Source organism: Mustela nigripes, chromosome 4 (genome assembly GCF_022355385.1).
Source record: "Mustela nigripes isolate SB6536 chromosome 4, MUSNIG.SB6536, whole genome shotgun sequence".
NCBI classification, from domain to species: Eukaryota; Metazoa; Chordata; class Mammalia; order Carnivora; family Mustelidae; genus Mustela; species Mustela nigripes.
In genome coordinates, this window is record NC_081560.1 from 102,238,362 (window position 1) to 102,309,865 (window position 71,504).

At 41.4% G+C, this 71,504-nt stretch overlaps 3 protein-coding genes and 1 non-coding gene across 5 annotated transcripts; 3 read left to right on the forward strand and 1 right to left on the reverse strand.

Annotated features, from left to right (window-relative positions):
* Positions 1–23,444: 23,444 nt before the first annotated feature.
* Positions 23,445–28,235, reverse strand: MRPL32 (mitochondrial ribosomal protein L32). Its single transcript, XM_059397217.1, has 3 exons — positions 28,048–28,235; positions 26,471–26,652; positions 23,445–23,997 (listed from the first exon to the last, which is right to left on the reverse strand). Exons 1-3 carry the CDS (start codon positions 28,175–28,177, stop codon positions 23,743–23,745), a joined length of 567 nt encoding a protein of 188 aa, XP_059253200.1. The 5' UTR covers positions 28,178–28,235; the 3' UTR covers positions 23,445–23,742.
* A 115-nt stretch (positions 28,236–28,350) lies between these two features.
* PSMA2 (proteasome 20S subunit alpha 2) lies at positions 28,351–37,418 on the forward strand. The gene is made up of 8 exons (XM_059397216.1): positions 28,351–28,460; positions 32,070–32,146; positions 32,859–32,991; positions 33,436–33,558; positions 34,297–34,378; positions 35,897–35,970; positions 36,992–37,049; positions 37,137–37,418. Exons 1-8 carry the CDS (start codon positions 28,420–28,422, stop codon positions 37,251–37,253), a joined length of 705 nt encoding a protein of 234 aa, XP_059253199.1. The 5' UTR covers positions 28,351–28,419; the 3' UTR covers positions 37,254–37,418.
* A 4,887-nt stretch (positions 37,419–42,305) lies between these two features.
* C4H7orf25 (chromosome 4 C7orf25 homolog) lies at positions 42,306–49,316 on the forward strand. 2 transcript variants are annotated; one of them, XR_009403888.1, is made up of 3 exons: positions 42,378–42,460; positions 43,409–45,294; positions 48,909–49,316. XR_009403888.1 is itself a non-coding variant. In XM_059397218.1 (2 exons), exon 2 carries the CDS (start codon positions 43,430–43,432, stop codon positions 44,705–44,707), a length of 1,278 nt encoding a protein of 425 aa, XP_059253201.1. In that variant the 5' UTR covers positions 42,306–42,460; positions 43,409–43,429; the 3' UTR covers positions 44,708–44,811. The 2 variants fall into 2 exon arrangements, 1 of the variants encoding a protein (XP_059253201.1); XM_059397218.1 differs by lacking the exon at positions 48,909–49,316 and having other exon boundaries at positions 42,306–42,460; positions 43,409–44,811.
* On the forward strand, positions 46,602–46,708 carry LOC132017011 (U6 spliceosomal RNA). Its single transcript, XR_009404099.1, has one exon. It is a non-coding gene; the product is annotated as a U6 spliceosomal RNA (small nuclear RNA).
* Positions 49,317–71,504: the final 22,188 nt, after the last annotated feature.

Here is a 71,504-nt window from a genome sequence, read left to right on the forward strand (position 1 = left end):
TCTACTGATTTAAATATTATTCTCATCTAAAAACATCCTCAAAGAAACACCCAGTTGGTTTGCTCTGGGTTTCAGTGCAGAAAACAAACAAGTAAACAAACAAAGAGAAAAGCAAAAATAAAACCATCCAAACAAACAAAAATACCCAGAATAATGTTTGACCATCAAATTAACCATAACAGAACCTAGGGAAATATGATGAATAAATGTAATGTGGTTTCCTAAATAGGATCTTGGAACAGAAAAGAACATCAGGCAAAATAAGGAAATCTGAGCACAGACTTTGTTTAATAACAATGTGTCAGGGCGCCTGGGTGGCTCAGTGGGTTAAGCCTCAGCCTTCAGCTCAGGTCATGATCTTGGGGTCCTGGGATCGAGCCCCATATCGGGCTCTCTGCTCAGCAGGGAGCCTGCTTCCCCCTCTCTCTCCACCTGCCTCTCTGTCTGACTGTAATCTCTGTCTGTCAAATAAATAAATCTTTAAGAAAAAAATAACAATGTGTCAATATTGGCTTATTGAGGGACAAATGCACTATACTAATGTAAATTGCTACTAATAGAGGAAAATGTGTGAGGGGTATATGGGAACGCTCTGTACTAATTTTGAAATCTTCCTGGAAATCTAAAACTATTTTAAAATTAAAAAAAAATTTTTAAAAATGAGATAGAGGGGTATGTGTATAGGAAATGCCACATCTGTGGAGGAAGTGTCAAAAAAGACTTCCTGGACAAGGTGGTTTTTGGAATATCTATTTCAAATGCAGGTGCGCCCCAGAATGTGGAAGCCCTTCAATGTCAGGCTGGAAAGTTTTTATGTAAATGTCTTGGTTGGAGCACCAGATATTAAAAATTAGATCAGAGAAAAAGTGGGGAAAGGGAAGCCAAACAAGTTATTGCTGGGTTCAGGGGAAAGTAAAGAGGGACCCAATAGGGTGCCAACTGTGGAAACAGAAAGAAACCAGTGGATCTTAGAGACACCAAGGAGTGAATTGATGAGATTTAGGAGCAGACTGGATATAATGAAAGACCCAAAGGATTTAATAGGATTTTTCAGGGATTTTAGCTCAAGAGACCTAAAGAATGGTGGTGACCAAAATGAAGGTGAGACAAGGTCAAGAGCAGATTTAGAGAAGAATGAGATTTTACACTTGCGTTATCCTCCAACTAGTCTGGACAGGACATCTGGAAAGCCTTGGAAAATATACATGTGGTATTTGGGACAGTGCATCTGATTAGAGATCGAGGTATTAGAGTTCTTGTCAGAGGTGGAAAATGGCTGGAGTCCTGGACGTAGAAGATACTGACCAAAAGAGAAGGAAGGAAGAAGGTGGAGGACACAGTGTTGGAAGACATGGGTGTATGAGGGGAAATAACATAGAAACCAGAGGACTTAAAGAGGTTGGAGGAGAAACAGTGATATGACTGAAGCTTGGTATAACTTACCTGCCCTCTCCTTGAAGAAATAAAGCAAAAGAAAACCAATAGCCCTGTAAAATACACCGCAATTGATCTATCTAAAAAATGAAGAAAGGAGAAGTTATAACTTACTGGGAAGTCTTTTACTATTAAGTAAAAATGACCATTGAAGGTGTGGTTAACAAATTGAATGCAAAGGCAAAAAAAAAAAGAAAAGAAAAGAAAAGATTTGGGGGAATGGGCAGTTGTTGGTATAAATATGGGGACATTACAGTAGTAATCTAGACCTGTAAGTTAGAAATAAAATAAAGAGTGAATCACAGAATTAAAAGTATCTTTACATTTAAAGAATAAGCAAAAGTTATTATATTATCCTGATATAGTTTATTATTTACTTGATACTCTTAAGAGCAAATGGTATTCAACTAATGGTTTAAAGCATGATTTCTAATATCTGTGACTTCAAGAGAGAAAAATAAATGAAAATATATATCAGAACACAAATCATACAGCAAAAGAAGAATAAAAAGGAGGAAACAATGTTTTAATATGCTTTAATAGGTACTGGAAATATAGACAGTTTACTAATTTGACTCTAAGTGCAAGTCAGTTAATCAGCACTATTAAAATGCAAAAATACCAGATTGGGCTAAAAATGCTAGTTCTAAAGAAAACAGAATATCGTAACAGAAAAGTTAAAAAATAGGTACACCAGCAAAAATGTTAAAGGTAAACTGACTTGTACGCAAGGTTTTTCATCATGACATTAGTAATACCAAAGCAATACAAACACCCAATGTCTACCACTATGACATTTGTTGGATGAACTTGGCACATCCACATAGTGTGGAGCTGTGTGCCCGGCAGGCCTTTACTGGTCTAAAGATAGTATCTCTATTCTGCTGTGGAGAGGCCTCCAGGACACATGGCTGTGGGAGTCATTTAGCTCATTTATACACTCTCTCCCCAGATGGGCACAGGAGCGCACTTCCATGGCCACTTGGATTTTGCCTTGGCCAATCCAGTGTGAGTGGAAGAGTTATGACTCACCTCTGTGTGGAGCTGTTGTAAGGTGGTGTGCGACAGGACTTTTTCTTTTCCTTTTGCTGAGCCCACACAGTTCTTCAGATAGCAGGTGCTCCTTCGGCTTGGGTCCCAAAGTCAGGATGGCTGTGACACAAAATGGTGCTCCTAGCTGATTGGCAAGGGGCACATAACATGAATGAGACACAGACTTTCGCTGAATAAAAGCCACTGAGATTTTGTGTCAGTTTGTTGCTATACCTTAACATAATATCTTAGCAGATACATAAACTTGTGACCAGAAGTAGGGAGCAGTGGTTAAAATTGAACAAAACAAAAAAAAAAGTGGGATAGGATATTGTCTAAGGCCCAGCAGTAGGGGTTTGAAAACTTAGTGGAAGCTGGAAGGATGGTGATTCCTGCTCTGCAGTGGTAAAACATCTGGTCACATTTGATCCAAGAAGATAATGGGTAGAGAAGGACCTTCCTGAGATCCAGAGAGTCATAAAAAGAATAGCCTAGGAGCCCCTGCAGAGAAAGAGCTGTCCTGCTCAAGAAACAGCCCCTCTGTAGAGGGTCTTCATGACTGCTGCACAGTAGGATCCCAGAGCTGCTACAGAGATTGCTCTGTGCCCCGCATTGGTCCATTTTCCAAATGAGGATGTCCACCATGACAGTCTTCCTCCAGCCCTTCAGGGTATGTTGGTGGGAGTATGAATGTGCGTGGTGGGTGAATGTTCAGATAACTTGTCCTTTTGGCTTGTAAGTCTCTGGGTCCAGGAATCATATCAAATGTGAAGAGATACAACCATCTTAGAGAACTATTTAATAGGTAAATATTACTATGGCATGAGTTACTACAAATAAAATATATTTCTGTCCCATAGCCCAGCAATTTCACTCCGAGATAAAAACCCAAGAATGTACATAACCACTAAAAGATGATACGGCATCTTTATCCAAGATAATCCAAAATAAGAAACTGTTGAAATGTCCATCAATAGTAGAATAAATAAATAAATTGTCATATTTTTATAATAGAATAGAATTGAACAATATACAGGAATGAACACTTCCTACATAACAACATATCATGGATATGATGTTGTGTGAAAGGAGTCAAACATAAAAGAGTATATACTGTATGATTCTATTTATATGAAATTCAAGAACAGCCAAACTATATTGGTAGAAATCAGCGTAGTAGCTATCTCTGTATTGGGAAAAAGGCACAAAGAAATCTTCCAGGGCTCTAGAGTGTTCTGTTATACCTCAGCCACAAAATTTCAAATAAAATAAAATATAAACAAAATAAGAAAAGCTGGAGGAGTCAAGATGGCGGAGAAGTAGCAGGCTGAGACTACTTTAGCTAGCAGGAGATCAGCTAGATAGCTTATGTAAAGATTGCGAACACCTACAAATCCAACGGGGAGATCGAAGAGAAGAAGAATAGCAATTCTAGAAACAAAAAACAACCACTTTCTGAAAGGTAGGACCGGCAGAGAAGTGAATCCAAAGCGACGGGAAGATAGACCCCGGGGGGAGGGGCTGGTTCCGGGCAAGCGGCAGAGCAACGGAGCACAAAATCAGGACTTTTAAAAGTCCATTCCACTGAGGGACATTGTTCCAGAGGCTAAACAGGGGTGAAGCCCACGCGGGGACAGCGTGGCCTCAGGTCCCGCAGGGTCACAGAAGGATCGGGGGTGTCTGAGTGTCGCAGAGCTTGCAGTATTAGAACGGGGAAGCCGGCTACAGAGACAGAGCCAACAGTGAGCTCACAGTTCGGGGTTACCTTGAACCGGTCATAGTCTCGGTGAGCTTGGAGCGCTGCCGGAGGTCAGGCGGACGGGAGTTACTGGGCACTGTTCTCTGAGTGGCACCCCAGGCTCTCGGCTCCTCCAGGCTGGAGACCAGGAGGCCGCCATTTGTATTCCCGTCCTCTGGATCTCTACGGAAAGCGCTCAGGGAACAAAAGCTCCTGAAAGCAAAGCCCAGCAGATTACTCAGCCCGGCTCCTGGTAAGGGCGCTGCAATTCCGCCTGGGGCAAAGACACTTGAGAACCACTAAAACAGGCCCCTCCCCCAGAAGATCAACAATAAATCCAGCCAGGACCAAGTTCACCTACCAAGGAGTGCAGTTTGCAGTTTCAATACCAAGGAGAGCAGCAGAATCCCAGAGGAGGAGAAAGCAAAGCATGGAACTCATGGCTTTCTCCCTATGATTCTTTAGTCTTGCAGTTAATTAAATTTTTTTTCATTTTTTTCTCTTCTTCTGCTAAAATTTTTTAAACTTTTACCCTTTTCTTTTTTAATTAGTTTATCTAATATATATATATGTATATATATATATTTCTTTTTTATACTTTTCTGTATTAATTTTCTTTTTTAAATTCTTTTCTTTTTTTTTTTTTTCCTTTCTTTCTGAACCTCTTTTTATCCCCTTTCTCCCGCCTCACAATTTGGGATCTCTTCTGATTTGGTTAAAGCCTATTTTCCTGGGGTTGTTGCCACCCATTTAGTATTTTACTTGCTCCTTCATATACTCTTATTTGGACAAAATGACAAGGCAGAAAAATTCACCACAAAAAAAAGAACAAGAGGTAGTACCAAAGGCTAGGGACCTAATCAATACAGACATTGGTAATATGTCAGATCTAGAGTTCAGAATGACAATTCTCAAGGTTCTAGCCAGGCTCGGAAAAGGCATGGAAGATATTAGAGAAACCCTCTCAGGAGATATAAAAGCCCTTTCTGGAGAAATAAAAGAACTAAAATCTAACCAAGTTGAAATACAAAAAGCTATTAATGAGGTTCAATCAAAAATGGAGGCTCTCACTGCTAGGCTAAATGAGGCAGAAGAAAGAATTAGCGATATAGAAGACCAAATGACAGAGAATAAAGAAGCTGAGCAAAAGAGGAACAAATAGCTACTGGACCACGAGGGGAGAATTCGAGAGATAAGTGACACCATAAGACGAAACAACATTAGAATAATTGGGATTCCAGAAGAAGAAGAAAGAGAGAGGGGAGCAGAAAGGATAATAGAGAGAATTATTGGGGAGAATTTCCATAATATGGCAAAGGGAACAAACATCAAAGTTCAGGATGTGCAGAGAACGCCCCTCCAAATCAATAAGAATAGGCCCACACCCCGCCACCTAATAGTAAAATTTACAAGTCTTACTGACAAAGAGAAAATCCTGAAAGCAGCCCGGGAAAAGAAGTCTGTAACATACAATGGTAAAAATATTAGATTAGCAGCAGACTTATCCACAGAGACCTGGCAGGCCAGAAAGAGCTGGCATGATATAGTCAGAGCACTAAACGAGAAAAACATGCAACCAAGAATACTATATCCAGCTAGGCTATCATTGAAAATAGAAGGAGAGATTAAATCTTCCAGGACAAACAAAAACTGAAAGAATTTGCAAACCAAACCAGCTCTACAGGAAATATTGAAAGGGGTCCTCTAAGCAAAGAGAGAACCTACAAGTGGTAGATCAGAAAGCAATAGAGACAATATACAGTAACAGTCACCTTACAGGCAATACAATGGCACTAAATTCATATCTCTCAATAGTTACCCTGAATGTTAATGGGCTCAATGTCCCATTCAAAGGACACAGGGTATCAGAATGGATAAAAAACCAAAACCCATCTATATGTTGCCTACAAGACATTCATTTTAAGCCCGAAGACACCTCCAGATTTAAAGTGAGGGGGTGGAAAAGAATTTACCATGCTAATGGACATCAGAAGAAAGCAGGAGTGGCAATCCTTATATCAGATCAATTAGATTTATAGCCAAAGACTATAATAAGAGATGAGGAAGGACACTATATCATACTCAAAGGGTCTGTCCAACAAGAAGATCTAACAATTTTAAATATCTATGCCCCCAACGTGGGAGCAGCCAACTATATAAACCAATTAATAACAAAATCAAAGAAACACATCAACAATAATACAATAATAGTAGGGGACTTTAACACTCCCCTCACTGAAATGGACAGATAGATCATCCAAGCAAAAGATCAACAAGGAAATAAAGGCCTTAAATGACACCTTGGACCAGATGGACATCACAGATATATTCAGAACATTTCATCCCAAAGCAACAGAATACAAATTCTTCTCTAGCACACATGGAACATTCTCCAGAATAGATCATATCCTCGGTCCTAAATCAGGATTCAAATGGTATCAAAAGATTGGAATCATAACCTGCATATTTTCAGACCACAATGCTCTGAAGCTAGAACTCAACCACAAGAGGAAGTTTGGAAAGAACCCAAATACGTGGAGACTAAATAGCATCCTTCTAAAGAATGAATGGGTCAACCAGGAAATTAAAGAAGAATTGAAAAAGATCATGGAAACAAATGATAATGAAAACACAACCTTTAGGGGCGCCTGGGTGGCTCAGTGGGTTAAAGCCTCTGCCTTCAGCTCAGGTCATCATCTCAGGGTTCTGGGATCGAGCCCCACGTCGGGCTCTCTGCTCAGCAGGGCACATTCCTCCTCCTCTCTCTCTCTGCCTGCCTCTCTGCCTACTTGTGATCTCTGTCTGTCAAATAAATAAATAAAAATATTAAAAAAAGAAAGAAAGAAAGAAAACAACGGTTCAAAATCTGTGGTACACAACAAAGGCAGTCCTGAGAGGAAAATATATATCGGTAAAAGCCTTTCTCAAGAAACAAGGAAGGTCTCAGGTACACAACCTAACCCTGCACCTAAAGGAGTTGGAGAAAGAACAAGAAAGAAACCCTAAAACTAGCAGGAGAAGAGAAATCATAAAGATCAGAGCGGAAATCAATGAAATAGAAACCAAAAAAACAATAGAACAAATCAACGAAACTAGGAGCTGGTTCTTTGAAAGAATTAATAAAATTGATAAACCCCTGGCCAGACTTATCAAAAAGAAAAGAGAAAGGACCCAAATAAATAAAATCATGAATGAAAGAGGAGAGATCACAACTAACTCCAAAGAAATACAAACAATTATAAGAACATACTATGAGCAATTCTACGCCAACAAATTTGACAATCTGGAAGAAATGGATGCATTCGTAGAAACATATAAACTACCACAACTGAACCAGGAAGAAATAGAAAGCCTGAACAGACCATAAACAGTAAGGAGATTGAAACAGCCATTAAAAATCTCCAAACAAACAAAAGCCCAGGGCCAGACGGCTTCCCGGGGGAATTCTACCAAACATTTAAAGAAGAACTAATTCCTATTCTCCTGAAACTGTTCCAAAAAATAGAAATGGATGGAAAACTTCCAAACTCATTTTATGAGGCCAGCATCACCTTGATCCCCAAACCAGACAAGGATCTCATCAAAAAAGAGAGCTATAGACCAATATTCTTGATGAACACAGATGCGAAAATTCTCACCAAAATACTAGCCAATAGGATTCAACAGTACATTAAAAGGATTATTCACCACGACCAAGTGGGATTTATTCCAGGTCTGCAAGGTCTGCAAATCAATCAATGTGATACAACACATCAATAAAAGAAAGAACAAGAACCATATGATACTCTCAATAGATGCTGAAAAAGCATTTGACAAAGTACAGCATCCCTTCCTGATCAAAACTCTTCAAAGTGTAGGGATAGAGGGCACATACCTCAATATCATCAAAGCCATTTATGAAAAACCCACCACAAATATCATTCTCAATGGAGAAAAACTGAAAGCTCTTCCGCTAAGGTCAGAAACAAGGCAGGGATGTCCATTATCACCACTGCTATTCAACATAGTACTAGAAATCCTAGCCTCAGCAATCAGACAACAAAAGGAAATTAAAGGCATCCAAATCGGCAAAGAAGTCAAATTCTCACTCTTTGCAGATGATATGATACTATATGTGGAAAACCCAAAAGACTCCACTCCAAAACTGCTAGAACTTGTATAGGAATTCAGTAAATTATCAGGATATAAAATCAATGCACAGAAATCAGTTGCAAGAGAAATTAAGGAGTCAATCCCATTTACAATTGCACCCCAAACCATAAGATACTTAGGAATAAACCTAACCAAAGAGGCACAGAATCTATGCTCAGAAAACTGTAAAGTACTCATGAAAGAAATTGAGGAGGACACAAAGAAATGGAAAAATGTTCCATGCTCCTGGATTGGAAGAATAAATATTGTGAAAATGTCTATGCTACCTAAAGCAATCTACACACTTAATGCAATTTCTATCAAAGCACTATCCATCTTTTTCAAAGAAATGGAACAAATAATCCTAAAATTTATATGGAACCAGAAAAGACCTCGAATAGCCAAAGGAATATTGAAAAAGAAAGCCAAAGTTGGTGGCATCACAATTCCGGACTTCAAGCTCTATTACAAAGCTGTCATCATCAAGACAGCATGGTACTGGCACAAAAACAGACACATAGATCAATGGAACAGAATAGAAATCCCAGAAATAGACCCTCAACTCTATGTTCAACTAATCTTCAACAAAGCAGGAAAGAATGTCCAATGGCAAAAAAACCAGCTTCTTCAATAAATGGTGTTGGGAAAATTGGACAGCCACATGTAGAAAAATGAAATTGGACCATTTCCTTATACCACACATGAAAATAGACTCAAAATGGATGAAGGACCTCAATGTGAGAAAGGAATCCATCAAAATCCTTGAGAACACAGGCAGCAACCTCTTCGACCTCAGCCGCAGCAACATCTTCCTAGGAATATCACCAAAGGCAAGGGAAGCAAGGGCAAAAATGAACTATTGGGATTTTACCAAGATCAAAAGCTTTTGCACAGCAAAGGAAACAGTTAACAAGACCAAAAGACAACTGACAGAATGGGAGAAGATATTTGCAAATGACACATCAGATAAAGGACTAGTGTCCAAAATCTATAAAGAACTTAGCAAATTCAACACCCAAAGAACCAATAATCCAATCAAGAAATGGGCAGAAGACATGAACAGACATTTCTGCAAAGAAGACAACCAGATGGCCAACTGACATATGAAAAAGTGCTCCATATCACTCGGCATCAGGGAAATACAAATCAAAACCACAATGAGATATCACCTCACACCAGTCAGAATGGTTAAAATTAACAAGTCAGGAAATGACAGATGCTGGCGAGGATGCGGAGAAAGGGAAACCCCGCTACACTGTTGATGGGAATGCAAGCTGGTGCAACCACTCTGGAAAACAGCATGGAGGTTCCTCAAAATGTTGAAAATAGAACTGCCCTATGACCCAGCAATTGCACTATTGGGTATTTACCCTAAAGATACAAACGTAGTGGTCCAAAGGGGCACGTTCACCCGAATGTTTATAGCAGCAATGTCCACAATAGCCAAACTATGGAAAGAACCTAGATGTCCATCAACAGATGAATGGATAAAGAAGTGGTATATATACACAATGGAATACTATGCAGCCATCAAAAGAAATTAAATCTTGCCATTTGCCACGATGTGGATGGAACTAGAGGGTATCATGCTTAGCGACGTAAGTCAAGCGGAGAAAGACAACTATCATATATGATCTTCCTGATATGAGGAAGTGGTGATGCAACAAGGGGGTTTAAGGGGGTAGGAGAAGAATAAATGAAACAAGATGGGATTGGGAGGGAGACAAACCATAAGTGACTCTTAATCTCACAAAACAAACTGAGGGTTGCTGGGGGGATGGGGGTTGATAGAAGGGGGGTGGGGTTATGGACATTGGGGAGGGTATGTGCTTTGTTTAGTGCTGTGAAGTGTGTAAACCTGGCGATTCAAAGACCTGTACCCCTGGGGATAACAGTATATTATATGTTGATAAAAAATAAAAAATTTTTTAAAAAAATAAGAAAAGTCACGTCTGTATTCAGTGTAGAGACATACACCTGTAGGGGGCACCACCAATCATCCGAAGAATCTGGACTTGGAGACTAATGCCAGGAATGGGTTAGCATCCTGAGGTCAGACAAGTGTAGTTGTATGCAGGAAAGAATCTGAAGCAAATATTTACTGCCAGGAAAAGTGGGCTGTGATAGTACTGTGGCTGTTCCCAGGTGGGCTGGCCTTCTCTCTTCCCAAGCACATAATAAAGTTACACTTCTCGAAAACAGTTATGGCCATACTTTCTACACCCAGCGAGATGGGAGTAAAACGTGGTGAGTCCCTTGGAAAGCAGAGCAGCCCATGCCACATTCCCTTCCCTCTGCAACGTACCAGGTAGACCTATTCCCTCTGCTCTGGGCCAGAGGGAGCAGAATGGTGGCAGCAGAGCCCCAGCCACCTGAGAGGGACATGGACTCTGAGATGACAAGTGGACTCGTGTTTCAAACTACTGAGGTTTCAGTGTTGGAGGTGAACAGTACACACACAGGCAGACGCCAGTCTATCCTGATAGCTTGCAATCCTTAAGTAGAAAAGGCGAGTGGTAAGAAAACTGTATTTTTTAATGTATCCTTTTATGAAAGGGAGAGGAGTATGAATAGATATGTATATTTGCTGGAAGAAACAGTGGAAGAAAGAAATAGTAGAATAACACCACAAAGACTAGTTTTTAAAAAATTACTGATGAGGGACAAGAAGAAAGAGTTAAGAGGACACAGAGAGAAGCCAGACTCCTCTGACTACACCTTAACGTACGGTTCTCACTTTTGAATCATGTAATGATCTCCCATATTCAAAATACAGAAGTAAATCAAAAGAAGGGTCCTTGTGGGGATGGAGCTGTTTAGTATCTTGACGGCGACAAAATTATTTAGAGCTACGCACACACACACACACACTTACACACGAGTCTAACTAAAACCGGCAAAATCTGAACAAGATCAGTGGATTGAACAATATTGGTATCTGGCTGTGCTATTATACTACAGTTTTACAGGTGTTACTGTTGGGGGAAACTGAGTGAGGGATGTGCATCTTATAACTGGATGCAAATCTATGACTATTTCATTAAATATCAGAGTAAGTCAAGAAGAATAAAAGTCATTCCCTAAGTATGAAAGCAAATTGTACAAAATGATTCAATTGTATTTCAAGTTAGTGACATAATCATATGAAGAACAAAATTATTTCAAATAACTTTAGAACAAATATTTTGATTGCACATCCTTAGTGAAATATATTATAGAGGCATATTAAGCAATGAAGAAATCTTTTTTTTTTTTTTTTGTAAGATTTTGCTTTTCAGTCATCTCTACACTCAATGTGGGGCTCAAACTTATAACCCTGAGATCAAGAGTCACATGCTCTACTGACTGAGCCAGCCAGATGCTCTAGCAATGAAGAAATCTTAAACTGTATTTCTTACCATCCTTAGGAATAGCGGTATGGTTATATAATACATTTTTTAAAATTGTAAGTTAATACAAATAAATGCTTATGTTAATACTGTTAGGAACTAAAATTCTCAGCATTCTGCAACAACGCTGCACATGTAAAATCAAAGAAATGAAAGTCCCACAACACGGCATTTAAAATGAAAATAACAGTATAAAGTCGTTATTATTTTCCTTTTAAAAAGCAATATATTTCTTTTTTTTCCATTTAAAAATCCTGAAGGCAGTGACAACCTGAGAGCAACCAGCACTCCAAGCAAAAAGATCAGAAGCTCTAAGTATTACTCTGGGGACAGACAGCTTGCAGTAACCGTCACAACCATTCCCCTGGTGTTCATACGCTCACGTGTTTTTGTTGGAGGCTAGACTTGGTCATGTGACTTGCTTTGGCCAATAGGACATTAGCAAATGTGATGCAAGCAGAGACTTGAAAGCACTTTCTCCTTGAGATTTATTCTCAGGGCTGCTCCTGGCGACTTGTTAAAACTGTCAATATGTGAAGAACCCCCATAAACTGACTGGATAAAAGAAATACAGCCTATTTGCCCATGGTGTTCTAGCCTACGGCCCACCAAAGTTTTGCCATGTGAGCAAGACCATCTACATAAGTTAGAGAAAGACAATTATCATATGATCTCACTGATACATGGAATTTAAGTAACAAGGCAGAGGACTTCAGGGGAAGAGTAGAAAAATTGAAACAAGACAAAACCAGAGAGGGAGTCAGACCACAAGAAACTCTTAATCTCAGGAAACAAACTGAGGGTTGCTGGAGTGGAGGGGGTTGGGGGCATAGGGTGGCTGGGTGATGGACATTGGGGAGGATATGTGCTGTGGTGAGTGCTGTGAATTGTGTAAGACTGATGAATCACAGACCCGTACCCCTGAAACAGATAATACATTATATGTTATTTAAAAATTAATTAAAAAGGAATACAAATTAAAAAAAATTTAAAGACCATCTTCATAAATATCAGGGTTAATACAAAGTGAAAATATGGGGTCCTTTGTTTAGAATATTGTATGGAGAGCATTTGTTATAATGAGCGCTGGGAGTTGTATGTAAGTGATGAATCACCGAATCCTACTCCAGAAACCAATATTGCACCATATGTTAACTACTTAAAATTTAAATTAAAAAAGAAAGAAAGAAAGAAAGAAAGAAAGAAACAACAACAACAAAACCAGAACAGCAGAGCCCTGTGGCCAAGCATAAGGCCCTTCAGAGCATGAGGCTCTGTGTGCCGGAAATGGTGACAGACCTGTCCTGCATGCACATAAGACTATATTGGATCGTCTCGGTACCTGCATTCTTTATGACAGACGTGTGAGTTCACAGAGACAAGGTGAGCAGTCTCCAACAACCTGCAGAATCACGAGCTAATCAGCTCGTTAGTTTCAGCCACTAGGTTTTGGGACATTTGCAGGAGAAGCTACCTGACCTGAAGTACCAATGTCTAAAATATTATGAACTACTGACTAAAGAACATCAGAAAAAAATTATAAATAAATATTGAAATCCAGTTAATAATATCCACAATGAAGTATTTAAGGGGAAGTGTACTGATTTCTGCAACTTACTTTGAAATTCGCTAGAAAAATAGCCAGGATTAGTGCATCAGTACAGCACGAATAGACAGATACATGTGAGAAAAGTATATTGAAATGCTAATGACTGAATCTAGTAGATGAGCACTGTGAATTGTGTAAGACTGATGAAACACAGACCTGTAGCCCTGAAACAAATAATACATTATATGTTAATTAAAAAAAAAAAAAAGAAACCCATCATTTTCCAAATCCTAATAAACTAATTGATTCTGGCAAAGCTCCACCAATAGATGAAACCCTTAGATGAAAAGTTAATGGGGAACTTGACAGTGGAAGAATCAGACTGTTGCCAGCTGAGCCCACTGAGAGTGGGTCAAACACACATTATGTGCCTTCTGATGTAATAGATCAAGGACACAGAACTAGCTATGTATGAATTGTCTCAAATACAATTGAGGAGTGCCTGGGTGGCTCAGTGGTTAAGCATCTGCCTTTGGCTCAGGGCGTGGTCCCAGGGTCCTGGAGTCAAGCCCTGCATTGGGCTCCCTACTCAGGGGGGAGCCTGCTTCTCCCTCTCCCACTCTCCCTGCTTGTGTTCTCTCTCTCACTGTGTCTCTCTCTCTCTCTAAATAAATAAGATCTTTTTAAAAAGCACAATTGAGTTTGCATCCAATCAATCATTAAGGCTAACTTCCTGTTTACATGGAAGGGGACAGAAGAAAAATAACATAAGGAAGTAAACATAAAAATTCAAAATGTGAAACATTCCACAGAACAATAAACCAAAGCGTGACAAAGATGGGGTTGGGAACCACAATAGATTAGCAACATGTAAGAGAGCTAATGATCAAATGTAGTGAGTGGATTTCTTTGCTTCCTAACTCAAACAACCCACCTATAAAAATGATACATTTTTAAATTAATTTATTCTTTTTAAGCTGTGTATGGAGCCCGATGTGGGGCTTCAACTCATGACCCTGAAATCAAGACCAGAGCTGAAATCAAGAGTTGGACTCTTAACTAAGCCACCCAGGTGCCCCTAAAATGATATATGTAAGCAGAGAAATTTTCATTTGGGTTGGGTATTTCAGGATAACAAGGAATTGGTATGTTTCATTAAGTGTGATAACATTGTAGCTATTAATAAAAATATCCATATTTATAAGGGTAAAATGATAATATGTCTGGGATTTGCTTGAAAGAATTTAAGGAAAAGACTTAATTGAAAAAAGGAAAAATGAAGTAATATACCATATACTGATACTTGTTGGCTTATGGAGGATTGTTCTATTCCTTTAAAAAATATTAATTTATGGGGGCGCCTGGGTGGCTCAGTGGGTTAAGCCGCTGCCTTCAGCTCGGGTCATGATCTCGGGGCCCTGGGATCGAGTCTCACGTCAGGCTCTCTGCTCGGCGGGGAGCCTGCTTCCCTCTCTCTTTCTCTGCCTGCCTCTCTGCCTGCTTGTGATCTCTGTGTGTCAAATAAACAAATAAAATCTTTAAAAAAACATATTAATTTATGTTTGAAAAATTTTTTCAAAATAAAAATAGTAGTTTCCTGGATATTCAGGTAACAAAATAGCATACCATCACAAGAAATTTTTAAATATTCAAAATGCAAGGAGAAAACTTCTGAAACTCAATTGTCACAGAACGATTTAACACATTACTTCTAGTCTGCGACAACAGATTAAAAACACATTTAGATTTAATTCATTTTATTATCCTTGGATGGATGGATATTTACAAAATAATGAAGGCAGAACTCTAATGAATTGAAGAAACAAAAGAGGGTTAATTTTATAAATGAGTAAATGAGTTGCTCCTTTTAAAGAAAACATAATAAAACAGAAACACGTCTATAAAATATACTCAGGGTTGGTGATATTAACAATAAAATGGTTTTACATATAAGCCTGGGGAAATGTAAGCTAACCATTCATTTAAGTGATATCGTCTTAAGTATAAAATAGAGAAATGAGTACAAGATGTTTTGACCTCGACATTTTGACACTGCGAACATTTTGAAGATACTTGATAGTGTTCAGAGTAAACTCCTTTAGGCCCACTTAATTCCTTGATCAATTTGTATCCCACAGCGCTGACCAATAGAACTTTCTAGGTGCTGGAAGTATTCTATATCTGCACTACTTAAATGGTAGCCCATAGCCACACACAGCTACTGAAGACGTGGAAGGTGGCTATGGCAACTGAGGACATAAACTGTTAATCTAATTTTATTTTTAGTTATTATTTATTTATATGTAAATAGACACATGTGGCTCATTGCTACCAATCAGATAACAGCTACCAACCACAATCAGACCATTGCCAGTTACTCAAATATTTATTTTTATTTTACTAAAATAATTTTCACATTAGTATTTTAGTATTAGTAGTATCCATTTTAGTATTTTAGTATCCATTAGTATTTTAGAAAAAGTGTTTGTTTCATTAGGCTTTAATGAAAACTGTTAGAACTGTAATGAAACAGTTAGAAACTGTTTGTTTCTAATCAATTTTACACATTATAGCTTCTACTATGGTGTCTGTTGTCTTCATTTTTGCATTCTTTCCCCCAAGCCCACTTTTCTCCAGTAAAAATGTTAAGATCTTTATTTTATCAAGAAGAGTCAATTCTTCAACTGATTTTTATTCAAAAACAAAGTTTACTTCTGTAGTTTTGTTTGTTTTAGTGATAATCTTTGGATAGTCACTATGAATTGAATACTAGTTGAATACCAGATTACTAGTTTATAATTATTTCTTAGACACTAAGAAAACTGTGAAAATTTTTGTGATAGGTATATAAATGACATAAATAAAAAGACAATCTGAGAAACAGATGGGCATAGGGTGAGGGGTGGCAGAGAAAGACACGGTGACACAGAGTGACAGATACACAGAGGAAAGCGTGAGCCGTAGCATGCTAGGCCTCACATCTGCAAACAAGGTAGGAGAGGAAAGAGATCTCCCCTGCAAGATATCCCAAAGAGCTGGCCCTTCTTTCCAGAAGACTTCTGAAAACCTATCCTTACCCCTCACTGGGTGACGTGCAGAATCTCTAACCAGGAGATTGCCATGATCTGACGGGCATTCCTGAGCCAATTTCACCTTTCAGGATGAGGAGGAAAACTTCAAGCTCCCAAACTTATCAGAGCCCAGCCCCACGTGGATGTGAACAGAATGGCTGCTTCTTCATGGGGTCTGGGTGCCATGGATGTTTGGAAGGTAGGGTGATAGCTAGGGCTGGCCTGGGACAGTCCCTATGTAGGCCCGTTGTGCCAGTGTAATGATTTATATATCCCTCCATTTCATTTCAAAAGCAACTTGGTTTAGAGGACAAAGGACATGGTAATCCTACTATCAGGAGAAATCCACAAGGTCTATTACACTTACTACTTTTTGTATAAATTGGTACTAACTCTGAGAGAAGTATTGTTACTTCTGGAAGTTACAGTGAGAATGTGTGATTATCTCAATTTTCAGTGAATCTTGGTATTTATAATGTTAAAGAATTAACACTTAAGGGACACCTGGGTGGTTCAGTCAGTTAAGTGTCTGCCTTCAGCTCAGGTCATGATCCCAGGGTCCTGGGATCGAGTCCCGCACCGGGCTCCTTGCTCAGTGGGGAGCCTGCTTCTCTCTCTACCTCTGTCTGCCGCTCCCCCCTGCTTGTGCACTCTCTCTCTCTGACAAATAAATAAAATTTTAAAACAAAATAAACATTAAAAAAAATCAAGTATAGCTGGATTGTGGTCTGAGTGGATAGTCCAAAACCCACCTCTAACATTCACCAGCTTTGTGATCTTGGTCTAGGCTTAAATTTCCTGAGCTCCAAAATGAAGCCACTGGACTATATCATTTTCTTTCAAACTCTAACAACCTATTCTACTATAAATATCCATATGCCGTCTGGGAGGCTGGCCAACATTTGTTCTATAGAATTAAAAAGTACAGCTTTTAGATTAGCACGTGCCGACACCGGGCAGGCAATGAGGCACAAGGGAGAGCCCGGGCTGGCTTGGGCGACAGGCTCCCCTCCAGAAGCTCCAGGTTGGAGGTGAGTTTGCCTCCTATTTGCCATCCATAAATCCCCAGGCAGTCTACCATAGTGAGAGAGCCCCGAGGATTGAAGATTTAGAATTGGTTTAATCTCAAACCTTAGCCTTTTTGCTGGTCTGACAATGGCAAGGCGTTGCTCATGTGCCTAAGTCTACCTCACAGCGTGGCTTAATTTCTATGGTGAGGATCCATTCTACCAGGTGATAGACGCACCCGCCAATTCAAGGTGAACAGATCCCACCATATACATCCATGCAACCCGGAGAATCATCCTTGGTTCCTGTCTGCCAGACCCCGTCAGGACCAGACTCTGGTCCTCCTTCCAGGAGTAGAGTTTGACGGGGGATGGGCGGGATAGGCAGGGCCCAGAAAACGTTCTTAGAGTCCTCACCTCTGCTTCTCTGGCCCAGAGATATTTCACTGGCTCCCTGGAGCAGGGCAGCCAACCTACTAAATAAATATGTACCTTCCCCAATCATTTTCCTGGATTTAATCCTTTGCTTTCTCCCCTAAAGACCAAGCATTTGAAAAAAAACGTTTTTTTCCCCCTCTCTTTCTGCTTATCCTTCCTTGAGAAAGTCAATACAGTATTCTGGTTCCCCGAATCAGATAAAGGCCAAAAGATACAGGAAGCACCACAGAAAAAGCATTAAATTTTTACAGCAATATATGCTCTAAAATTTTAATTAGTAGTCTATATAAAACGTTCAGCACCATGCCTTGTGCACTGTACACACTCAGCTGTAATTAGCAGTATCTGGTCTGCAATGTTAAAGCATATTTATAACATATGCAAAATGCCTGACATGTTCAATAAATATCACTCATATGGAAGAAAAACGATTTTGAGATTAATACAAAGACTAAAATTGTTTTTGGAAGAGGAAGTTAACTGGAAATAGTAATTCTTTAAAAGCTTTGAGAATTTGTCTTTCCTATTGCTCACTTTATCTCCTATAAGCCACATCCTTATGCTAACTCCAAGTGTACAATTAGATGTCCCTGGCCTTCATGTTCTGGAAAACAGTATCAGCAAAAAGGCCCATTAAGCCTCCCAAATGACACCTGACTTATAACACTGGCATTAAATCATCAATACACTAGACTGAACGGAATTATTTGCTTTACCTAAATCTAATGGCAGGAAAACAGGAAAAGCAAAAATATAGATTAGGCTGTGGCGAGAACAGATTCAGAGACCTAGGCTTCTAATCATATTCGAGAAAAGTATGAAAATGCATCAGGCTTCTCAGATTTCTTCCAGCTCCTGGGGCTACTTCAGTAAACAAAACGTGTCTGAGGGAGGTGAAAGTCATTCTGGCTAACGAGCGGGACACAATCTATCTCCACGGCCAATGGTTTGAGTCAAGGGCACTGGGGTGGCTCTTGCAGTGAATGTGTGGGACTAGGTGAGGAAGACCAAAGAACCTTCACTAAGGCTAGGAAATAAGGTTGGAATTAATAAAGGAAACTATCACACTGTTGTGTGGAAAGACTATGTTAAATTCATTAAGTTTTAGGGTTAACATCTCGTGCAAAGTCTCAAAGAATACAGAACTGGAGCTCTGTCTGTCTGTCATTTCATCACCAGTCTCCTTACTAGATAGTGCCCTTGAGCGTAAACATGTTTGAGCTCTACGTTTGCAGCACACACCTGTGGGCAGACACCCACCCCATCATGCCCTGTCCTCCTCTAGCTTTACCTCATTTCTCTGATCCCTTGCAGAGGAAAGCTTTTGGAAAGAACCATCCAGGAATACCGCTGTAGGAACACTTCTTCTTCAGTCCACTTCAATCTGGCTTCTGCTGCCAACTCTCGATGAAACGGATTTTGCGAGGTCACAGTGAGATCTGTCATGATCACGTGTCCTCTCCTAGCCTCATTTGGGCCTCATTGGACACAATGGGAGCTCCCTCTTCTTGACATGCTTTCCTCTCTTGGGATCCATGGCTGGACAACCTCCTGATTTCCTCCCCGGTTTAGGGTTCTCCCCTCTCTCTTGAGTGCATGCCCTGGATAGTCTCATTCACTTCCATGCCTTAAATATATGGGTTTGGTAGAAACAGACGAAATGTCTTCGGCCTTGCAGGACCTGGCAGGATGTTGTTTCTCTGGAGAGGAGGCAATGCAGTTCACCTGCTGCCCCCTAGTGAGGCGGCTCGGGATGCCCGCTGAACTGTGGCACTTCAGGGGAACATTCCTTCAGTATCCAGGCTGAAACTGTCAAGCTGGTTCTGAGCTTCTGTAACAGGGACCAGGAGACCAGATCATGATGGCTTTCCTCCTGACCTGGCTCCAAAGTGCATCCCTAACACTCACTAGCAACTTCACGATCATGGAGAAGGGAAAGGCAAAGGAAGTCGACGGGACAGGAGAGGAGCGGGGTGACACAGGGGCATGGCCACCTCAGTAAGTGTTTCCAATACCTGATAAATTAGCCCCGGGCGCCAGAACACCCTCTCTGTTGCCCTCTGCTGTAGAGACGAGTGAAGACAGCAGCGGGGAGAGACACCACTCGGATCAGAGGCACAGACTGAAAAAGGAATGTGATGCAGGCCACAGGGTGACCCCGCTCCTTGTGGGCTGCAGGAAAGGCAGAGGAGGTATTTTTGTGGTTTGCCAGGGAACGAAACACTCACCATGGGTAGCAGAGGTCCTGAGCACAGATTCAGAAATTTTTGTACATCATAGAAGAAATCTTGAATTTGTAAGTCATACATATCTTGAATTTACAAATTGTGAAAAAAATCATTTTTTAATAGATTTATCATAATTTCTTTAAGTGGGAGTCATCCATAGTCCACCTAAATATTTATCAAAACAGTTAACCCATGACAAATACATATATTACATAATGCAAAAGTCTTCACATGTGTATCTGCGTGTTTCACTAGAGTTGAGTTTTGAGTAAGGAAATCTGAGGAGAAGAGCCAGAACTTGCCCTGTTTTGAAACGATTCTGGGTGCTGCATAGGGAACAGAATATAGGAGACCAAGGTGGCAGCAAACACAGCAGTTAGTGGGAGACTTTGCTATTCTAGACAAGATAATGGGGGCTCTGACTGGGGTGGCAGCAGTGCAGATGGTGGTGAGAGGTCAGATTCTAAGTATATTCTTAAATATAGAACCAGTGGGATTTACCGATTTGCTCAAATTGAATGTGAGAGAGGAAGAGACAGACTTATCTCCAGAGTCAGGGATCACTGGGGTGGTTTTGGAACTGAGCAACTAGGAGAATGGCGTTGCCATTAGCTGGGATGGAAAGGTCCAGGGAGGAGGGGAAGTAGGACTGGGAGAGAAGGGATTCCGAGTTGCAGATGCTCAGTTTAAGATATCTGCTGGGCATGTGATGGGAGATGCCATGTGGCAATGGAACATGAGTCTGGAGATTGGGGGAGAGGCCCCTGCTGGAAACACCAGATTGGAAGGAGTCAACATACCGTGTTATTTAAGGCCATGACAGGATGTGTTCCCCAAGGATGGAGCCTTGGGCACTCTGAAGGCTAGGGAGAAGAGGAGGAACAGTAAGCGAGTCCGAAGGACACTGAGGTGGAAGAGAGACAGTGAAGCCAGTGAAGCCTGAGAGAGGAGTGAAGCCTGCCGAGGTGGGGTGTCAACAAACAGCTCTGGGTGGTTGATTCCAACAATCTGAGCAAGGGACGGGGAGGGAGCAGGCACAAAGACTTGGACACACTATGAAGGCAAAGTGTGAGGGTTTAATGAAGACTCTGGTTTTGACCAGGGGAGTGATACAATCACAATGTGCTTTACACTACCTTGGGGCCGTCCCATCTAGAGGCCATGTATACCCCGTAGTGTGATATCAGGTATAGTGGCAGAGAACGGATTCCTAATTTTTGCTTATATACTTTGCATTGTTTCATTAACTACAATCACGTGTCCCTTTTGTAATTTAAAAGCTATTAAAGAAAATTAATTAGAAATATGAGAAGACTAGAAACTAGTAATTGGAAAGTGCAGAGTAACAACAACACAGGAGAGACATGACAGGGTTAGAATGAGGACACTGGCAGGGAGACGGAATGAAGTCAGACACCAGATTTTCAGAATCTGATGATCTGCTAGGACGCAGTTAAAGAGGAGGCAGGAAGCTGGAGGGGAGTGCTAGTATGCTCAGAGGGGACACACGCCTCATCACCAGCCTCTCCCAACCACAATATACTGTGAACCCTCCTGGAGACTTACTCTCTGAAAGTACTTGGTAAAATGTCTTCATGTCTTGAGGGCAGGGGACAAGCAGGGAGGGGGATCATTTCCAATATTCAGAAAAATTAACTAATCAGTTACATGAGTGATTTAATTCCAACTCATAATGCTTTTTTCCCCCCAACAATAAAAAACTGGTGGTATGAACTAATAAAATGTATTTCAAAGAGGACTTTGAGGGGACAACCTTTTCAAAAAAAAAAAAAAAAGTAACACTCTTTTAGGATGCTGTTTCCTAACAGAAACTAGGTATTTGGTTTTGCCACCTACTTTGGGGATCTATTTTATATGACATTTAGCAGTCCAGGCGAGAAGTGACCCTGGCCACATATGCTCCCCGGTTCTCCCTGCATGAAGAGCGCGCTGCTGAGTCAAAGGACACGGTGTCAGCTGGGACGCACGATACACCTACGCTCAGTAGGCAGTGCAAGACCCGGGGTGTGCGGACTTGGCCTCAGATTTCATGATTCACAGTTCCTACCTGAAGTATAAAAAGTCTGATGCATAGCACTTCTAAAGCTTATTCAGAGTTTAAGAAATCATCACCTACAGGTAATCCACCTTAGTGTGAATACCCAGATAATCGGTTCCTCTAGAATCTCAATTTCAGGCTTAGATAGAGCCAAACCTTGAAGAATTATCTATCAGGACTCCAACACTTTGGAAGTTTTAAGGATTTTTTATGACATTGTTCTTCAGTACAGTACCGGTCTATACTATACCGATGGAACTGATTCATTTTACTTCTAGGAATACTAACATGGGTTACTCCATCACAGAATCATCACTATGAAGTCCCACGGGAGAAATGGCCCTCAGGTTTTAGTACCAGGATAGTCGTGTATTTCCGGAACATGGGTCTTACCTTGCGAAGATTTATTCTAAAGGTTCTTTCAAAGGAAAGAACACTTGAGTTGAAGTCACTGCCTGTTTCCAAAAAGTATTCAGGCTAATGTGGCATGCATTTTACTTAAATCTATCTCTAGGTTTTATATTATTTTACCTACTACTGATTTTCCATTTAACTGTAATTCCCTTACTCATCTCAGAGTATGTGTGGTTTTTTTTTTTAAAGATTTATTTGTTTTAGAGAAACAGTGGGCATGCACAAGTGGGGGGGAGGGGCACAGGGAGAGAATCTTAAGTAGATGCCCCACTGAGCAGGGAGCCTGATGCGGGGCTCCATCTCAGGACCCTGAGATCCTGACCTGCGCCTAAACCAAGACTCAGATGCTTGACTGACTGCGCCACCTAGGTACCCCTCACAGTGTGTTTTAATAACTTATCTCACTTTTTAATTTTTTTTTAAATGTGACAGGAAACACATAAAATAGCAAACTTCGGTTCAGGACAGATACATGAAGGGGGCAGGGAAAGGGAAATTTGAAATGAATTATATTAAGTTAAAAAGGCCATTGCTATAAAGAGATAAGATGACAGAATGAAAAATAAAGTAAAAGGTATGTACATGTTCTGTATACCAGTGAATTTACTCACATCTCCTTCTAAAAATCTCTCCCCAAACTATAAAATACAAATCCCATGAGCCATCTAAGGAATTCTCAAAGTCATTTTGATTTAGTGTAAAATGTGAAGAGCTATTTCTAAGTAAATTAACATCACACATCCCATATAAAATGGATTTCACCAAAGGCAATTTTAATTTGCTAAAACAAAACAAAACTGAACAGAACAAACCTCCTCTTACTGCCATCTTAGAAAAACAATACCCAAAATTCAAGTAACCTATTTCCAGGTGTTACTTAAATGAAAGTATCTGTGTGTTTTTGTGTAAGAAAAACCGCTGGCAAACAAACAAAATCAGAAACAAAACACATAATTCTTGCAAGGAATTTCGAATCATTTGTTTTTATTTTCCTGTACTGGAAATTTTACGTTTAGTTAAAACCTTACAGTATAACAGAAACAGACATGTTAGTCCATTGTGCCTCTGTATAAACAAATATTTTCAGAGTTTACTCCTGGTATTTTCTTCAAATTGCCCACACAAAACTAACTGCTTTGAGAGAACGTTTTAAACTAGACTGGTAATTTAAAAACAAGTGAAAACAAAGAATTTTCCTCTCTTTCAGGACAAATGTTTTATATGAAGTTATCCTCTTCCAACACCTTTGGTCTTAATTCTGGGTGAACCAGGACGGTCGCTTCCTGTCTCGTTCAATGATTCTCTTACCAAGATCTTGTTCAGAGGGTACCTCTCCTGCGTACAGCACCACAGTCTCCACAGAAGGAGCCTTAAAAGGGCCCCCTTCTTGTTTCCCCATCTGTCTTCTGATTTCTGCAGTCTCCTTGCACACCTTCTCATAGCAATAGCCACAAAGGACGTGTTTCAGTTTCAGGTGACCACATTCAGGACAAACATCAATATTGTTCTTAAAAAAAACAACAACAACAGAAACATATTTTGAGAAGAGGCCTAATACTGCATATGCAATCAGACAGGAATGATGCTTACACTTGAACTCTATTGGACTGTTCATGTCGCATAAGGTCATAGACCAGTTCAACCTCACTTTAATTTTTTTTTTTTTTTAAGTAGGCTCCATGCACATTGCAGAGCCCAACATGCGGCTTGAACTCATGGCCCCGAGACCAAGACCTGAGATGAGAAGAACTGGACATGCAACTGAGCCACCCAGGTGCCCCTCAATGCCACTTTAATAGGGGAATTGAGGATAAACAAGTTTAAATTAATAGAGAAAGTGGGACTAGAACTCAGGTCTACCAACTATGAAACTGGTACATTTTCACTTAAACACAGCAGCCATATTATGTAAAATGATACTCTATTCCCCCCACCTTCAAATACTGAACATCTAATAAGGAGTCCTTCAACACAATGGGGAACCCCGACAGGCACCATTGTAATAAGAGACCATAGGAAAGGGAACTCATTTTTTGCCCCCCTGGGGAAAACAAGATGACAAACATTACAGTTGGCTTCCCCTAATGTATCAGTGTAACTTAAATTTCTGTATGAAGCCTCTGGTGTACTACAGTACATGGTGTAACAGTTGGTATATAATGTAATTTTTCCTTTTATGAATAACACTGATTATTCCTTAATGTAAAACTCCCTTCTTATGCTACAATTTGATAATGAGTTTTTACACTCACTTCAATAAGACAATTATAACCCTTGAAGAAATGTTTTCAATGTGCTCTAAAGGTAGATTTGCAGTAGAAAAGAAAAATTGTAAATAGGAGCATCAAAGCAATTCCAAGCACTTCATAAAATTAACATAGAAAGGTTTGTGAGGCAATGACAAAGAAGAGTTTCACCTTCTGAAAGGAGTAAAGAATCTTGCAAATGAACTGCCTCACCAACTTCTCATTTTCCTTGCTACACTGGACGCTGGATTGCATGTCTAATTGGAGGTATGGGAGCAATACCCAGTCGGAGCTCTCTTCCTGATCAAAGTACCGGCATAATATACTACGTGTAGCCAGAAGCAATTCAGTGAAAAAAACGAGTCCACAGGGGGCTAGTCTTTTCCCTCAGAATAAATGCAGTGAAGGAATTCATGGAACAGCTTAATCTCATTCCAAAATTATAAATTCTCTCAATCAAACTGTATGTATTATTGCTTTAATGACATACTTTTCAGCCCCAGACTTTAAGTCCAGTTCCAAACGTGACTCAGTAATACTTTTTGGCTTAAGTTCTAAGGGCATGGTTTAATAGTGAATGTTGGAAGTTTATGAAAGTCAACTCTGTTTTTGAGTTTCATCTGCCCTGTGCTCCTGCTGTGGAAGGTCATGGAGCAAACAGTAACTCAGATCATGACTGTTAAAAGCATGAGTTAACAAATCAAAGGTTACAATGTAATTCTTGTTTACTAGATCAATGAAGAGTATATCCACAGGGGCAGGGAGAAGGGGGAATGGGTATGGCCACCTGGAATTGTCTGAGGACAGGAACACACCAGAAAGATTCAAGAGAAGAATGTGAGTTCAAAAAAATCAGAATTTGGGGCACCTGAGTGGCTCAGTGGGTAAGACTCTGCCTTCGGCTCAGGTCATGATCTCAGAGTCCCGGGTTTGAGCCCCGCATCAGACTCTGTGCTCAGCAAGGAGCCTGCTTCCCCCCTCTCTCTGCCTGTCTCTCTGCCTACTTGTGATCTCTCCCTCTCTCTGTCAAATAAATAAAATCTTAAAAAAAAAAAAAGAAAAGAAAAAAGATTCAGACTGCTTAGGCTTACATCCTGGCACTACTACTTAATAGTTGTTTGTGACTAAAGGCAAATTCTTTTTGCCTCAGTTTCTTCAATCCTAAAAATAAGCAAAGCTATATATACTTTGTAGGGCTATTATGAGGATTTGGTAAGATAATTCACATAAAGCACTTAGACACTTCAAGGGCACTAAATAGATAAAATCCATTTTATGGATAGATAAAATCCATTTTTATGACCAACCTAAGGATTATCTTTCACAGTATTTTATTTGTCACAGTGAAGGACAGAATAAACATGTAAGGCTTAGTAAAACTTGAGATCCAATATACCTACTGCTTCTGAATTTAATTTTAGACTCTGCTATGATTAAGATGTTTACCAACATATGACTCCAAATCACCAGCTCCTAACAAAAGTCACATAGGTTTTTCATAACCCAGTCCTTAATCCAGACTCCAAACGGTCTCCTTGACTGTGGTCCTAACATTTAGGCTACAGGACAGTAGACATATAGACATACACAATGAGAAAGCTGTATTTTATTTAGGCCAGAGGAAAGTACATGTATAAGCTCTAAGAATGATTTACTCATAGGCCATATAAGTACTAAGAGGAGATGCAGTGGTGAATGGGAGAGAAAGCACACCCACAAAAATCAACATATTACCTTAACTTTAATAAGCTTCTGAGGGTTTCTTCTCCTACAGCGGTTAACTTCAATGCTGCGTCTATTCTTCGGAGCTGCCATCCAAAAGATACTATCTGAAAGGCTGGGAATCTCCTTACTTCCATTGGTGTCATTTGCTGGTTCTGTAAATACAGCTGGACCTTGGATTGCTAATGCTGGCCCTACAAAAACAAAACGTGGAAACAAAGAATAGATTTCTAGTTTCTAAATGACTCTCTACATATCATTCTCTTAACAACAGTGATATGGCAAGAGACATACATAAAATTTAGAACACTACAAATCAACAGACATTAAACAGAAGCCTTAGCTATTGAAATACACTGAAATTCAAACAATGCAATTTTAAACAACGTGAATATAATTTTTTCTTAGAGGCATCTGCTGAAATGAATCAGTAAAATTTTACCAAGAATTTTTCACTTTCTGAAATATGTGAACTCAGGTGTTTAGTAGTAAACATGAATGAATCACTCAAAATGTCCACATTCTACTTGGTAAGCAGTTCCTATTTTACAAGTAAATCTAAGCCTGAGGTTCCCCAAATAGATTTCTAACTTGCATTCAAATAACTGCATCATGGCCCCTTTTTATTATATTCCAACTGAGTTACTTCCTTTGCCATATAATTTGGTAGGCCCTTTAAGTCACTTAGTTCTTCATAGTATGTGATTACTGTTTGTTCTCTAAAGAAAAGAACTAGCTCACCATTCTGCATGATATTTACTTATACTACTATCAACGTTTCAGTTGTTTTTCTACATTGCTTATAAAATCAAAGAGATTCCTTTATCCTTTCCCTGCTATTCCTCAGACCTGGAAGATGTCTTTTGGTTTCAGGAACTCTTAAAAATATACAAAGCTAGCATTTAGCAACTGGTATTCCATTCTAACAGATCTGAAAGAATTGCGAGCCAGAGCTCAGTGGTTAGCAGCACAGGCTCGGCCCGCCCGTGTGACCTTGGGACTTTCAGGAGCCTGCTTCTTCCGCTAAAAAGGGGTGATACCTAACGGGATGGTGCGGAGATTTCCCAGGAAGCACCGGTAGGCTTTGGCTTAGGGTGGGCTCTCCGTTCTGACTCCCTAGACAATATGTTCGGGACACCTTAGAAATAAGCGTAGAATGTAAATGAGAAAGTAATGAGAATTTTAACCTCCAAGATACTTCTAACTAAAATTCGTTGCCGAGGAAAACACAGAGACCAGGAGGATTCAGCGGCAGAGCTCAGACACCACAAAGGAGGACAAACTGCTTTAGGGGGTTGGAGTACTGAGATGGAAACAGGATCTAGATAGCGGCGACCCCGATCTAAGCGAACAAACTTCGATTACATTCTGTGTATGAATGGGACAATCAGACGATTTTTTCTGTTTTTCGGGGTTGGAGGAGGCAAAACCAACTTCTACTTTCCAAGTAAGGAATTATCCCGGACAACGTCTCCTACTGGCCGCGACGGATCAAAACGCAGGAGGAGAGCGAAATACAAGCTGTGCCCACAAAGCTGCCTGGGGTCCCCTCATCCGATCTCTCCTCCACGGCGGCCTTCCTTACGTACCCCACGGAGGACTGGGTAAACCTGGCCCGGTCTGCTGAAGTTTCCGCTGTAGTAGGTCCCAACAGCTCCGGAGGAGTCCCCGGGCGGCCGGCCACCGCGGAAAGACGAGGACCAGCATGGTCGACGCCATCTTCCTCGCCGCCCGAAGACCACTCCCACCTGGCTGCTGCGTTCCGCGCCGCCTCGAGCATGCGTACAGACGGAGAGTCCGGCAAACCTGGCTGCTAGAACTACATCGCCCAGCACGTCCCTGGAGCAGCTCTGACTCTCCTCCAATCAGAGAGAGAGAAAGGAAGGAGCGGGGAGGGGAAATGAAAAGAAACTGGTTCCAGTGCGCATGTGTGGGGATGTGCTTTGGCACTCCAGGTAAAGATGGCGGAGCGCGGTTACAGCTTCTCGCTGACTACGTTCAGGTATGAAAGGGGCTCCCAAAGTCCTCCGCGGAGCCGGGGTTGTAGCAGTTCCCTCTGTCCGGATTTTTACGTCCTAGTCTCTGGGTTGATGCTTCCAGGGGGCCCAGTGGCAAATAGGGATGGAAATGCGACTTTGCAAAGTCATTTTCTTGGCCCGCCCGCGGCCTGGGAGCAGCGGTGCCGGGAAGCCGCGGGAACGCGGGTTTGGGGATCGAGGGCGACCTTGGGGCTGCGGGCGGCTGAGGTCCTCAACCAGGGATTTACTTTCACTTTTAAGACTGGCGAATAAGGCAGTTTTGGATTAGCTGCCTCCCGGTGTCCCGTTCGGAACTCAGGATTTCCTTCCTGACCCAAGTAGGCCTGATTGGGGAGCTTCTGGACCTTGGAATCTTGTCGAGTCTTTGGGGTCCTTTTTCTTTTCGGAAAACCTCATCGTTACAGTTTGGTCTGAGTATTAGTCTCCGTTTGTTACTTCGAAATCTCTTCCCGCTTTCGGTTTCTTTCCTGCCCCGGTTAGAAGTTTAAGGACTAAAAATGAAAGTGCGAATCTTTCTGCCCCCCAATGTTCGTGGGCCCCAGGCTAGTAGGCTGCATTTCCGTTTTGGCGATTTTGGGGGTGGGGGGAGGATATGTATACTTTACAAAAAATTGTAGGCTTTTCTATTTTAGGACAAAGGATTAATAATAATATATTTTTCAAAAATATAGTTGAGATAAACTATTGTTCCAGATGTAAGAAAACCATCAGCCAAGAGTTTAATAAATCGACCCGGGAATGACTTAGTTTGACCATTTTCTTAGGGATCAGTAATGTGCCATTTAGTTGAAATGTTCTATCTGACAGCTAGCGAAGGCAAGCGGGATCCAACTTGTTGAGTACTTTCTGTGTAGGTGCAATTTAACCTACTCCACTTCTTTCTACTACCATGTGTGATAAATGTTATTTCAACATCTTACTGATGAACTAACCACAGGTCGAGCAAATCAAAACTTGTCTGAGGTCATAGATGAGTAGCTGAGTTCACGTTAAAACTGGGTTCTTTCCAATGACAAAATTAATACAGTTTCTATTACTGTATGGTGTCTTTTTAAAATACTAAAATACTTTCCATATCCTTGGTAGTTTTCAATAATAAATGATTTTTTTAAGCCTTTGTAACCATATACAATGATAGAGAACAGTACTTGCTAAATAATCAGTGTTCATATTTGTGAACAAAGCAAACTTGGTTCTTTAAAAAAGTATAATCTTTTCTTTAGAATAAGTGGAGCTGAAACATCATCAGGGGCTGGATCCATCTGTAATAATTTATTAAAATAAACTTGTTTTTTAACGTAATAGTTCAACTCTTAGATTGGAATTTTTGTTTCTAGGCTGTTTTACTCAGAATTAAACTATTAATGGTGGAAGTTATGAGGCTATAATATAGGATGAAAAGGTGTTCTTGTGGATTACATTCAGTTGAGAATATTGACAATGAGTAAACAGTGTGTCTACTAATTAGTGTCTGCTAATGCATTTTGAATAAAGTTTTTCTCTTTACTCAGAAATTTTTATTAAAAGAGAGTAAAAAAAGAAACATAACTGTAGATTGGATAGTCGGGACAAGGCCCTGCGTGTGGGGGTGAATTGTTAGACCATAGGTGAGAAATGCCAACTGTTTGAAGATGTAGGGGTAGAGAGACCCATGGACAGAGGAAAGAGGATATGTGAAAGTCCTGAAGTTGGGGAAAAACTTGAACTACAGGAATTCAAACTAAGGCCAGTGTGCTAGAGTATGGTGGGCAATGAGTTAGCGTGTGTAGGGCCACTGTAGGCCAGAATAAGAAGTTTGTATTTTAAATGAACCAGGAAGTTGCAGAACTGAAGTGAGAGGTAATGTACAATGGTATCTCTGGCTTGGGAGATTGAAGTAAGGGTAGAAAAGAGGAAAAACTAGGTAGAAGTCAGTTATCCCAGGTAAAGATGCTGGTAGTTTGGAATGGGCCAGTGGCATGACTGACTAAAAAGATGGTTGATGGCTCAGTGAGCTCATAGACTGGTAAGCTTTCATATAGGAAGATGCAATGTTAGATGTGTATGCAGGTGACTGTGGGAACAGAGAGAAGGTTTATTTAAGTTTACGTGAGGCTTTAAAATGTTCTCCGGGAGTATTTGAGCTAGATCTCGGACAATTGAAAACTGGGTGGATCCAGTGAGTCATGATGTGTTTATTGAAATAGTGACTAATAAAGTAAAACATGTACAGCCTAATTTTAAAAATTTGAATACCTATTGATGTTATTTCACTCAGGTTAGCTAGTTTTGTCATTTAAGAGTTTTTAAACTGCCACACCTAGGCTTATTCCGTACATAGGTTTAGTTGTGTCTCTGCCAGCCAAATGATTGTGACTCCTGGTACTAGGTTATATGTTAGCATACTGACTGAACTCAGTTTCTTCACACTTTGTTGAGGAAGACAAACATTGTAAGAATAATTTAAGCATGATGACTCCTAGCCAGAGGGGAAGTATGGGACATCATAGGCATATGTGTATGTGACTCAACCTAGTCTGAATGGTCAGGATAGCTTCTCTAAGAACATGGCATTTCTACTGAAGATTGAAGGGTGACCAGGAGATAGTTCACCAGAGGAAGGTGAAATGCATTCCAGGCAGAGATGTTAGCTTGTCAAAGGGGTTTTTGAGTTCTAAGAGTAGTCTGTGTGTCTGGAACAAAGTTGAGAATTGAGTGATAGAGTATCCATAATTTTATGAAGATGAAATAAAAGACCTTCTGAAACTCAAGGTTTTATTTTCATTAGTAGACCAGAGATATGGACCAAGCTGTGCCATTCTAGACAAATTACTTTCACTCAAAACCTTTTTCTTTATCTATAAAATTAGGTTAGTCTGGGAATTTGTGATGTTTTAACTCATCAGCGGGATTGAAACAAAGTATATTAAAAGCCAGTTCAGGGCTAGTATTTGGCTGTGAAACCCATGGACTCAGATATGTTATATATCATCAGCTCATAGCTTCGTGAAATAGCCTTATATAGAAAATATTTTGTCATGGGTGATAACTAGGTCTTACATCTTAGGCCATGCCTACCTTATAAAATGTGTAACTCTACCCATACAAAATATATGCTGTTGTATGGTATTTAACAAACACACAGATGTTCTAATTACATTACTATTTGGTATTTACTTATTGCTAATTTTGTGCCAGGAACAAAAGGCATCACTTCATTTAATCTTCACAACAGTCTTTTGAAATTGTCCTATTATCCCCACTTTATGGATGTGAAAACTGAGACACAGTGGGGTTAAGTAATTTGAAGTAATTTTAAGTAATTTGAAGTCACAAGGTTGGGAAGTGGTAAAAGGCAACAGTAATGATGGCTGCTGCTTTGAGAGGCGGACTGCGGGGGGCGGGGAGGAAAAATAAGTGCTTAACTATGAATAAGTTCAAGTTTCTGTACAGCTTTATAATGTGAAAACTCAGCTGTTCTTTGGTATTTGGTTAATGGATTTGTCTTACATATCTGCCCTCTCTCAGAGATGTTTATATTATACATATTTGAGGATATGTGAATTTAGCAAATATCTTTGTTTCTTTTTAAGCCCATCTGGTAAACTTGTCCAGATTGAATATGCCTTGGCTGCTGTAGCTGGAGGAGCCCCTTCAGTAGGAATTAAAGGTAATTAAATGTTTCATTCTTTTCAGATGCCTTTTAATAGTTATTCTAAAGTTTTTTTGGAATTAATTAGTAATAATACAAATAAATAGCTAGGGAAGCATAATTTTAAGTTCTTTCTGTTGATTTACAGTATTTTGAAGTTTAAAAAAACTAAGCCCAGTAAGTCTAAGAAGATGATTAAAATTTTTTTTTTTTTTTTTTCAAAATAAATGTAGCTCCTTTATCTCTCAGTTGTAATAACCCACAAATGGTCTTTCCCATTGAGAAAACTGAATATTCTTTTGCTTTTCCACTAATTACATACAGTTTTTATCCTTTTGGTTATTTAGAAAACATTAATGATAAAACTTAATCTAAAGATATCCTTTTTTTCTTTTAAAACCTGTATCATTGATTAAATTTCAAATTCTAAGAACAGTAGCCAAGTAGGCAGAAGTCCGTTATTTTAAAATGTGTGGACCCTTAGGTGTCCTGGAATACTTTAAGAGATGTTGGGTAATGCATTTAGCTTTAGGAATTCCTTATACAGTATAGATGACCAGTGAGGGAAAATTGGATTTATCATATCTTAGGTAATTTTAATATAGAAGAGGTTTTACAAATAAAAGGAAATAAAGGAGTTTGGGTGAATTGCATCCATAATTAGAAAACTACTGAAGCAGAGTCTTTAAGTGATTAAACCTTTAACCTTTTTTTTTTTTTTTTTTTAAAGCTGCAAATGGTGTGGTATTAGCAACTGAGAAGAAACAGAAATCCATTCTGTATGATGAGCGAAGTGTACACAAAGTGGAACCAATTACCAAGCATATAGGCCTGGTGTATAGTGGCATGGGCCCAGATTACAGGTACTTTTACGCAGTTGTTTATTTCACCATTTTACGAACTGTTTGTAATTTCTACCTTGAGAAAAATCATGGGATGTTTTTCCTTTAACCTCCCAACCCTTTATTTTTGTACTTTGTTTAGCATCGTTGGCAGCTGACTTTAGCTTGCCTGCAGGGACTGTGTTACTTAATCTGTTAGTGCTGACCTGACTGGTACCCCTTGTCCCTAATTTTCTTCCCTTTGTCTTATCCTTGTTCCATTTCCTGTGGCTCAGCTCCTCTGTGTTGCTCTGGTTTCTTCTCACAAATTAACTGGGATCACATGTCAAAGCAAGACTAACTTGGAGCTGCTTGTTACTGTTACACAGCTACATGTTAGACTTGCACTGTAGGTATATGCCTGTAGGAGAAGAGTCATTAAATAGCCGAGTGTTAACTAAATCTTCCTTCTTCCTTGTTTGTTAGAGTGCTGGTGCACAGAGCCCGGAAACTAGCTCAGCAATACTATCTCGTTTACCAAGAACCCATCCCCACAGCTCAGCTGGTGCAGAGAGTCGCTTCAGTGATGCAAGAATACACTCAGTCAGGGTGAGTTGATTTTATACTTTGAAATGTGTCATGAATTAGAAAAAAAGAAACCATTTTAGAGGAGTGCATGTATTTAAGAAGAGGATTTACTATTCTTGTATTTATTTAATAGAGAATCACTATAATGGATATTTTGAATTTTTAATTGGGTGATCTAGAACATTAAGGAAAACAATAGAGTGGTTTCTTGCTGTTGATATAATTGTAGAAAGCAAATTCTAGATAATGTCTTTTGCCAGTGATTAAAATGCTTCTTTATGGGCAGCCAATTATTGCTGCTTCCAAATTTATCTTTGCAGCCACAAACGATTGTAAGCACATGATGAAAGCAATAACTCTTAACACATCCATATTATTTTAATTCTCTGGAGTCTGGGTGTGCATGGGGATGAGGTAATATAAAGGTAGTTGCTGAAAATGTAAAGCTAGTGGAAAAGCTGCGTTTTTTGAAAGTTCTCATTTTGTTAAGACCCAAAATGTTACTCCACAGTTACCCCCAACATTTGTTTCTCTATTTACCTAAATGATGTGGTTAGTGTTCCTTAGTACCATAAAGAGAATTTGTTTTGAATTGATTTGTTCAGAAGGGTATGAAGTACTTTTTAAGGAACTTAAAAGTCTAATTCATTTTACCCCATGATATGCTTTATTAATACTTAAGAGTATTAATAAATCCTTACTTTAGGTCGACTTTAACACCATGAAGATGCCAAGTAATTTCGTTTTTCTTTTCTTCAGTGGCGTTCGTCCATTTGGAGTTTCCCTACTAATTTGTGGTTGGAATGAGGGGCGACCATATTTATTTCAGTCCGATCCGTCTGTAAGTATGATACATATTGGAGGGATTTGTTAAAGTACTCCTTGAACATCTAATAAAAACAATAACCACAAAAAGTTTAAAATTTAGCAGGATATCCTTTTTTCTTTCGCACTGGGGCTTTAGAATACGTGGAGTAGTGTATATGCATTTGCACATTTAAAATGTTGGTGATGCAGTCTTCTGATGAAGAGGGTCTGCCCTCTGTTTTCCTGCCTTCTCTTACTCATGAACTCCACATACTTGAAAAGATTGATTGAAATAGTAGTTACCAGATCTCTTCAAGTCAGTGGAATTTTGCTGCTTTGACAAATATGATGAAAGGTTCGTGTCTAGAGGCCAGTGCTGTACTCCTTGCCATCTGCTTAATCCTGGGGCTGACTTGAATGTGACTTTTCCTGCACAAACACAGATGTAACTCTTGAAGCCATTGTTCTGTAAAGTGGGTAAGTTTGTCTCCTGGAAAGCAGAAGACTGGTATGTGAGTTAGGAGGGGTTTGTAGATGCTACTGCTACTCCACGGCCATCTCATTTGCTGTGAGGAAAACCGGAAGAAAAAAGATTCATGATGAGGAATGGATCTTTCCAAGTGTGTGGCTCATTAAATAATTGCAGGTTCACTCCGTGTCAGTCTTACACTCTAACCTTGTAATCTGAAGAAGCAAAAGAAAACTATTTTGGTTGGTTGTTATTTAATTGAGGAAACTTAAGTATTTTGAGATGTCACAGTGTCTGTTACCCCATCTCTGAGCTGCTGAGGCTAAATGACAAGCCTTCTTCCTTCCATTGGGGTAGCAGAAGCCACCATCGCTTGGATCCAGGTTTCATTTTTTGCTCTTTTCTTCCCTGTTTTATCTAAAAAGCAGTTGTTTCTTTTAAAGTATGTTTGGTATGTTTCTTTCAGTATTTTTCTTGTGTGTGTGCATGGTTTTTTTTTCCCAACAGATGAGACCATATTATATACAATATATTGCTGCTTTCATTTAACATTAGATTATGAAATACCAAAACTAGGAAAATTTTTTTTAAACTATGAAATATTTTTAACCAGATACTGTCTCTTTTAAATTTATTTGGCAATAATAATAAAGACTTGCTCACCGTTTTTTGTACATGTATGACAGATTTTTAGAGCCCTTCAATCCCAGTAAGCTTAATAATACTTTTGCTTATTTGCCTTAAGTTAATGTTTCCTTTAACCAACTTCTTCACATAAATTGTATACCGTAGATGACACCTGTTCAAAGTGTACGATTTGATGAGCTTTGACAGATGTAGATATCTGAGAAAGCTGTCACCACAATCAAAATACTGACCCTCTCCATAACCTCCAGAAGTGCCTTCATGCCTCTTTGTTACTTACCTTTTGTAAAAGTAGACTATTTTGTGACATATTCCATTGCATTCCAATATTCTGTGAACTTAGAAGTCAGAGACAGATTTATACAACTAAAAAAGAAATGGCAGGGTGATATAATAAGATTAATGATTTAAAATATGGTTTATCCTCTTCCTCATTAGGGAGCTTACTTTGCCTGGAAAGCCACAGCAATGGGAAAGAACTATGTGAATGGGAAGACTTTCCTCGAGAAAAGGTAGGCTAACTATAGCTAGATTTAGCAAGCTTACTTCATCGTTCTCCACTCTGTTTAAATCACTAACATTATACAAATACTCATTTGTGTAGCCTAGTTACAAATAAACAAAAGTTTTTCTTCACCCTGGCTTCCTAGTCTTCAGTATATTAACTGGTAATATTATGTATTTCTTATGAACTTTTTTTCTTACATTCTTACAGTTGTTTCCTAAATGTTGTTTCTATTTTTTATCTTGTTTCTCCTTCTACTTTATTTGTTTCTAAAAAAAATTAAAAACTCTTGGAATTGGAGTAAGAAATTTGGGAGGAAAGTTTAAAGGAGTTAGTGGTAACAGTTTACATTATAACAATTACAGAAATTGTGAAGCCAAATACCTGGTAGTAATGGTAGATTAAATATATGATATGTGTGCTTGATGAAAAGTGGAGTACTATGTAAAAATCAACAACCTAGCACAACAACCTGCTCTTATTTCCAGCCGTATTCCGGCTTGAGCATTAGTCCCCTAAAGTGTGTCCTGCGTTTTGAATGGTAGAAATTTGTAACTGACCAGAACCAACAGATGGACCTTCTCAGTACATTTTTCACATAAAAATCTTAAACCTGGGATTAATTGGTAAACTTAAATAATTTTAAGATCTTTCTTAAAGCATTTTCCTTTTACATATTAATAGTCTTCAAACATTTCACATGAAGTTAAAACTTAGGAAAACAAACATAGGAAATTTTAGCAAAGGTCTGACTTCTTTATTTAAAAAATTATAATATTACTACCATATTCTGGGTATATTAAAATATTTATACTCCTGTTAGGTTTTCAAGCTCCATGATACTAGGATTGAATGCCAAACAATTCTTATTTGGGGACAGCTATTGCAATGAGTGGACTAAAAGAATCTGTAGCTTAGTATTTTTAGGAGTGTTTTAGATTTTTAAAAATTCTTAAGCTGCTGCTGTCAGGTTTAAATCATAATGTAAATCGTGCCATAAATCATTGTTTTTTCAAAAAATTCTTTAGATACAATGAAGACCTGGAACTTGAAGATGCTATTCATACAGCCATATTAACCCTAAAGGTTAGCATAATTTCTAAAAATGGGATTTATAATGAGTTTATAATTCAGTGCTTGGAAAATTGACCTTTTGCCCTCCCTCTTCAATAGGAAAGCTTTGAAGGACAGATGACAGAAGACAACATAGAGGTTGGAATCTGCAATGAAGCCGGATTCAGGAGGCTCACTCCGACTGAAGTTAAGGATTACTTGGCAGCCATAGCATAATAACTGAGTGACTGAAAAATCTGGAATCTCAGATAATCCCTCTACTCAAACATGTTTAAAGTATGTTTTGTTTTGCAGACTTTTTGCATACTTATTTCTACATGGTTTAATGGACTGATGTTTTTAAAATGACACTTATAAATCATAATAAACTGTTAAATCTAACTTCTAGCTTTTTAGGAGCTAGTGAAATTTTAAAATAGTTATTTCCTGCTTTTTATCACAGTTGACTTCTGGAAACTACACTGCAAAGCAGAATGGTGAAATCACTCATTAGTCTTCATGCAGTTTTGGTTCAGTCAAACCTTGTTACACTCTCTGCTGTCAGATGTTGTCTGTGTGTGTCAGTAAAGCAAAATGCTGATTTTGGTAAACATCACTGCATTCAGAGCTTGGAGAATCTGCAGGCTTTCATGGATTTGTGAGATGATAGGAAGTATAGGTGTTTTGTGGGCACCGTTAGGTGTACATCAGTGAAACCCTAGGACACTGAGGTTGCACTGTGGCTGTGAAGGGTGCTAGGTCGAAGAATGTCCTATAGGAAATCTGTGATGCAAATAAATAAAAAGTGGTGGACTCGTTCCTGTTGGTTTCTCCATCACAAGTAGGTAAATGTATTTAAAGGAGTCCCTTAGATTCTCCTAGACGTTTTAAACTCAAGGATGAACATAAGTGCTAGAAATAAAATACTTAATACTTAAACATCAATGCTATGGCTTAAGGGTCTCCCTCATTCATGTAATCTCAACCTTGGCTGTCAATTAAGACTTACATAAGTAGGCAAATAATGTGACCTCTGTTTTCATTATACAGGAAGACATACTGCTTAATTTTGTTGTTTTTAAGACATTTTTAGGATAAGAGAAATCATTAGTGTGGCCCATAGAACAGAGTTTATGAATATCATTTTTTTAAAGATTTATTTATTTATTTGAGAGAGAAAATATAAGTGGGGTGAAGAGCAGAGGGAGAAGCTGGGCTTGATCCTGGGACCCCTGGACCATGACCTGAGCCAAAGGCAGACACCCAACTGACGGGGCCACCCAGGCACCGCTAAATATCATTGTTTCTTACTAACAGACGTAATAGGCAGTTCCATGATTCAAATGTGGCTCAAAAGTTTTTTAAGATTTAGCTGAGTGTAGCAGAACAGAGTCTTACCTTGAAGTGTTTTGGTTCGGATTCCCAGTTCTGCTCCCCACCATCATGATAGCTCTGTATCTTCATGTAGGTGGCAGTAGACACCTACTGGGATGGGAGGTGGCAGCTTGATCTCTGATGTCAGCATGTTTGTTTTGAAAATCGTATCTAATCTCTTGGTGTATTGAAACTCCATCAGCACCCTAGAAAGAGAACATAGTAGTAGAAAGGAATGGTTTTTGGGTCAGGTCTTAACTCTTTTACTTCTGAGGACAGAATTTGATGATGCAGATGAAAGGTCTGCAGGGCTCATGCTCAAGTATTCTGTAAGGTTTAGCTGCCTTTGGATTTGTTCAGGCCCTCTCTAACGTCCAATGTTCAAAAACCAGAGGAATTTCAAAATTCTACAAGTCAAAGAATGGAAAGTAAAGGCAGGCATGTTAAGGAGAAAAGTGTTAATTCCTACTGAAGGCTCACAGAGTAAGTCCACAGAATAAAAGGAGGAAAAATTCATAGAAGCAAATCTGTGTCCATATTCTGTTCTCTGATTCTTCCCCCATTAAATGCAAAGTGTCGTTCAGTTGATGCTGCCTAGAACACTTTTACCTTTGTTTTCAGTTCCTTCTTTTCATTGACCAGAAAAGCCATTCCTTTTGCTCCCAGTTCTTGGGGAATTCAATTGCGACCCCATCCCTAAATGTCTCACAACTCTTCAGTCATTCCAGCTTGTGGAATTGAGCTGGTTTAAACCTCCTTAAGCATCACAGTGCTCCTAATGTTCACAGCCCCTCTCTGATCTTGGTTCATTTTTTATCTTCCCACTCCTAAAGGCTTTGCCTCCGCTTGTTCTGTCCTTTCTCTTTTCTAATTCCTCAGTGAACCACAAACTTAAGTTTGCAAAATAATTATTAGTTACAAAACATGGAAAATGTTTAAATTTATATATTAATCTTTGTGATTACTGAGTACTGGTTCACTGGGCTCTGACTGGGTGATAAGGAGGGTCAAAGGAGTTTTCATCTGTTCATTGATGTTCCTGGATGAAAACTGCCAGCCTAGTCCTTAAAGTCCCCATCTTTATCAGATACCAGGTGAGTGATAATCAGCTTCCTAATAAGCACGAGTGTATTTTAAAAAGTTAGATAATTTTAACACTTCATTTGAGGCGATGCCCCTGAGTTTCATTATTTTTCACTTTTTTAGGTATTCCAGCAAGTACTGTCCTCCATATTTTAAATAGTAGGCTTATGCAGTTCTCCGGATTCCTGGAGGTTAGCCACTATGTAGACTTTATATTCTGCAAGGTGAGAATTTAGAACTCGTATGCTATCCTCACTTTGTCTCTGCCTCAGTTTAATTAGATCACAATGTTCAGTGTAAACGCTTTTATTAATGGCTTTGCAAGTAAACTGTTACTATATTTCCTAAATAAATTTCCTGGAGGTGATAATTGCTTCACTTTTTTGTATTCTGTCTAGCTGTCACCAATTCTGAGATTCCCCCAACAGGATTGTAAAACCTTTTACAAACTGTTTCCCTCAGTATATCGTGTCAAGTGATCTTCACTGTTCTCTCCCTAATCCTCCGGCACCCTTCTTCCCCTCCAGACACCTCCAGAAGTTTCTCTCTCGGAACCCTCTTTCTGCTCTGCTCCAGGCTAGTTGCAGGTTTGAAACTATATTCTGTCTCGGTTGGCTGGGTTTAAAAATTCTAGGTTAGAAATGATCTCCGTGTTTTACAGGCATTCCTCCTAGATTCCATTGTTGCTGATCAGAAACCTAATGCTGTTGTGTATGTGTTCCAGATCCTTTCTTTATAACTTTTTTTCCCTTCCGCAGTTACAACCTTTTATTTGCAACATTGTGAAATTTCACACTGACATGTCCCTTTCTGTGGGTTTCTTAACATTGTGTTGAGAATTCGGTAGGCCCTTTGACTGTAGAAACTAAAATCTTTCAGTTCTGGTCAATTTCCTAGTATTTGAGAAATGTCCTTTTTTTCCTGTATTTTTTACTTGTCTTTATTGTACATTCTAGTACAGTTTTACCCACCTTTTCCTACTCCTAATTGGTATTTTAAAACTGGGGATACCATTTTTAATTTTGAAAAATTCTTTCTTACACTCTCACCTCCCTTTAAAAAAGTCCTAAAGTCCTCATGTTTCCTGAATGAATTACCTTTTATCTGAGGAGGCTAGTTATAGAATTCTTTCAAAAACCATTTTGTTCTACTTTCTGGTTTACTTGAAATTCCAAACAGAAAAATGTTTGGAAGTGCTGTGTTTGTGAGTTCCAAACCTACTTACTGGGGGTTGTTGCTGTAAACCATTTTTCAGTGGTCTTCCATTTGCTCAATTTCTCCAGAAAAAAATAGGGCTTAGGAAGAGGAGTGTCAGCATCTTGGGAGAGGCAGAGAAGGAACTAACAGTATTTCATATTCCACAGAAAAGTGTCCTCCTTCATGTGTCTGGAAGCCCTCTGACTCCCTGCCGTCAGCATGGTAGTTTTTTGCCAGGAGAAGGATGGCTAAATGCCCAGCTGCACTGGACTTGAGAGAGAACTTGAATATTTGTTTTTAAAGGGTTATAAGCAGTGCCCATTTACAGTCCAGCCACACTGCTCCCCTCCCTTCTACCCTCTTGGCACCTGCAGTTCCACGGCCTTTCTGGGGTTCTGCTTTGTGAGTCACTTGCTGCAGACACTGCTCCACTGTGCAAACTTCTCTGCTTATAAAGAGGCTGCCTGGGTTAGATGACCTCTTTGTGGTGGTTAGCTTTAAAATATATCTACCTTAGGGACGCCTAGGTGGCTCAGTGGGTAAAAGCCTTTGCCTTGGGCTCGGGTCATGATCCCAGAGTCCTGGGATTGAACCCCACATCTGGCTCTGCTCAGCAGGGAGCCTGCTTCCTCCCCTCTCTCTGCTGCCTCTCTGCTTACTTGTGATCTGTCAAATAAATAAATAGAACCTTTAAAAAAATAAATAAAATATATCTACCTTTTACTTTGTGAAGAGGATTAAATAAGTTAATATGTGAAAAGCACTTAGAATAACACCTGCCATAAAATAAGCATTGAATAAGTGTTATTATTGCTCTTTGTCGTCTAAAAATGTATAGACATTTCATGTGCAGTCATTTTCTTGTTCTTGTTACTTTTGTGGGTTTATTCCTTTTCCTTTCCTAAGGGTGGCAAATAAGGTTTGGAAGGAGACATACATAGAACTAATGTTAATTTGAAGTCCTTTTAAGAATTTTTTAAAATTAGCTTTACTATATCAAAAGTCCTAAGCCTGTGGTTGACTTTGGACACTCTTACTAGGCTAATACAAGTTTCTTCCTCTCCGAAGTCATTGGATCATATGTCCTCCAGAAAGGTAGCACACACATCTCTGTTATCACACTTTTCTCTGGAGAGCTCCGAATCGCGCAGAAGAAAGTGCTTTGGCTTGGAATCAAGAGTCCTAGCTCTAGCACTTAACACTTGAGTGAAACCTTTGAAAACGCTGTTTTCTCTTGTATTAAAATGAGCCGAAAATTCTTCCACTGCCTGCCACTTGGTAAGGGGTTTGAGCTTGACGGCAGAAATACAGTCATTGGGCACAACCGGGAGATAGTCTCCGCCAAAATGCACGACTTCTGCCCCCGGAAAAGTCCAAACCGAGCTAAAGGGTTTAAGCGCGGGGTCAGCCTGCGAGACCGAGAGGCCGGCGCCCTACTGGGAGTGCTGCCTGGCCCCGAGAGCTCCACCTCTGCTTCCCCGGGGCGAGGTTGCCGCGAACTCGCGATCTCTTCCTGATACCAGAGTGGGAGAAGCCGGGTGCCCTCAACAAACATGGCGGCCGCGTTAGCGTCACTCTCGCCCCGGAGGCCACGCTCCCGCCTGGGACTCGCGGACTCGGCGTCACCCGGCGCGGGACCACGTGACTCAGGAGGCTCCCGAGGCGGCGGCGCTCGCGCGGCCTCAGCTGCTAGGAGTGGGGTGGGGTCTGCCGGGCGAGCATTCCCGGCGGGTCCCGGCCTCGCGCGCGCACGTGTCTGCCTACTCGCGCACGCGGTCCTGGCGCAGCCGGTGAGGAGCCGGGGAGGTGGAGGGAGGGAGCGGGGCGCCACTTGCCCGGCCGGGAGGGGTTGGCCGGCCGGCGAGGCCGGGAGGGGCGTACTCCGGGCCGCCGCGCGCCTCCCATCCTGCCCTCCACGCCCAGCGCTGGCTTCGGGGGCTGCTTGAGCCCGAGTCAGCGTGGCCTGGCTGAGCTGTGCGGGCGGACCCGGTACGGCTGCAGGGCCCGATGCCCGCCCGGAAGGCCCCGCCGACCTCCGTGTCGCCGCGGGCTGCACTCTCGGGGTCTAGTTTATCTTCGGGCTTTTCCTTCCTGGGAGCCAGAACCCAGTTGGTGGGTCCCTTCCGTCTTTTAAAATGTACTGGGTTGACGTCAGATGCAAGAACGAGGCAGTCGTGATTCCGTGGCGGGTGTACCGTGTGCCCGTGGGATAGCACGAGGCAGTCGGGTAGAGGGGACCCACTCGCGAGAGAGGGAAAGGCCAGAGGGCTTAGAGTGGTCATTTTGGGAGACATTTTTGGTTTGGACCATTTGCTAACCAGCTAGTCTGTGTGGATATTTTTAATTTAATCACGCTCTCTTCACTTTCCGAGCCTTTTATAAAAATTGTTCTCCAAGCAAACAGTAAAGCTGCTGATCAGGGAGCTCCTTATGTAGCAGCTTGCCGAACTGCATTTTACCCTGACCCGGGACATGCTGAACGTGGCCTTCAGACTGAAGAAATAAAGGTCTAAAAAAGCGTGTCAGAATCCAACATACCAAAAGAAGAGTTTGGAAATATAGGTATCCTTTCCTTAGTTGTCACAGGAGGAAGTCACTCCAAAATCAGCCATGCAGAAGAAGATTCAGCCTCCATAAGCTTTGTTGCTAGATTGAAGTTGTATAATCCTCAGTGAAGAATTGATTGCCATCATTTCTTAGGACTGTTTCGATTTGCCTTGTTTCTTTTCTTTCCATAGGAAAGGAATAATGCTGTCAGCATGTCTGCACACTCCATGCTCTGTGAACGAATCGCCATCGCCAAGGAACTGATCAAGAGAGCAGAATCACTGTCTAGATCAAGAAAAGGCGGCATAGAAGGTGGCGCAAAGCTGTGCAGCAAATTGAAGGCAGAGTTAAAATTCTTACAGAAAGTAGAAGCCGGGAAAGTAGCGATTAAGGAATCCCATCTGCAGAGCACTAACCTAACACACCTAAGAGCCATCGTGGAATCAGCAGAAAACTTGGAAGAAGTTGTTAGTGTTCTTCATGTCTTTGGTTACACAGATACCATGGGAGAAAAGCAGACCCTAGTGGTGGATGTGGTTGCCAATGGTGGTCATACGTGGGTGAAAGCCATTGGCCGAAAGGCTGAAGCTCTTCATAACATCTGGCTGGGCAGGGGCCAGTATGGTGACAAAAGTATCATTGAGCAGGCTGAAGACTTCCTCCAGGCCAGTCACCAGCAGCCAGTGCAGTACAGCAACCCTCACATCATCTTTGCATTTTACAACAGCGTCTCCAGCCCCATGGCAGAGAAGCTCAAAGAAATGGGCATTTCTGTGAGAGGAGACATAGTAGCCGTTAACTCTCTATTAGATCACCCAGAAGAGCTCCAGCCCAGTGAGAGTGAGTCAGATGATGAGGGCCCTGAATTTTTGCAGGTGACCCAAGTGGACCGAGAAAATATTCTAGCAAGTGTTGCCTTTCCAACAGAAATTAAGGTCGATGTGTGCAAAAGAGTGAATCTGGACATTACGACTTTAATTACATACGTATCTGCCCTCAGCTATGGAGGCTGCCACTTTGTCTTCAAAGAGAAAGTGCTTACGGAACAAGCAGAGCAAGAGAGGAAGGAGCAGGTTTTGCCACAGCTGGAGGCGTTTATGAAGGACAAGGAGTTGTTTGCCTGTCATTCTGCTGTCAAAGACTTTCAGTCTATTCTAGATACCTTAGGAGGACCTGGGGAGAGAGAGAGGGCCACTATGCTGATTAAGCAAATTAATGTGGTACCTGACCAGCCTTCTGAGCGTGCCTTGAGACTAGTGGCCAGTTCAAAAATCAATAGCCGCTCGCTAACAATTTTTGGGACAGGAGACACTCTAAAAGCCATCACGATGACTGCCAATAGTGGTTTTGTCAGAGCTGCCAACAATCAGGGTGTTAAATTTAGTGTGTTTATCCATCAGCCTAGAGCACTTACTGAGAGCAAAGAGGCTCTCGCCACTCCTTTACCAAAAGACCACACAACCGCAATGAACACTGATGATACCCTTTAAATATTTTCATGGAAATAAGTTATTGATACCAAAGGCTGGGTATTCCCATCTTAAATGGGAAGGAAGAAAAGGTCTATAGTAAAAATAATACTTAGCACTCTTAACCTGTAGAGTTGATTGTGTGTGTCATCTATAAAATACATAACCCAAAGTAGAAAAAGTACAAGAGACAAACGATTTACCAAACTGCCTACGTTTTAGCAACCAAGAAAATACATCTATATAAAGCTTTTAGCTGTGTGACAGTACTTTTATTTGATCGAGTAGGGCAACATCCCCCTAGTGGCAATTGGCATTTCATGGGATGTGGCTACCCTGCATCTCGCATAAAATACCTGGAGAAAACTGAAGCTTGTTTTTTGTTATGTTGGTTCATCATTCATGTGGGTTGAGGCTGGGAAGTTTATAATTAGTTTTTGATTATGAAGTTATGGCCATTATGAATGAAAAGAAACTTCTTGACTGCGCATGTCAGGCATACTCTGGTGCGTGCATTTACAAAGAGTACATTAATACAGAAGAAAATAAAGTGAATACTGGGCATGTGAAACCCATGAACCGATGTATACACCTTTGTGAAAAGAAAGGTAAGTCCCACTACTGTATACCTGGGACATTTCATGCAAAATACTAATTTGAGGAAATTGTAGAAGAATTACCAAAACATTTTAGAAGAATCCAAATTTTCTTTTAAGTACCAAGACTTCCCATATTGCAAGTATTTGACTTATAAATACTGCCTTTCCTCTCTCTTTTGCAAGTGGCAAGTGACAGCTGCATTACTTCACTCTTGTGAAATGGTGGTAGGCGATCCCATGCCTGTTGCATGACACAAGTTGTAATTAAAAATAAATTTTTACGTCCACATGGCCCTAGGTGCTTTATTTGCAACAAAGCAAAGTAGCTTAGCAAAGGAGATACATATTGACTGTATTTTAAAAATTGGGACATTAAGTCTTAGAGCTTAAGTATTAAGGCAAGCTAAGTGTGGGAACCTGTATTAGAACACATTGCCACAGCCTGACCTCATTCTTTTGTGCCATCTTCGCTGTTTTGTGAGATGGGAACTCAGTTTCCAGGCCCAGTGTTTGTTGTTGGGGGCGGGGGTTGAATTTGTTTATAGGATGTCCATGAACACTGCAGAGAAATGTGAAAGTAAACTTGGGAATGTTTCTCTTGGGAGCGATTCCATTACTATCCCGGAACACATTTCCTAGGGGAAAAGTTTGTGATTGGGATTCTGATTTAGAATAGAGAGGTGGATTTAACTTGCATTGCAACTGAAATTGTATAGTGTTAAAAATTGGGGTTAGGCCTTTTTGAGTACCTATTAAGGTACTAAGGTGCTTGGTACTGAGCATTTAAAAATTTTGTCTAAAAAAAAAAATGAGGAATTGGTTTTTGCTACAAGGAATTCTTAGTCTGAAATGGAGTTGAGTAACTGAAGTGTAGTTACTTTATTGAGTGCTGTCGTGTGCCAGCCACAGCACGAATGGCTGAGCTTTCAGGGAGTAGCAGGAAGAAGGTAGATTTCTATCCCTTTCTTTCCATGATGCATTAATACCGAAGAACTTGAATCTTTGCCAACCGGAATGTATACAGCCACAGCACTCTTGGAAGAAGCTGATTTCTGAAGTGGCCATAGCTGTGGTTCTTCCATGATCATTTTCCTTTCCTGGACATTCAGTGATTACAGTTCCTAATGACGTAATAATGGAAGCAGCAGATACGGACACGTGGTGGGGCACTGGATCCTGGAATATAAAGTAAGAAGCAGTGCCTTCTCTAGGAACACACACACACAAACGACGACATTCGTGTATTAACCTGCCACAGCTGTCCAAAATTATATCTGCAAAGGTGAAAAATAAATAATAAAAGAATGAGCAAAGTTGTGCTTGCTTTGGCAGCACATATATTAAAATTGGAATGGCACAGAGAAGGTTAGCATGGCCCCTGGGCAAGGATGACATGATATTAAAAGAAAAAAGAAGAATGAGCAAAATTGAAAGAATGTTGTTAAATACCAGTTAAAAACTGTCAAGTTCAAAGAATCATATGGCTATAAAGCAAAGCGAATGTCCAAAAGATTATTTTTTTAAAAGATTTATTTATTTGACAGAGATCACAAGTAGGCAGAGAGGCAAGCGGAGAGAGAGGGAGTAGCAGACTCCCTGCTGAGCAGAGATCCTGATGTAGGACTCGATCCCAGGACCCTGAGATCATGACCTGAGCCGAAGGCAGAAGCTTTAACCCACTGAGCCACCTGTCCAAAGGTTTATGAACATGAAGATGTATAATGTAAAATCTATGGTGAAGTGGTGTGTGAAAGAAAAAGCACGTTAAATCCTCATCTCATTTAGAAGGGACTCAACAAACAGCAACTCTGATTGTTGCCATTAAAAAATAGCACAGGGGATGCCTGGGTGGCTCAGTCGGTTAAGCGTCTGCCTTTGGCTTAGGTCGCCATTCCAGGGTCCTGGGATCAAGCCCTGCGTCCGGCTCCCTGCTTGGTGGGAGGCCTCCTCCCTCCCCCACTTCCCCTGCTTGTGTTCCCTCTTTCACTCCTCTCTTTGTCAAATAGATAAATAAATAGCACAATATAATTTGAATTGTCAAACAGGAAATGTGACTGATGGTACAAGTTAAACCAAGCTGACTCGCTTTCCAATGAAGGGTGAGTTTGGAGAATAAATGCAGATCATATATGGAAAGACAAGGCATTCCCAAGGAAGCATAAAACCCAGAAAGCATAAAATGAGAGACATATAAGGCCAAAAAGGATAAGCCGGGGGAGAAGATAAATTATTGCAGGGAAATATACTGTATCTGTACACTGTTTGGATAAATTTGGAAAACTCAAATGAAATAGGAATTAGACTTGAAGAAGTAGAAAACCTAAATAACCAATAGCCATTGAAAAAAATTGTTAAAGTTACTAAGTAATGACTTCCAAAAAATGTCCAGGTTCAGTTAGCTTCATTAGATAAGTGTTTGCTTACTTTTTTTTTTTTTAAGATTTTATTTTTATTTATTTGACAGAGATCACAAGTAGACAGAGAGGCAGGCAGAGAGAGGAGGAAGCAGGCTCCCCGCTGAGCAGAGAGCCCAATATGGGATGGAAGCAGGAGTGTTCCACGAGGAACAGGAAGTGAAAGCCTATGGTTCTTTAAGGCCCAGTGAAGCCCAGAAACCCTACTCTATCAGTTAAAATAGCGCCAGCGGCTCACTTCAGTGGGAGAGGAAATAGGGCCCAGCACTTGATGGAAAGCCTGTTGTAAAATTTGTGGGCATTTAAAATCCATCATGAGGATTCAAACCTTTTCCCCTTAAATACATTGCAGATATCTTTTCCTGATTTTTTTTTTTTTTTGGTCTTTCAATGTTGTGGGTTTTTTTTGTTACACAGATACATTAGATTTTTATGTGATAAAATATGTTGGTTTTTATTTTTCATTATGACTTCTGGATTTTGTGCCATGTTGAGAAAGGCCTTCTCCACCCAGAATTATTTTTTTAAAATTCCCCTATACATCTTTCTGTTATTCAGTTTTATTTCAGTGTGCATATGTTTGATATTTATGTAACTTACATATGAAGTCAGAACCTATAAAATATTTTCCAAAATAAGAAAGTGAGTATCACTCTTTTAGCTCCTTTTATTCAATTATATTATTGCTCTGTCAACAAAATTTGATTTTTTGCTTCCATATTATACTAATAAAATAGCATTTTAGATGCCCCTTAACATAATTTTGAGGACCAGCCCAATATAAATGAGCTCTACTCATAGATGTTTAAAATTTATATTCTGCTAAACCTTAAAAACTATTTTTAAAAAAAAAGATTTTATTTATTTGAGATAGAACGAAAGTGAAAAAAAGAGAAAGCACTACTCCGGGGTGGGGGTGGGGAGGGGCAGAAGGAGAGGGAGAAGCAGTCTCTTCACGGAGCGGGGAGCCCGACACGGGGCTCGATCCCAGGATTGGATGCAAAGGCAGTTATTTCACCGGCTGAACTACCCAGGTGCCCCTAAACGATTGAAAACTATTTTAAGAGCATTTCCACGGGGTCTAACTGAATTGTGCTTCCATTTTTTCTCCATTTTGAGCTCCAGGCAGTTTTTAGGGATATTATCATCGCACTTGATTGTATGTTGAAAGGTTCTTTGGATGTGATCTGTTCTTTTCTCTCTTTCCAGAGTTTTGGCTGATTGTTTGGGTCATCCTAAGAAGAAAGCAATTGCAGATATCACTCTGAGAGATTTCCCAGCTTGGATGTTAGGATTAGCCCAGGAGATGAACCCTTTTACCACAAAACATTTCATTTTAGGAAAGAAATTTTTTTTGCACCTCCAACTATAAAGGTATAGAAACAGAAGAGCCATACAAAATGATAGATCTAAATTAAATATAGATCCAAACTAAAATTAATTTCAAATTGAACATTTCTGTCCTTTTTTTTTTTCCTTTGGTGGACAACTACATAGACTAGTGAACTATAGAGCAAACACCCACAATACAGACAGAGGCAGTTATGTCCGTACACACACGTGTGTGTATCTATTTTGCATAGTTTTCTCTCTTTACATTAAAAAAATGAAAATTTTTTCCTACGAAAGTTTCTTCAAAAAATCTCTGCTAAAGAAAATAGTTGTCCATAATTTATGAATTAAGGGTGGAATTGTTTTGGAGAGGGGTGTGTGGGTGTGTGTGTGTGTGTGCGCGCGTGCACACACAGGGAGCGGTCAAGGGGGATGGAGGGTCATGGTTCCTAAATCTTTGGCTTAGAAGACAAAGCACAGAGCTTTTGAGGCCTTATCCTGGGATATTTTGCAGTGGATGAAGAAAGAATTCTCAGCCAGAAGGACTCCCTTAGAAGATGAAGATAGGGCTAATAGCTACAATTTTACTAACAACAGCAATATCAGTGACAATAAAAATGTCCTCTCTGGGCCTAACCCAGTCACAGAGTGAACTAAATAAATTATTATTATTATTTTTAAAGATTTTATTCATTCATTTGACAGACAGAGATCACAACCAGGCAGAGAGGCAGGCAGAGAGAGAGAGGAGGAAGCAGGCTCCCCGCTGAGAAGAAAGCCTGATGTGGGACTCCATCCCAGGACCCCGGAATCATGACCTGAGCGGAAGGCAGAGGCCTTAACCCACTGAACCACCCAGGCACCCTAAATAAATTATTTTTAATTTCAATTCTAACTCCATTGTTTTCAATTTTTCTTTTTCAAAGAAAAAATAAAAAAGAAAAAAAGAGTGAGCACAGAGGTGGTTGAAGGCTTAATAATCTCACATTAATCTCATGACATGAATCATTCAGGAGCCCCTCTGGTGTGAAAGACACTGTACTTCATGCCAGGAATACAAAGGTGAATGAGGTCATCTTGGTTCTGGCCCTCAGGGAGCTTTATGTATATCCCAATAATTATATTCTCAGGACTAATGTGCAAAACACACTGATTAGCCTTAATATGGAATTTATAAATTTAAGTGGAATGAATTGTCATTAACTTGGTCAGAAAGTCAGGATGCTTAAGAATCCATTTGCGGGGCTCCTGGGTGGCTCAATGGGTTAAGCCTCTGCCTTCAGCTCAGGTCATGATCACAGAGTCCTAGGATCTAGCCCTGCATCGGCTCTCTGCTCAACGGGGAGCCTGCTTTCCTTCCTCTCTCTGCCTACTTGTGATCTCTGTCAAATAAATAAATAAAACCTTAAAAAAAAAAAAAAAAGAATCCATTGCTACGTGAACATGTTTTCCTATCTCTGGTGCAAGTAAGAATGTTGGAAATAAAAAGGGCTTTGGGGATCATGTTCCCCCAGCCTATCTCTGAGGTGAAAACGGAGTTCTGGGAAAGGAAGAGGAAGAGAGCCAGAATTCTTGTTTGCTAATTACCAGCTCCTCCCACTGGGGGGCAGCACCACGTAATGGTGAGACCTTAGGAGTCACACAGGCCTGGAGTTCCTTCTTCAGTTTGCAGCTTACCTTTACCTGAGCAAAGGACTTCACCTCACCAAGCTTTAGTTTCCTTATCTGCAAAATAAGAAGAGTATTTATTTTATAGGATTGTTATGAGGATTTAAATGAAATAAGATACTGTAGGTACAGTATTTTAAACAGAGTCTGGGGCCTAGTAACCATCAGTTCTTAGGATCATGCTTCCTATACCTTTTATATGTAATTGCCTTTAATTTTTGTGCTATTTACAGGTGGCCGGTCCCCCTAGGCCCTGGCTATGTTCAAGGGTCAACTGTACTCCCCTTTCTTCTTTTTTTTTTTAAAGATTTATTTATTTGATAGACAGAGATCACAAGTAGGCAGAGAGACAGGCAGAGAGAGAGGGGGAAGCAGACTCCCTGCTGAGCAGAGAGCCCAACGTGGGGCTCAATCCCAGGACCCTGGGATCATGACCTGAGTCAAAGGCAGAGACTTAACCCACTGAGCCACCAAGGCGCCCCTATACTCCCCTTTCTTTAACTCCTGGTAGTGAGTGCTTCTAGTGATAATTCAGACATGGCCAGGGGACGAGCTTGTGAGGGTTGAGACTGGCACTCCATAACCCCACAGCAAACAGGGTCCTAATAAGTCTTTTTTTTTTTTTTTTTTTTTTAGATTTAATTTATTTGACAGAGAGAGATACAGTGAGAGAGGGAACACAGGGGTAGTGAGAGAGGGAGAAGCAGGCTTCCTGCTGAGCAGGGAGCCTGATGCAGGGCTCCATCCCAGGACCCTGGGATCATGACCTGAGCCGAAAGGCAGACGCTTAACGACTGAGCCACCCAGGCGCCCCCTAACAAGTTTTCATGAGGGCTAGTATCCTTTTCTGTGAGGAGGAGCACACTGGCGTGGGATCTTTTCTGTACATCTGGTGTCTTCGGGCCTTAAAAGGGTATGGAGTGGAGGGGAGGATGAGGCCTTTGTGGGCAGGTAACAGTATGTGGGGGGCAGTTTCAATGGTGGTGGCAAACAATTCAAAGACTCCAAGTTCTACAAATCGATAGTGTTCCCCAGATTCAAGACCACTCATTTCCACGTGTGCTATTGGCTAGCTGTTCGACCAGTTCTGGGTTTATCTCTGTCTACCATCGGACACGAGCCCTCCGGTAGGCCTGGTGGGAAAGAGGACGCAGCCCCTTCTCAGCCATGCGCACTGACGCCACCTAGCGGAAGCACGAAGAGCTACACGGCATCCAGTTAACAGGAGCTCCCGCTGTTTCTCATTCAAGTTCTTTGTTAATCATTCGTCCTTCTCAACTAGTGAACGGCCTAAAATCCCTTTTTTGAATCAAAGTGGTGACACAAGTGAAATAAGCTCCTACTAAATATTCTTTGATTTTAAGACGCATCAATTTATTATTCAAAGACACGTATGACCACAGTATGGTCCGCAGAGCATTTTGACACATGACGTGCGATTCCATGTTCCGTATTTTACCATGAACAGTACGAACGAAATGAAAATATTTGGCAAGGAGGCCAATTTTGGATGGAGGGAGGCGCCTCACTGTATTTATATTCTTGGTATCATTTTCTGACTTTGTCATCATTCTCTTTGCTCCATTATTAATACCAACGTCTGGTGAGATTCGAGCCCTCTTGGCCTTTCTTATGTTGAAGATGATTGTGATCTTCGTCTATAAATGCAAAACAAATGGGTAACGTGTGAGCGGGGACCCAAAAGTAAGTTTAGTTCTGACTCCTTAAGAGGGTGCATTTTCTGCTGTGCCTCTCTCTCTCAATTTTGCGCAATGCATATTGAAAAGGGAACTTACTCTTCCTGCATGATGAACATTGGTTCAAAAGAAAAAAAAATGTGACAGTAGGACAAGGTTACAATCCTGAAGAAAATCCTGCTGGAAGGAAATCATATGGGACATGCTAATAGATCCTATTCATTTTTTAATTTCTAAGAACTGAGGCAGGCTATAGCTTGACTCCCACGAAGGGTTGCTCTTATTGCCATGTTTATCAAGGGTGATAGGGTGGGAGCCAAGCAGAGTGGTGGAGGATAAAAGGTCCTCGAGTGAAAAAGGAAAATAACAAAAATAGGCTAATCCAAATGAAAGAAGATTCGAAGTGGAAAGTCAACCAGGTGTCTCTGAGTCAAGTGTGGGAGCAGAATGTTCTTACAGGAGATGGAATTCGCACGTAGGTCTGTGGTTGGTGTTCCCTCAGTGGACTCTGACAGCTGTCACCACCCTCCTCAGTGACGCAGCTGGCACCTGGTGCCTGGATTGTTATTTGGTCTCCTCAGGAGAGGTGACAAAGAGTCCCTCTGTGGCTGCTTTGTTTTCCAGTGGCTCTGTAACCACAGCCTCGTCATCCATTGAGCCTTGGCTGGCGGAGTGGTCATTTCTTCTGTAAGCAGTGGACTTACGGTCTCAGGTGGCCAAGGTTAACATAACTGAAAAATAACAATGACAATAACCTTAAGGCCAACGAATGAAATGTGGCTCTATATTTGATTGTTTCCTCCATTCTGCTGAGTTTGTCCTATTTTTACATCAAGGCAATTAGATAATAGAAAGGGGACAATGACAAAGTATTTTATGAAAAGTTTGCTTTCACTTCAGAATCCTGCCTGCATCACAATTGGTCCAGTTAATGTAAGCTCTTCTCCACTTGCTTTCATAAAGATCGTTCTTGGCCTCTAACTGTTGGTACAAGTGATCAGATCACCAGGTCTGGAAATAATGAATTTACCAGATTTGTACCTCGTAAGGCATTTTCTATGATAAATCAAGGAAGGCATTGTCTGTCCATAAAATCAGCCATTGTATTGGAATGTGTCCTAGGAAGGGAAATACTCTTTTCTATACCTAGAAATCAATAGAAACACACAACAACCAACCCAACATAGTTAATTCCCAATATAGTTTTCCCCACCACTCTTGCTTTTCCTGGTTCAAATCTATTCAGACTGTGGTTTAGGTGACTGGAGTGTTCTATGGTTAGCCATCAGTGGGGCTGTGGCAAGCCAGTAACCTGGAGAAGAGACCTTTCATTCAGGAAGAAACAAAGTCCTATTGAGCATATTTTCTTTTAAAATTTTTTTAAAGATTTTATTTATTTATTTGACAGACAGGCAGAGAGAGAGGGGGAAGCAGGCTCCCTGCTGAGCAGAGAGCCAGATGCCGACTGATCCCAGGACCCTGAGATCATGACCTGAGCTGAAGGCAGAGACTTAACCCATTGAGCCACCCAGGCACCCCTCGAGCATATTTTCTTATTAACAAACTCCTAAACAGAAAACTGTAGAACAGCAGGAAGTTTTCAGCCTCAGAACTGACATAGCAAAATACAAGCCAGAGAAGAGAAATAAAAATTACATCCACCTCGCATCTCTTACTGATCCCATTCAAATCAGAATTGTTGAACACAAAAAGCTCAAAATGCTTCAATATTTGGGCCAGTTTTTGGGAAAGTGCGAGTAGTAGGAGAAACCTGAGGCCCATGGCTGCTGGTTCATATTGGTCACCTTGAGCGAGACTCCTGTCCTTCGATATTTTGAAATCTTGCTGCACCCGTGACTACACTTTGTAAGTAAAAGTGCACATTCCTCCAGTCCCATCACCACTGAAAAATCTAGAAGTTTCAGTGCGTTTGCATACGGAGGGGCCCAAGCCTGAGGTGGGAAGGTGTCCAAGAAAGGAGCACAGGCATGACCTGCAGTTACAGAAGAGGCCAGCAGGTGGGGCTGGCCGGCGGGCTGCGCATGCTTCCCACCCTGGATGAGGGAGGCCGAGCTTCTGGAACGTCCGCACCGCCTGCTGAGACACGGGCCAGTCTGCGCATTTCAGCGAGCCGGGTAGCCTCTACCTGGCTGTCGAGCGTTAATACAGACCCGAACACTTTAAAACTGCCTGTAATTCTAAAATGCGCACGCGCCTTTTATCGCACTGCCCATGGGGGCAGGGGATAGGTTTGCAGAGCAAACTCGGAACCTGAAAGGGGGGAAAGCGAACAGGACGTGCTGGGCATCGTGCCAGACACTCTTCTGTCTCATTTGCTCCAGACAAAAGCTCAGTGAATTGTTACCCTGATCCATTTTTCACAGATGACTAAGCTGAGGCTCAGAGAGGCAACTTACTTGCCTAGTGGACCCCGAAGCCCACGTTCTCTAAGTACAAGCCCCAAATCTAACATTTTAAGAATTAAGGTCAGTCACCTGTTTTGAGTCACTCTGCCAGCAGTCTCTACCTGATCACGCAGGAGGTGCTCGTCACAATGTTTTAAAAAATGGTCCAAAGAATGCGGAGATGTCTGGCCGCCCAAAGTCAACTAGAGGGTAGAAGCACTACGTTTTGTAAAGGACTCCGGCATAAATTCATTTGTTCTGAAAATCGGAGCCTCGCTAAAGGGTTCACTAAAGGAAATTGAAAATTCAAGTTTAAATTTGGGAGGGACCAAACTCAGGTGCCGGGCTAGAGACATTCAACCCCCAAATGTAGGTGACAGGGATGACCTTGCCCAGCAGCGGATGATTAGCTCTGAGTTTGGATGACAATGTCTGTGACTTCTGTCAGCCCCCGCATTGATCAGCCGTCCTCCTTTCCTTGGTGGGGCATGGGGCAACCCCCTCCAGATGCATCCTGGGAGGATGTGTCCGGAAGGCCAAGGTATGAGGGGGATGGATGAGGTGTTACCGTCTGAGCTCACCCTCCATCCCCACTGCTTCTCCACACTGGGTATTTCTTCTCCGATCTAGTTAATAATTCCTCCTGCCTTAGTACCATTCCTGAGGCCACCCGGGTCAGGGCCTTGTCCAGGGTGTAGAGTGTTTTCGGATCTGCAGCACCGAGGCGGCCTCCCAGGACCTTGCTCTCCCCTCCTGTGTGCCACGCCCCTGTGCCCTTCCTGGGTCCTTGTGGGACTTGTCGCCTCTGTGACCTGAGTGGTCCAGTGGGCCAGGCTCAGGGGCACGCCACGCTTTAGGAACAGCGGGCAGAAGTCATGAGCGAAGACATGGAGGGGGTTCAGAGTTTCAACCCCAGAAGTACTTGGAATATCCCGTTAGGACCCTTCCTGTTTTACCTCAACCCCCCAAGGACAGACTCATTTTCCAGGCACCACCTTCATCTTCCTCTTCCGCCATTTCTCCGCACCCACCCCCCATTCTTTCCTGGTCCCACCCTCTTTCTCTGTGTGATCATCCTCTTCCAGCTGCCTTCCCCAGGAACTGGTCTTGGGGGGCAGAGCTTTCCTGCTTAGCTGAGGGGCATCTGGTCAGAGTGCGGCGGGACCAGAGGCTAACAAGCACATGACTCTCTGAGGCAGGCAAGAGGCGAGCATACTGTGAACGTTCCCTCCCACCCCCGCTGGGCTAATGAATTCATTAACAAAGGCTTGTTGGCAAACCAGTTTTGCTCCTTTCCTAGCTTGACATTGCCTTCACCCGGTGGCTGTCCTGCCATCCTGCTGAGTGAACCCTAGTCAGGGCAGGGCTGGGAAGCAGAGGTATGGAGCCCGCCATCTTGCCCCCTCTGTACCTCCACACAGGGCCAAGCCTTTTGTAGTGTAAATGGTTATTGGGCAGCTTTTCTCTGCTAGTTTCACTGGTGTGGGCAAATATGTACTTTGAAATGAGACTATCAAAATAACCTACTTCCAGTACCCATAGCGTAGAGCACCTCAGAGTAAATCCAACTTTTTATTCTGATCGCAAAAGCTTAAAAATGGCAGCTTCATGGAAATAGGTAACATAAGACCTTGAAAGCTCTTTGTCAACCATTTGGTTACATACCCACCCCCAAATGCTTCGTCATCGTTATGAATGAGGGGAATACTACCGATATCGCTGGGAAATTTGCTCCCCCTCCCAACCCCCAGTGAATATGCATATATCTTGGGCATTAATATGTCAGTTCCAAAAACCTGTCTTTAGCCACCCCAGGGCAAAGGGCCAATTTTTTCACAAGGACAAAAATGTTCTGCTTTATTTTGTTTCTGTAGAAATGCACCTTTTCTCTTTCTAGATTAGGTTTTTGCATTATCTAAATAGAATAGTTTTTGGAGGAATTCACCATTGTGCATTGCTAACTAAAGACCCTGTGTCTCTCTCTTTGATCTCTAAGATAAAGAGGCCGGAACAAGGATAAAGCAAGAGCCTTTCTAAAGACGGAGCCTACCACCTCCCCTAGACCAGGCCTGCACATTTCTGTAAGTTTTATTCGTTTTTGTTCCTTGAAATTTCAGGATGCCATTAAGGATTTAGAAACATTGTGGGCCCATCTTAAAGTAGCAATACATTTCCATGAAATCTATAATATTAATAAATAGACATCAGACAAGAAGCTAAAATCCCAGACTGTCTGGTTTGTCACATACATGCCAAGAAATCCATGAGACTTCTAAATTGAGAAATCCTTGTCCTACCAAAATAATTTTTGGTCTCTTTGCTGAAACCTCTGTTATCTGTTGCCCTCAGTGTTTCTGTCACAGCCCGTGAGATGGTTCCTGACCCTGTAGTTTCTGTCAGAGAAATCTCCTCCTTATGCAGATTATTCAAGACGTTTTTAAATAAACAAAAGGAAAGTCAGAAGGGCCTGAAGACAGGAGATGGAGAAGGGAGATGGCTCGCTGATTAACTATCACGGTTAGATGTTCAGGAAATGTGAGTGCAGACATTTGGTTTATGGGCACTTTATTTTTCCTTTGAAAGATTATTGTTGACTTTTGCCGGCCCTAATGTGCCCCTGGTCCCTCTACACGGTCTCAATCGCTGGAGGGTTTGTCCTCCTTCGTAGACATAATAGTAACCTCTTAACCCTCTGATTGGAGATGTCCCTGCTCTGCTCAGCTTGGTGGGTTTCATATTTCTCTTCCTCTTAGGCCCAACCAGCATCTGGGAAAATACACACAACCTACATCCCGGAGCATCCTACCAACAGCTTTCTTGTCACAATGTTTTAGTGAGGTGTCCGAGGAACGAGACGCAGCAGCCCCACATGCTCACCTACCGGTGAATGGGAGACACTCACCGTGGCCCCTGGCCCCTCAGGCCCCCTCCTGTCTGAGTCATGAAGCAGAGCTGGGCCAAATAGCTGAGTGGCCTCTGTGAGCACTTCACCAGGGAGCCGGCTGCCCACTGTCTGTCCTTGTTGTCCCCAAGGACAGACAGTGTGTCACAGGTCTTCATGGGGACTGCTTTGGGAAATGTTGTCACTTTGTTCCTTCAGCTGCCGCTTGCTTTGGGGAAGGAGACGAACAAATGTTCCTCCAGTGCCTCTTTTCTTTCTCCGTTCTGTCGTCTGCCTTTGTCAGGTCTCTTGTGCCACAGGACATTGTTACGCCCTGGTGCTCCTCTTTTTTGGGGCTCTGAAGTATCTTCCCAAAGTTCCTGGAGAGTACTGTCTGCTTCCCAGGGGCTGTGCACCCGTTTCCCCGGACTTGGTTCACTTCTGAGCGAGAGGGACAGAGAAGGACGGCCACACTAGATGTTGGGGACAGTGGTGTTAGCAGGCGTGATCCACATGGCCGCACGCCGAGGTGCTCAGTGCTGTGGAACCCAGTCTTGGTGAGGAAGCGGCAGCTCTGGGCTGCTGAGTGACAAACCCAAAGGGATGGGGTCCTTATGACACTGCTGGGACGGAGTGGGGTGGCAGCTTTCCTAATCCCTGCCCACTTCCGCTCCTGCTGTCTGCGAAGACAGTTCTGCTGGAAACAGACACAACAGGCAGGATGGAAATATGAGTGTTACAGAGAAATCTGAGTTAAAAACACGTTTATGCTTCAGAAATGATGAAAATATTAGATCAAGAAATCCTCCGAGAAAGTAACAGTTCACCAACTGAGGGACTTTCTATGACTCGAGATACGTATCTGCACAAGGGTTTGTTTTCCCAAGAATGAGCTAGAGTTTGTTTCTGCCACAGATAATCCCTGGGAAGATAACTTTTCTAGAGTCTCTTAATTATAGGCTTCTACCGCTCTAACAATTTCTAAATTCCTGTCATATTTTAAAGCATTGTAATAGATAGTCCTATTTTTGAAAATCCAAATTTGGAGCGTTGGCTCTAAAACTGCCCTTGTTTTGCTTGTTTTAGCCAGCTTTTGTAGATAACAGGCATTAGCGTATTAAAATATAGAATTACACTTATTTTTATTTTTCCAGTTATAAAAGTAGTATGTGTTGTAAGAAGAAATCTGGGAGCCATAGAAAGTAGGAAAGTAGGAATTTTAAAGTATCCCATAATTCCAGTCCCATAGTTAACATTTAAGTACTTTATTCCAGTCTTTTTTTTTTTGCCTTTTTTTTTTTTGGTGATGTTTAATATTATACACGTGTAAAATCTATATTGTATGTAATAAATTATATGTAATTTCTTATAGTAAATTTCATACATATGAGGATCACTGTATATAAATACATACGGTAATTTGTACATTTGTTATAGCAACACTAATAAAGATTATTCAAATGTTATAAAAATATAAAATATAAATATAATATAAATATAAAATTTTATAAAAATAAAAATAAAAATAAAAATATAGATAGTAGGGGCGCCTTGCCTTCACTTTGGAAACGTTTTTGCCTTTGCCGTTGTTTCTGTGACTTTCCCTCTGGCTGAAGGTGGAGGTAAATCATGTGAGCGGTGACTGCGCCTGAGTCATTTTGTTTTAATGATGGCACCTGGAAAGACGACAGCAGCAAGCCGGCCTCACGACGCCACAGAGCCCGTCCGCCGTTAGATCGCGAACAAACCCGTCACTGTGGTCTCAGAAAGCCAACTCTGAAAGGAAAAGAGAAATAAAAAAAAAGGGCTCAGTAGGTGACCTCTGCCTTCGGCTCAGGTCATGATCCCAAGGTCCTGGGATCAAGCCCCGCATCGGGCTCTCTGCTCAGCAGGGAGCCTGCTTCCTCTTCTCTCTGTCTGCCCCTCTGCCTACTTGTGATTTCTATCGGATAAACAAATAAAATCTTTGAAAAAAAAAAAAGAAGAAAAAATATAGATAATAAAGACAGTTGGTTTTTAAAATAACGAATAGGGTTAAAACGATGGAACTTGCCTGCAGATATAAATAATTACACTAAATGTCTGAAACAGCTATATTTAATAGATTGTCAGAAAATGGTTTTGCTTAGTATGAAATATAAATACATGCATCCTTGAACGTAAGGTGGAATTTAAATAGTATCTGTTTACAAAGCACTGTGTTCTGAAAGGTCATTCGTAGATTGTGCTGGGAGCTGGGAATTGGGAAGCAGAGAATCCCTCCTCTGTAAGTCCCTCCATGTCCACTCGCTGGCTGAGGGTCCCGGGCTGGGCTGGGCAGGCTCTCAGGTGGAGGCGAGGGCAGGCAGAGGGAGGGGAAGAATAGAATGGGGTTCCAGGGTCCGTTTTCTCTGTGGCTGCTTCTCTCTTTCCTTTTGTCTTCCCGCCCCTCCCCCATCTCCTCCAGGCCACTACCCAGGGCAGCCCTGGAGTGAAAGAGAGTCAGGAAAGGGAGATCGCGGGCGGTTTTCCTTCCCTTTCTTTCACTGCCTTCTGGCTTTCTTCTTCCCTTTTTCTACCCAATCTGCCTCCAGGAGACTAGAAGTGCTGGGTCTTAAGACCCAGGACAGTGGACACAGAGGAGTGAGTAAGGCGAGGGAGGCTTGAGTCTGTACTGGGTAGCAGGGTGGGGCACACACAGGAGACGCTCAGCTTCTGAGAGAGAACAGCCATATGCAGGTCGGCAAACAGCCACTGTTGTGGTAGGGGCTCAGTGATTTGTGGATCCAACAAATCACTTTGATTAAAATCACTTCGACCAAAGACTGAATCGCTTTGATGAAATCCAACTGAATCAGTTTGATTAAAATTCTGGTCACATCAGTCAGTAGCTATACGCCCAGCTCTACGTGGTGAAAAGAAAAAAGCTAAATTCTACGAAGTACAGGGAATTGAGATATTCTTTGTTTTGTTAAATTGAAAAGTTAGCGCACAGTATTAAATTAGTTTCAGCTGTACAATATAACGATTCAACAATTCTACACCTGATTCGAGGCTCATCAAGGTCAGTGTACTCTTTTTTTTTTTTTAAAGTTTTATTTATTTGGTAGAAAGAGTTCACAAGTAGGCAGAGAGGCAGTCAGAGAGAGAAGGGGAAGCAGGCTCCCTGCTGAGCAGAGAACCCGATGCAGGGCTCTATCCCAGGACCCTGAGATCATGACCTGAGGCAGAGGCTTACTTAACCCACTGAGCCACCCAAGCGCCCCACAGTCAGTGTACTCTTTTTTTTTTTTTTTAAAGATTTTATTTATTTATTTGACAGAGAGAAATCACAGGTAAGCAGAGAGGCAGGCAGAGAGAGGAGGAAGCAGGCTCCTCACGGAGCAGAGAGCCTGATGCGGGGCTTGATCCCAGGACCCTGGGATCATGACCCGAGCCGAAGGCAGAGGCTTTAACCCACTGAGCCACCCAGCCGCCCCAGTCAGTGTACTCTTAATGTCCTTCACCTTTTTCACCCATCCCCCAGTCACTTCCTTTCTGGTAACCACCAGCTTGTTCTCTGTATTTAAGACTCTGTTTTTGTGTTTGTTTCTTTTTTCTTTGCTCATTTGTTTAGTTTCTTAGCTTCCACATATGAGTGAAATCATATGGTATTTGTCATATTATGACTGACTTATTTCACTGAGCATTATACCCTTTAGATCCATCCATTTTGTTACAAAAGGGCAAACCTCATTCTTTTTTATGGCCGAGTAATACTCCATTGTGTATATGTACCATAGCCTCTTCATCTGTTCATCTATTGTTGAACACTGAATTGCTTCCTTATCTTGTCTATTGTAAATAATGCTTCAGTAAACATAAGGGGGCATATATCTTTCCAAATTAGTGTTTTCATTTTCTTTGGGTAAATACCCAGTGTCGGAATTCCTGGATCATAGGGTAGCTCTATTTTTAACTTCTTAAGGAAACTCCATACTGTTTTCCAGAGTGGCTGACCCTGTTTGCATTCCTACCAACGGAGCAAGAGGGCTCCCTTTTCTCCACATCTTCGCCAACACCTGTTATTTTTTGTCTTTTTGAGTCTAGCCGTTCTGAGAGGTGTAAGGTGATACCTCCTTCTGGTTTTGATTTGTATTTCCCTGATGATGAGTCATGTTGAGAATCTTTTCATGGGTCATCTCTATGTCTTCTTTGGAGAAATGGCTATTTAGGTCCTCTGCCCATTTTAATAGGATTATTTGTTTTTTTGATGCTGAGTTTTAAAGTTTTTTTAAAATATATTTTAGATACTAACTCCTTATCCATATGTCATTTGCAATTATCTTTTTCCATTTAGTAGGTTGCATTCTAGTTTCATTGATGATTTCCTCCATGGTGCAAAAGCATTTTATTTTGGTGTAGTTGCGATAGTTCATTTTTATTTTGCTTTTCCTTACCTAATGAGACATATCTAGAAAAACTTAATAGCTGATGTCAAGGAGATTTTTTTGTTTGTTTTCTTCTAGGAGTTTAATGGTTTGAGGTCTCACATTTAGGTCTTTAATCCACTTTTTAGTTTATTTTTGTGTGTGGTGTAAGAAAGTGGTCTAGTTCCTTTCTTGTGTGTTTTTTTTTGTTTGTTTGTTTGTTTGTTTTAAGATTTATTCTTTATTTATTTATTTGACAGAGAGAGTGTGAGTTGGGTGGGGGGGAGTTGGACAGGGAAAAAGAGAATCCCAAGCAGACTCCACAGTGACTGGGGAGCCCACCATGGGGCTCAGTTTCACTACCATGGGATCATGACCTAAGCTGGAACCAACAGTTGGATACTTAATTGACTGAGCCACCTGGGCGCCCCTAGTTCCATTCTCTGGCATGTAGCCATTCAGTTTCACCAGCACGATTTGCTAAGGACACTATTTTCTCCCCCATTGTATATTTTTGCATCCTTTGTCATGGATTAGTTGACCGTATAGATATGGGTTGATTTCTGGTTTCTCTGTTCTCTTCTATTGGTCTATGTGTCTTTCTTTTGGTGCCAGTACCATACTGTTTTCATTGTTATAGTTTTGTAGTAATATGTTGAAATCTGGGATTGTGATACTTCCAGCTCTGTTCTTTTTTTTTTTTTTTTTTAAGATTGTGTTGGCTATTTGGGGTCTGTTGGGGTTCCATACAAACTTTAGTGTTATTCTATTTCTGTGAAAATGCTGTTGGGGGAATTGAGAAATTCAAACAGTGAAGAACAAATTGGAATGTTCACCAATTTAGAAGAAAGTGTCTCAGACCATACACATTGACTTGGGAAATTTTAACATTGCTTCTTCCTCATGTTCATAGGCTCTCAACCTGAATGCCATTTTCTTTTAAGAGATTCTGGTGTGTGTCACTTCCCTATTCACAGATGCTTCTTGTCATGTCTGGCTAGGTGACACCAAGTAACTAAATGTATCCAGACTCATTCTCCAACACCATTGAGGCCTTAGGTGGTCAGCCCTTCCGCTGTGCTACCAAGCATCAGAAAACAAATTATAGTGGTATAATTGGGGGAGGAAAAGTTATACAAAGCATGATGTTATTTCCTGATTATCCTGAGGGTGGAAGGAAGGCAGGGAACAAGCGATGATGTGGCTGAGCAGTGAACATTCCAGAGCTTTTGGGGAAGAGGTTCACTTGCAAAGTTGAATTGGGACAGACCCAGAAAATCTGAAAATAATCAACATCAGGCATCAACAGCCAATAACTCTTTATTAAGTGCCTACAAGATGTTTAATATTGTTCCAAAGATATGATAGAAAGGGTGAAGAAACTGTCCTAACTGAGTCTTTCTAAATGATTCCGTTGGTTTCACAGTGCTGGGAAGAAAAAAGGCCTGGCGTCTGTGCTGATTCTCCATTCTGAGGCAAGCGGATTTTGTCCTTGGCCAGAAAACGGGAGTGATTAAGTCAAGTCTAAAACAGAACTTGAGAAAGCTCTGGCAAGTGCCCAAAAAGATGGGCTGTCCCCGATGCGAGTGGAGCGGGCAGCCTGGCCCTAGGGAGCGGTTGCCACAGCGAAGCACCGGGTCTGGGCTTCAACTTTTTACATCTGTGAATTGGGTCTCATCCATGTCAGGGGCCAGAGCAAAGGCAGAATGGCCAAAACAAAACCCACAGGGAAATGATGACAGCCAGACATGCTCATGCGTTAGTCTTTATGGAAGACTGACTGTCCAGCCGGCCACAACGCTCTTGCACCTGGTTCATCACATGGTGTTGGGGAGGTGGTGGCACCCACAAGGCCCACCATGTTCCCCTACAAGTGGCCCAGGAGCCAGGACACCCTGGTTAACCCAAGGGATGCAGGAGGCAATGCTGGTGTCTTGATGTGCTTTTCTGCCTCTCATCCCTTTAGTCCATACCATACTGCCTTTCTTCACGTGAACAAGAGTCTGCTTGCTCTTCTGCTCCGACATCTCTTCCATGTCTTAGCCTGGCTTCTCCCAGATCATGTTTGAGAGCTGCTGGACTTTTCAAAAGTTCAGATGACACTCTTGAACAGGTCAGTGTTATTTTACTAGTGAACTCTCAGATCAGGGCTGGGTGTGCTGAGTCACGAGCACTGGGTACTGATGACAGGGAGCACAGTTACGGAGAATGTGTCCTCTGCAAGGACAGGGAGGCGGACTGAGCAGACTCAGGGGTGCTGCCTCAGAGCCTGGCCTCCCTTTGCCCCCCACGATGCAATCGCTTGATTGTTCTGAGAAGGCCAGAGTGGAGGGCAGTGGGCTGCTCTTCGTTGGGTGGGGAGAAAGTGCTTTCTACTAAGGAAAGTCGAGGGAAGCTCTGGGAAAATGGCGGGCAAGCTCTAGTACCCTAGTTTCTTGCTGGAGACTCAGCCGGAAGAAGTGAACAAATAGGGATCACTGACAGGTGTGCAAACCACATTTGGGGAATCCACATACCACGAGGTAGCTGGGCGGCAGGGGCTCCTGAAGGCACAGCCGCAGGTGGATGTTTCCATAGATGGGGGCCCCAGAGACGAGGAGAGCCATAAAGAAGAGCTGCAGTTTGGTGAGAAATCATACAGTAATATACTCTATTATCTTGCTAGAATATTCCACACAATCCCAAACTTCAAATCTTTGCAGTCAGATGTATTTTGGATTTCAGAATATTTTGGGTTTTAGGAAAAAGCATTATAGCATGTACTATGTACCTTCTAGTAGCGTCAGGGACAGCACTCGGTTAAAAAACCACATTAATATTTCAGCAGTGAAATATACATATATATAATTAGTCACATTAAATAGGATAGGTAAAGATATATATCTTTGTGTGCTTTAAGGGCTTTGTGGGTCTCAGGATTTCAGATAAGGGCCTGTGGACCATTTACGGTTTATGTACCATTTGGACATATTTCTTATCAATAATGAGCTACAAAATTAATATTTTCAAACATTTGCCTGAAAAAATCCCGGAGTGTTTAATTCCAGGGTGTTTCTCTTTTTCTCATGCTATCACATTAATTTCCGAAGTACACAGCCCATGAAAGTCATCTCGGGAGTTGGTTGACCATGTTTATTCCTTGGCTTCATATACTCAGGAATGGGCCGTTAAAAATACATTCATATGGCGCTGCTGCACGTTTGCACTGGGCCTAGAAAGAGGCATCTTTGCTATTCTTTGCTCTGAGGGGCAGTCTGGAAGCCTGGAGCAAAGGGCCATGCTGCAAGGTCATGCCATTTCAGTGACAGTGGATGTCATCTGTACATATCAAAGCCCACCCACTCCCAGGCATAGACCAGAACTGCAGGAGCTCATCCCGAGTCTCCCTGGGTAGGTTAGGCAGGCAGAAGCCAGGAGCCAGGAGCATGAGGTGGGGACCTGGTCTCAGAAAAGGAGACAAAGGAACCAACCCTAGACCCCTACCATGGGCCAGATGCTTTTCAGCGGCAGAGTCCCTGAACACCCCCAACAGTGATGTCCAGGGCCATGTCTCCACTCTCGCTGGACAGACAAGATCAGAGAGCTTGAGTGAGATGCCATCTCACAGAGGTGAGAGTCAAGTGTGTTGGTGTCCAACCCCCCTACCCTTGCTTCTCTCCATTCTCTCTTCCCTTCCTTCCAACTGTACATATGGAGTCTTGTGTTAAACATATTCCTTAATTCATGCCCATCCTTGGTCCATGTGGGGCCATTTTCTGCTTTTATTTCAGTTAATTAATTAATATCTTCTTTTTCCCCATCATCCTTCATCTCCCCCATCAACTCTCTGGGTGAGCTTGATGTACTGGATAGTTTGAGAACCAGTGTTACAGGCTGTGAAGAAGAGAAACAGATTAAAATAATAAGATTTGGGTTTTTTAATGCAAATTTTTGAAAATATTAATGTTGGAGCTCTTTATGGATAACAAATATATTCTTCCTGTGTAACTACTTTAATGGTCTCATGTGTCTTTCCGAACTTTATTGTGCTCTGGTGTGGGTATAAATTTCTAGGAAATATGAACCCAACTGTGCTATAAAGCTCTCGTTTATAAAGCTCTTCTATTATTTCCACTCAGTACTCTTTTGGTCAGCCATTCATGCTGCTTTATTCTCATTTAGGTTATGACTTCTAATTGCACCTTTCATCTGTTGTATTTATTTATCAGTTCTCCTACAACGGAGCTTTCTGCTGCCTCCAACTTTCCATGAGTCCAGAGAACTCTGGGAGGAGAAGATTGGTGTGCAGGAGAGTTCCTTGGGGTACATCCCAAGGAGTGGGATTTCTGGGTTCTGGGAAAAGAGCATACTTAATCTCCAGAGTGACTGTTCCCTTCTACACTCCCTAGTTACATCTACCTATGTTCTCCACAAGCTCATTTTTCTACACTGTATCCTGCGATCTTCTGGAATAATGTGGAAACCCCCTTTCTAGATTGGAGCTCAAGTTGTCTTTTGGCTGGCAGTTCAGAGTCTGTAGGTGGGTCCTCAGCTCCAGAAAGCCATGTGCTTGGGACAGTTTTCTAAGTGCTGTCCGGGGACCACTGTATCACCCCGGGCTGTCTTAGAGCCACTGAAAGACACTCGACACCCACCCACCTCCCCTCCACCTGCTCTGAATCAGAGCTTGGGAACAACTAAGCTGGGTCAAGGTTTGAAAGAACAGCAATAGTTAACCTAATGGGTGGGACATTAAGCCACTAACTTTCATTCATTCATCATCATCATCATCATCATGGTCTCATTCAACATCAACACCATGATAATAGGACAAGAACAAAATGTTACCGAGCTGTCTGTACTATGGGCCTGTTTAATTCCTTTGAGAGGCCTGTACCTGAGGATCCCTCCCACTGTGGAGATGCAGACCCCTCCCTGCCCAAGGGGCTAAAGGTCTCAAACATACAACTAATAGACTGGGCTCCTGGGACCCCCAGACCTGACTCTTCTTCTCTTGGGGTTGTCTTTAATGAGCTGCTTCTGAGATGGAGGTTTGTGTGTCTGAGGAGGTCTACTGGGGTATATCCTTGACCCTAGGTCATGACTCCCCCACTGTGAGGAGTAAAGGAGTTAAGACTGGGCATGGGGGGGGGCACCCGGGTGGCTCAGTGGGTTAAAGCCTCTGCCTTTGGCTCGGGTTGTGATCCCAGGGTCCTGGGATTGAGCCCCACATCGGGCTCTCTGCTCTGCAGGGAGCCTGCTTCTTCCTCTCTCTCTCTCTCTCTCTCTCTTTGCCTGCCTCTCTGCTTACTTGTGATCTCTTTCAAATAAATAAATAAAGTCTTTATAAAAAAAAAAAGACTGGGCAAAGGGATCAGTTAAAACTTGATAAGCCACAGAGGAGGCTCAGGGAGCCAGGAGCGGGGGCAGCCCCTTCTACGGGACAGCAGGTTCTGGTCTCTGTACCCCTCCTTGAATCACTGGGTGTGAATGGCTCCCAAGTGGGGGTGTCCCTCTTGGCAAGGAGACTCCTCTGGCCCAGAGTAATTTGAGGACGGGCCTCATATCAAAGAAAAGCCAGAGCTGGACAGTAAAGTAGTAAAAACAAATTTTATTCAGGACTATAACAATAGAAGAAAAGAAACCTCAGTTTAAAACTATGCTTGATTCTGCATATTGCATGGGTGGGGTGAGTGGATAGAAAATTACTAAAAGGAGACATCAGAAGTGGGGGTGGGTTGTGGCTAAACGATCCTAGCAGGGTCTTTTCTGAAGGTAGGCTGGGGTCAGCCATCTCTGGGGAATGGTGAAGTGCGAGGACCTGATCCCATGTTAAGAGTAGGGGTTCTTGCTGAAGTGTATCGATGGGCCTACAAGAAAGCTCAGAAGCCTGACTAAAGTTTGGTCTAGCCAAGAGCCTTGGACTCTACAAACATTAGAAGAGTGATAAGGGCTTTACTTTGGAACAGAATGATCGTAAGCCCAGTGCCCTCATTTTGCAGGAAAGGAAAGGCAGCCATGACTTCCTGAGGCCTCACGGAAAAAGGGAACTCCTGGGGGAATCGTGCTGTGGGAAGAGCCAGCCTGGGGTGAGGAAGGCCTGGTCTTGGGGGTTCACTCTGCTGTGTCTTCCTGGGCGGGTCAGGCCCTCGGCCTCACGAAGTCAGGCACATGGTCCCTCCGGAGCTGCCCTGAGGACAGAGAACAGAGCCGTCACTCCCTCTTTCCTGTTCTAATTCCCAGGGAGTTATAGGAAGTCAGCGCTCTCAGAGAAAGTCAGATTTTTGACATTCTCACTTTTTGGGGTTGTTCTTTCTCCACTTGGACGCATTAATAATTTGTTACGAAGCAGAACAAAGTGTCTCCAGCCTTTTACTTGCCAGAGGTTGGGGAAATCACCTAAAACATTTGTGAAAACGGGCACCTAAGACCATAAACACATATCACATGTCTAACCCTCTTAGGACTGTTATTATTGAAGAGTTTTTGATTGTTGTGCTCTGAAAAGGGAAATTTATTTCTTTGAAAAATCTGTTTTATTACTGTTAGGGTGGGAGGGCTGGATTAACATTCCGGAGTGTATCAGGCCTGGAAAGCGAGCGCTCTTCTGACATCTCGGGTTTGTTTTAACCCGAATCGGCCACACGGGGGAGCTCTCGGCCTTTTCTGCTTAGCCCTGCCGTCTGGATGTTAACGGGGTGGGCACCAGAGCCACAGCCACATTTAGACCAAATGGGTAATTCCTCTTCTGGCAGGACCACCAAATCTGGTCATCCGAGGTGGCCTTGTCACTAAAATTAGTGTCAATTTAAAGTTATGTAGGAACACAGTGCAGGCATTTTGTTCCCTTGTGGGAATGGCTTGTGCGTAACTTGTCATCTTTGTAGCCAAAGACAGATTTAAATTTATATAATTAATAATTATATAAATGTATATATATTATTTAAATTTACATAAGTTCCAATGACTTAAAAAAGACAAGACACATGGTTGAGGCTTTCTTTTTATTTGCCAGTTGTCTCAAGTGTGTTGATTCCCTAGCATCTACTAATGGTGATCAATAAGGATTTTGTTACTGTATCATTAGGAATTCACGGGTTTGAACACATTTGATGTGTTTCAACACCTTGCAATTATTCTGCAGTCTTCCCAGTGGGGGCTTATTCGTGTTGACTTCGGAGCCCCTTTGTGATGATCCTAGTCCCTGGTTCCTTTGGTGAGATGGTGTTTACAGACCACAAGCTGGGTGTACCACACATTTTTGGGAAGAGAAGCTATTTTTTCATCTCCTTGCAGTCATAAAGAGAAGGGGACTGGCATCATCAACCACGTGTAGACTTCCTGGTAAGGTCGAGCGACCGCGTGCCTTTTGCTGTCCTTCCATTTCTTTCTTTGTGTAGCTAGCCAATAGCACTGACATGGTGCAGTCAATGAGGGATGGGGGAGGGCTGCTGCTCAGCTCTGCCCAAGACATTGGGTACACTTGTCTCTTCCTGGAAGCTAGGCCAAGTCAGCTGTAGACAGTAGCAGGACATGGTGGGAAGAGCGAGAGCCACTGGGCTCACTAACATGTAAATCCAGATCATGGCCAGCCACTTACTAGCTCTGTATTGTGGCCACGTTGTGTAAGCTCTCTGGGTCTCAGTTTTTTAGTCTATAAAATGGCATTAATAGCATCTCTCTAATACATTTTTTATGGGGATTAAAATAGATGATCCTTTCTAGCTTAATGAATTTAACCTGGCAGGAACCTGGACACACATTGTTTAAGGCTTTTTACCTCACACCTCAAATAGTAACTTGGGAATGATTATCTTAGTCTTAAATAGGAATCAGGTACCGTACTCCAAACAAAATCAAGCATAGTGTGGTTGTGAAAGCAAACAAATAATGAAGTCTGGACAAGGAAGCAGGCAAGCCGTGGACTGGTCTGGTGTTAACCATTAGAAAAGTTCTAAAACATTTTCTGTCTTTGAGAAATTTGTTGAGGGGTACCTTCCCATTTCTCATCTCCCCAAAATTAGTGGCAAATGTATACTACACCTTCAATTTATGAAATCAGGCAGGAGTCTATTGCATAAATATTAAGCTAAAAAGGCCATGTCTGAAGGGAAGGGCACCAGAGACCCCCCCAGGTCTCCTAGACTCTCTGACCTGGCACCGTCTCTGTTCTGGTTCAGTGATCTGGGAAGCCACCTTCTTCCACCCCTGCTTTACCTCTGCCCAGGGACAGCAATTCCTTACTTTCCAGTCTTATTCTTCGACCCTATTTCTCATATTCAGAAAAATACCGAGAAATTGGGCTGAGACCATTGCCCAAGTCAATATCTCTATGTGAAATCAAGCCAGTGACTAGCTCTCTTATGCCTTTTGGGTAAAAAAAAAATCATTAGACATAATGCAGATAGAAGTATTCTTGTGTGTTGATGATTCAACGTGCAGAAAATCTCTTCTGAGACTCATTATTATTTATTACAACATCCTTACAATTGTCAGAAGCACTCCCCTCAGTGGCGAGTCCCCACATATGTCCCTATACCCTGCACACATCTGTTCCCTCATTGTATCCTTTGTTCAGTTGACTGAGGGTAAAGACAATTTTTCTCTTAATGTTAAGTGCCGAGGGTAGTGGCTGTTACATGCAAGTTTAGAGATACTTGTTTAATGGCAACCACTAGTTTTAAGATTCCTTCAAAAAGACTTGGTTTCATTTTAAAATACCATTCAAACTACTCAAAATTTAGAAATAGGACAAGAAAATATAAATTATCATCTTGTCACCTATGTAACTATTGTGTGCTTTTTGCCATCTTTCTCTACATAATGACATTTTAGAAAGTATAGTTTGCACATTTTTTAGAAGGGGGAGGGGCCGTGGGAGAGGGAGAGAGAGAATCCCAAGCAGGGTCCATGCCCAGGACAGAGCCTGATACAGGGCTCGATCCATGACCCTGAGATCATGACCTGAACCGAAATCAAGAGTCGCATGCCCAGCCGACTTAGTCACCCACGTACCCCTAGTGTGCACATTTTCTCTATTATATTTTTCTTAATCTAACATGATGTCATAAGCATTATGTTATTATATAGTATTATAATCATTTAATTCCACTATTTTGAACATTTAGATTGTTTTCATTTTTCTGATATAATAAATAGCACTATAGTAAATATGTGGGTACATAGAATTGTTAAATGAATTTCAAATTAGTTCTCTATGAGAAAGTTAAAGATATGGCATATCTATATAAAAGGATATTAATATTCTTATGGATTGTGACGCCTATTATGCACTTACTCTGAAAAACATGGTATATCATCTTATAACCCTATCACACATAAGCATGACTAACTTTTTATCACACCTTAATGAGACGTGGGTATTTAAAAAATATTAAAAAAAATTTTTTATTTTATAAATAAAAATGTATTTAAAAATACTTTTTATTGGGGCA

Coding starts and splice junctions, on each gene's coding strand:
- C4H7orf25 (XM_059397218.1), top strand. CDS start 43,430: ATGTCTGCACACTCCATGCTCTGTGAACGAATCGCCATCGCCAAGGAA.
- PSMA2 (XM_059397216.1), top strand. CDS start 28,420: ATGGCGGAGCGCGGTTACAGCTTCTCGCTGACTACGTTCAG. Junction 32,147..32,858: donor CCCTTCAGTAGGAATTAAAG/GTAATTAAATGT, acceptor TTTTTTTTAAAG/CTGCAAATGGTGTGGTATTA. Junction 32,992..33,435: donor GGCATGGGCCCAGATTACAG/GTACTTTTACGC, acceptor CTTGTTTGTTAG/AGTGCTGGTGCACAGAGCCC.
- MRPL32 (XM_059397217.1), bottom strand. CDS start 28,177: ATGGCGTCGACCATGCTGGTCCTCGTCTTTCCGCGGTGGCCGGCCGCC. Junction 26,653..28,047: donor TTTACCCAGTCCTCCGTGGG/GTACGTAAGGAA, acceptor TTGTTTTTGTAG/GGCCAGCATTAGCAATCCAA. Junction 23,998..26,470: donor AGAAGCTTATTAAAGTTAAG/GTAATATGTTGA, acceptor GTTTTTTTTAAG/AACAATATTGATGTTTGTCC.